General features: G+C 50.0%; 4 protein-coding genes across 4 annotated transcripts; 3 read left to right on the forward strand and 1 right to left on the reverse strand.

The window, feature by feature from the left end:
* Nucleotides 1–947: 947 nt before the first annotated feature.
* On the reverse strand, nucleotides 948–1,775 carry LOC142364748 (olfactory receptor 14J1-like). The gene has a single exon (XM_075444876.1). It carries the CDS (start codon nucleotides 1,773–1,775, stop codon nucleotides 948–950), a length of 828 nt encoding a protein of 275 aa, XP_075300991.1.
* Nucleotides 1,776–29,131: 27,356 nt separating this feature from the next.
* On the forward strand, nucleotides 29,132–30,109 carry LOC142364842 (olfactory receptor 14C36-like). Its single transcript, XM_075444960.1, has one exon. The coding sequence runs from the start codon at nucleotides 29,132–29,134 to the stop codon at nucleotides 30,107–30,109; it is 978 nt and encodes a 325-aa protein (XP_075301075.1).
* Nucleotides 30,110–41,378: 11,269 nt separating this feature from the next.
* On the forward strand, nucleotides 41,379–42,642 carry LOC142364751 (olfactory receptor 14J1-like). The gene is made up of 3 exons (XM_075444878.1): nucleotides 41,379–42,056; nucleotides 42,099–42,151; nucleotides 42,546–42,642. The coding sequence occupies exons 1-3, from the start codon at nucleotides 41,379–41,381 to the stop codon at nucleotides 42,640–42,642; spliced, it is 828 nt and encodes a 275-aa protein (XP_075300993.1).
* Nucleotides 42,643–52,505: 9,863 nt separating this feature from the next.
* Nucleotides 52,506–53,441, forward strand: LOC104339003 (olfactory receptor 14A16). Its single transcript, XM_009945099.2, has one exon. The coding sequence runs from the start codon at nucleotides 52,506–52,508 to the stop codon at nucleotides 53,439–53,441; it is 936 nt and encodes a 311-aa protein (XP_009943401.2).
* The last annotated feature ends 16,704 nt before the right edge of the window (nucleotides 53,442–70,145 follow it).

Consider the following 70,145-nt stretch of genomic DNA (forward strand, 5'->3'; position numbering starts at 1 on the left):
AGCACAGTGTTCTCCTTTTTAGTGTCTCCTTTGACCAACACACAAGCTCTCACCTAACTTGTTGCCTGTCCAGTAGAGGAGCTGAGAAATCCCTCAGAGTCAAACACTGCAGCAGAGACCGAGGGCACTTGGAGGAATCTCAGACAATGGGGATTTTCAAGATCTCTCGAGACACGGCCGTAAGCACCTAATCCAGTACCTGAACAGAGCTGACTGATAAGAGGCTTGGCTGAGAGACCACCTGTGGCAAGAGCTATGAGACCTGGTGTGTATGGAGTGTAAGGAGGAAAGTGATTTCCTTTATATTAATATGGCAGTGGAGCTGGGTATCACAAAGACCTGGAGGACGATGGGGGTGACCATGCAGCAAACATCCCTTCTCAGGACTGGGGTGTAGAGCCAGAGATGGGTAGGGTTGGAGTGTGGGGTGGTCAGGCAAGGTCGTGCTGGCACAGCTTTCCTGGGGTGTCCAGGGAACATGACACAGATCGGGCCCCTCTCTTCTACACCTTTCATGCCTTGCTTCCTTCACTGTGTCACCTGGCTCGGCACCATGAGCACCCTTCTAGGTGCCCTCACCCTGCATACTCAAACAGCGAAGCTCTACACGGGTGTTTTCCTCTTCTGGAAACTTTCCCGCCTAGGCCAGCCCTTCCCCAGCTCTCTCCACCTCCCCTGCATTCTCCCCAGCCCAGTCCAGGAGAGCAGTCCAGTCTGGGCTGGTCCCACAGAACTGCCCATCACGGAGTGCTGCAGAATTCTGGGCACTCACCCCACAGCCCAAACCACAAGATGTTCCCCAGATGATTTGGAAATCACTTGTGAAGAGACATGACAGCTTATTGCTGCAGAAAGTCTACTGACAGAATGAGCTTCTTTGTTGCGTCTTTGAGCTCCTGGTTCCTCATGCAGTAGATGAGGGGGTTCAATGCTGGAGGAACCACAGACTAGAGGAAAGACACTACCAGGTCCAGGGATGGCGAGGAGATGGAGGGGGGCTTCAGGTAGGCACACAGGGAAGTGCTGATATACAGGGAGACCACGGCCAGGTGAGGGAGGCACGTGGAAAAGGCTTTGTGCCGTCCCTGCTCAGAGGGGATCCTCAGCATGGCCCTGAAGATCTGTACATAGGACAGCACAATGAAAACAAAACACCCTGAAGCTAAAGAAAAGCTAACCCCAACAAGCCCAACTTCCCTGAGATAGAAGTGTGAGCAAGAGAGCTTGAGGATCTGGGGGATTTCACAGAAGAACTGATCCACAGCATTGCCCTGGCAGAGGGGTATGGAAAATGTGTTGGCAGTGTGCAGGAGGGAATTGAGCAAAGCACTGCCCCAGGCAGCTGCTGCCATGTGGACACAAGCTCTGCTGCCCAGGAGGGTCCTGTAGTGCAGGGGTCTGCGGATGGCAACATAGTGGTCGTATGCCATGACAGTCAGAAAACAAAGCTCTGCTGCTACCAAGAAGGCAAACATGAAGAGCTGGGCAGCACATCCGAAGTAGGAGATGTCCCTGGTGTCCCAGAGGGAATTGGCCATGGATTTAGGGACAGTGGTGGAGATGGAGCCCAGGTCGATGAGGGCAAGGTTGAGGAGGAAGAAGTACATGGGGGTGTGGAGGCGGTGCTCACAGGCTATGGTGGTGATGATGAGGCCGCTGCCCAGGAGGGCAGCCAGGTAGATGGCCAGGAAGAGCCAGAAGTGTAAGAGCTGCGGTTCCCGAGAGTCTGCAAATACCAGGAGCAGGAACTGTGTGACGGAGCTGCCGTTGGACATATGCTTCCTCTGTGCATGGGGACCTGTCATTAGAGGAAAAAACAGAGAAGAGTCAGGGCGGACAGCTCAGAGAAGCATAAAAGCCTTTCTCCTAGACCCTCACCGTTTCACACACACCTCATTCTTTTTCCAGGAGCCCTTTCTTCAGCTCTGTGGCTGCAATTCAGGTTAGGTTTTGCTGAGTGCAGCGGAAGGAGCAGGACCTCCTCCCTCTGGCTGCCAAGGATCCAGCCCTGCTCTGCAGCAGTGTGTTCATGGGCATGGTTGGGCAGGGCCAGACCTGGTGTTCAACTTCATGAAAAGAACCTTATCATATCGCAGAAGGGCTTTTCAGCATCAGCACTGGCAGTGCTAAGGAATGGGGATGGCAGAAGGCAGTCTCAGAGGTTTTGGGTTCTTACAGCTTCCCTCATGTCACCTTGGGTGTGTGTTTGGATGTCAGAAACCCTCAGCACTTCTGCTGCGCTGGGAGAAAATAGAGCGAGTCCTGCGAGGCAAGAGAATTGACTGGGCTTGGTGCAAAGATAGGGGAGATGGTTTATCCTTCCATCTGGAAGAACTGCCCTGGGCTTTCATTTTCCTCAGACAGAGACACTACGGAGAACAGAGACCAGTGAATGTCTCACTCTTACTGTGGGTCTCAGCACCCCACTTCTAGCCAAGAACAAAAGTGGCTCATTTCAACAGCCCAACAGCATTTCCTCGGTTGTAATATCTCTATGTTTCTCCATGGGGCTTTAAAATACAACAGAGACACTGCAGGTCACATTTTCATCCTGGAGGGCATCTGACACCTTGGAATGACACCCAAGGAGTTACCCAATTATCCTAATGACAGCTTTTCATTTAGAGAAAAGTGACTCAGTCCCCAGCCCCACAGGCTGCATTGCCCACAGCCCCACAGGTTAGAGGGAAGGTGGGACACTTGTTCCCATGGTCACACCTGCATGAACGGACAAACAAGATCACAGTTTGAGTCTGCAGCTCAGACTCCCATCCCCAGAGATTAACAGCAGCAAGAAGATAAATTTCAAGGAGACAAGAGGAGAAACTAAGGAAGAATAGAGTGAGGATTTGGCTGAGAGAGGAAAGGGGAGAGGCAGAAGAGAGAGGAAGGGGATTGCTCAGGACAGGCATCTGCACTGCAGGGCATGGCCAGGAGGTGCCCACATCTCCCCTGCAGCAGGGTTTCCATGAGCAGTTCCCTCCCTGCTTGCCCATCTCGACTGCCTGGAGCTGTCCCTGCCAGGAGCTCTTGCTCTGGCCCCACATCTCCTCCCTGCCAGTGCTCACAGACCCCAGTCCAGCCCCTGTGTGCCCAGCTCTGCCCTGCAGCCTCTCGGTGTGTGCAGGGACTGAAGGGCAGCTCACACAAACCCTGATGAAAGTAGCCAGGGGATGCTGGTGCTGTCTGTAGTCCCCACAGCTGGAAAGTGAAAATGCAGACTCAGGAAAGCTTCTCCTCTCTACAGTCATCCCTCCTTTTACACTCCGGTTTAAAAGTGCCCTGGGAAATGTCCCACTGCCCACCCAGCAAACCAAGAGGAGAAACTTCAGCAGACAGACACCTTGCCCTTCAGGGAACTCCATCTTGAGAAGTTCCCTTGGAAATGCCCTGGGGGTGATCTGGAGCTGTGAGCAGCCCTGACCCATGCAGCAGAAAGACCCTACCCTGCCAAGGGTCGCTCCTTCCACCCACAGCTTCTCCCTATAGCATTGTGGTGAGCTGCTTGGGCAGGGTGAGTCCTGGCCCTGGCAGGCAGCAGAGTCCCTGCCCCAGCACACAGCACCATGTTGGTGCAGAGACCCCGCACGGAAGGACAGCTTGGGACAGCCCGGGCTGCACATCCACCTTCCCAACCCTGCAGCCATCCTTGGGAGGAGGCAGCTGTCACGGCCTGTCCCTCTGAGGGTGCAGCAGGCAGTCCCTGCTTTGCAGCACACCCACACCTTCTACAACAGAAAAACTGTGATATTCCTCACCCCCCCATAGGCTGTGGGGTGTGCCAGCTTGAGGAGAGCTTTCCACAAACTGCAGGCACATTGCCCTTCATGCAGAGACTTACTGTGTCAATGGCTGAAAACATCTCTCGCCTAGTGATCACTCAGCATCCTCCCACTCCACACTGCCTTCAACCTCTCTCTACCTCGCTCCTCTCACCTTGCTTCCTGCTGTGCTTTGCAGAGGAGCTGCTGCTGGGCAGAGCTCACTGTCTGCAGCACTGCCCACTTGCCATGACGTCAGTTCATCCAGGAAGCTCAGCCTCAGCTCAGCAGCAGAGGACAAGCTCAGTGTGTCTCTGGTTCTTTGCCCTCTGGGCTCACTTGAGGTGTCTTTTTGTCTCCAGGGGAACCTGCTGTGAAACAGGCTGAAGTCATCACTGGTGATTCCTCCGCTGGGGAGAAACTCTCCTTTTCTACAGTGTCATTTCTCTTCTGAGTGAAACAGTTAGAAAGAAAAAACAACTTTCTTTGTGCCGTTATTAGACAGGACAAACAGAAAATGACAGGGAGGGATCTCCTTTACCCTAATGTAGGAAGGGTTTGAAGTCCTGGGGCTAGAAGAGGACTCACCTCCCGCTCGCAAACCTACAGGAGGTGGGGTTCTTCTTGCCTCAGTTCAGATGGACATTAAATAGTCTCCTGCATGGGAGCTCCTTGTCTCAGCTCCCTTGCTAATTATTTGAGGTGGAGGGCAGGAGGAAGATGTTCAGACACAGACACCTGGTGCCAGGTTTGGTTCCAGAGGTGACCAAGATGCATGCTGGTAACTGCACGCTCCACTGGAGAAGTTCATAGAGACAGATCAGTGTCTGAGGGCTTCTTCCTGGAGGCTGGTGGGAAATGCCTTTGAACAGCTTAAATGACAGAAAGTGACCGCATTTAAGACAACTGAATCTTTAAATACTCCTTATAGCCAGGGCTGCCTATGGATGCAATCACCCCTTTAAATGGAGTCATGTTCCACAGAGAGAGCTAAGTCTTTCTCTTTCTCCTCTCCATCAGCTTTATTGTCTGCATGGCCTTAAAAGTATGATGGCATTGGTCTTATGTGCATCCCTTCATTGCCTGTCCTCATTCAAGACAGTTGAAACTTCATTTAATTTACAAATACAGGCTTGCAGTTCTATGGAAGTTGCCAGAGCATTCTGGCACAGTGGTGTAACCAAGGTGATGCAATCAGTTGACCATAAACATGAACAGTGCTGCTATGTTCCTGGTAGAACCCAACCCACCTGGACTTTAGGACAGAGGGTCTATTCTCTAGGTAACCATTAATGCTAACTATAGTAGGTAATTGTGTTTTTGTCAAGAGAAATGATGGAGTGGAACACAGCTGCAGCAGGCACGCGAGGAATCCACTCACACAGCAACTCCCTGCAATGTACCATAGAGGATGGAGCGGAGTGAAGACTCCGTGGCCCTGCTCCGTGATGATAAAGCGGGAAGAAATGATCCTCTAGAACTGATCAGCAGCTCATTTGGCCCCCTGAGCCAACAGGTTTTCGAAACCTTGCCAAAGTGCTATCCTCTCATGAACTTTGCTCGTTTTAATATCATTTTAATACCAAAACACACCTCCATCCCGAAGGCTACCTGCCTCTGTGGTGCGACCACCCCTCTTCAAGTCTGCGAACTCGATTTTACGTGAACTATACCTTTAAACATGAATCGAGAGAAGTTTACACCAATTGCCAAAGAGAATAATATTGAATATGCATAAATATAATAAATATGTGTATTTTTGATTTATATAAACTGCATGGAAAAGCTATGAGTTATGTATGTTCAGTGGAATTATCCCCCATGCATCCAGCGCTGCAATAAAAAATGCCTGGCTGTTAACACTACATTGGTGTTACGAGGTTTTATTCCCGGATTTTCAGTGACACTATATCATTACAATCTAGGCATCACCATGCTCAGAACATTTCTGTCCCATATAAAGGTAAGCAGACTTTGGCCTAGTCTTGCAACTTTTAGTGGGGGACCTCATGTGAGAAGCACAGAAGGGCAGCAGAGCTCAGTACAGCTGCTCTTCAAAGACAGTGTCTCTCAAGCAGGAGACTGTGCATGTCAATTGTCAGGACAATAAGCTGGACTGTCAGGAGAGAAGCTTGGAGAAACAGGAAACCCATGGGGAAGCTCCATGGACAAAAGGAAGTGTAACCAAGGTGATGAAATCAGTTGACCATAAACATGAACAATGCTGCTGTGTTCCTGGTACAGCCCTGCCCATCTGGACATTAGGTCTGGGAACAGAGGGTTTAGTCCCTAGGTAATCATTAATGTTAAACAATAGTGGTGGAGGGGGATTTTTAATAGAAATAGCGTTACCAAATATTTGCTGGTGCATTTGTGGTACCTATCTATTGTGTAAATTAACTGCAGCAAGAAGTCATACATCTCCCACCAAAGAAGTTAGTTTTAATTAAAACTAGCAGGTGCCTAGAACTGATCAATATTAGAAATTGATTATAAAGATTGATTATAGAATAGAATAAAATCATAGAACTAGAACGTACACTCAGCTGTGTAGACACAGCTGTGTTAAGAAACCATACAATCGGCATGTTGCAATTGGGATAGAAATTAATTGTATGGATTGTATCTAATAGAATTAATTAAAGAAGCCGAGACGACCCTGAAACCAAGCAAGTCCTGAAACCAGCGACGGAGAATTCTACAAAGACGGAAGAACAGAAAGAACTTAGTAAATGGTGTACTCAAAGGAACGGAACCGTTGCTTAGGAAACTTATGAAGATTCTAGCCTTGATGTAATCGGTTTAATAAATGTCTATAAACTGGTCTAGCGAGTTCAGCTTTGCCACTCACTGAGGTGATGGCCCAACTCTGAGTTGTGAATAAAGCAAAACCTAGTGTAACCCACTCGTGTGAGGATAAAAGTTTTAACAGTCAAGAAGACCCGTTCCGCAGGGACAAGAGCCAGAAGACGACTGAGCTTGCGCAGAAACAGGGGTCAACCTGCGGACACTGTGATGAAGAGGATGAGACTTCATCTTGAGACCCCCGACGACCACCACTAGGAGGCACTGCGCAAGCGCAACTGGGAGGAGTGCATGGAAATAGACTGATTTGACTATGAAAGGAAGAGCTTATGTAATCAGATGAATATGTATATTTTGTTCTACATAAACTGCATGGAAAAGGTACGAGGTATGCACGTTTGGTGGAATTATCCCCCGTGTATCCGACGTCGCAATAAAGAATGCCTGCATTTAACACTACATTGGTGTTACGAGGTTTATTCCCGGATTTTCGGTGACAGGGTCTGACCTCCCAAGGGGAATGACAATAAAAGAGTGTAGATGTCAGACCTCAAATTGTTGTCCCAAAAGTGTGGTCATTTACGCGGTGCACAGTACGCCAATACACACACAGAGCAGAGGGGTTGTCTTTCTTGCAGATATGCGTAGATGTTGGTGCTAGGTGATAATTCCACAAAGCTAGCACAATGTTTAGCAGAGTCACAAGTTCTATATACTCTTACCAAAACAAAGCAATTACTCATTGCATTCTGTTTGTTTCATCACCTTACACGCTTATCATAGAAGTTTACTCCTTCCTTACTTAACTATGCATACTTGCAAGCTGGGGAGTTGCAGACTTTTTGGTTCTGAATTGAGTCGGTGGTCGCAATCTCCCCCTGCCGCCTTTACCTTTTCCCTAGTTATCCTCAATCTTTGTTAACTTCATGATTCTTTGGCAATCATCCAGCTTTCAGTGCCTTCTGGGCTGGGTGTTCCCCTTTTATCAGTCTGTTAGCTCCTCTTCAAGGACACAATTGTTAGTACAGCATGCATTGATTATACAAAGTAGTCAAGCCTAAAATTAAACCATGTCAGAAGGATGGAAGCATTTCTACCCTGTGTCATAGCAACCTAAGCATCACTATGCTCAGAATATTACTGCCCGATATGAAGATAAGCAGACTTTGGCCTAGTCCTGCAACTTTTAATGAGGGAGCCAATGTGAGCAGTACACAAAGGCAGCACAGCTCGAGACATCTGGTCTTGGAAGATGGTGTCTTTCAAGCAGGAGGCTGTGCATGTCAATAGTCAGGAAAAAAAAGCAGAACTATCAGGAGAGAAGCCCAGGGAAACAGGAAACTCATGTGGGAGCTCTATGGAAAAAAGGAAGGATACAAGAGTTGGATGCACGGGTGGAAACAGAGGAGAAATTCAGAAATGTGTCTGGGTTTAGAAAAGCCAGAGCTCCACTAGAGTTGACACTTGCAAGGCAGTTCAAGGCCACAGCAATGAGCTGCTGCTCCTTTAGCACAGTTAAAGAAGAAACAAAGATGGTGTGTGACCACTGCTGAATTCAGGAGGAGCGGAGGTAGATATGTCTGAGATTGTCTGTGTCCTCTTTGCCTCAGTCTTCTTCAGCAAGATCTCCCCATTCCAGGTGCCTAAGAGGAAGAACTCTAAGTGAAACCCAGCAATGGATGGAGATTAAGTCACGGGTCCCTTGGATAAGGTCAACTCTTAATAGTGCATTGGACCACAGAATCACAGAATCACAGAATTACAGAATGATAGGAGTTGGAAGGGACCTCTGTGGGTCATCTAGTCCAACCCTCCTGCGAAGCAGGGTCACCTACAGCAGGTTGCACAGGACCGCGTCCAGGCGGGTCTTGAATATCTCCAGAGAAGGAGACTCCACAGCCTTCCAGGGCAGCCTGTGCCAGTGCTCCGTCACCCTCAGAGGGAAGAAGTTCTTCCTCATGTTCAGACGGAAATTCCTCTGCTTTACTTTGTGTCCATTGCCCCTTTTCCTGTCGCTGGGCACCACTGAAAAGAGCTTGGCCCCATCCTCCTGACACCCACCCTTCAGATGTTTGTAAGCATTTATAAGGTCCCCTCGCAGCCTTCTCTTCTTCAGGCTGAACAAGCCCAGTTCCCTCAGCCTCTCCTCGTAGAAGAGATGCTCCAGTCCCCTCATCGTCTTTGTAGTCCTCCGCTGGACTCCCTCCAGTAGCTCTTCATCTTTCTTGAAGTGGGGAGCCCAGAACTGGACAGAGTACTCCAGATGGGGTCTCACCAGGGCAGTGTAGAGGGGAAGGAGAACCTCCCTCCACCTGGTGGCCACACTCCTCCTAATGCATCCCAGAATGCCATTGGCTTTCTTGGCAGCCAGGGCACACTGCTGGCTCATGGTTAACCTGTTGTCCACTAGAACACCCAGGTCCCTCACCGCAGAACTGCTCTCCAGCAGGTCCGCCCAAAGCCTGTACTGGTGCATGGGGTTGTTCCTCCCCAGGTGCAGGACCCTGCACTTGCCCTTGTTGAACATCATCAGGTTCCTCTCTGCCCAAATTTCCAGCCTATCCAGGTCTTGCTGAATGGCAGCACAGCCTTCCGGTGTATCTACCACACCTCCCAGTTTGCTGTCGTCAGCAAACTTGCTGAGGGTACATTCTAACTCTTCATCCAGGTCATTGATAAAGAAGTTAAATAAAACTGGGACCAGTACTGACCCCTGAGGGACACCACTAGTTACCGGCCTCCAACTAGACTCAGCGCCGCTGATGACAAACCTCTGAGTTCTGCCATTCAGCCTGTTCTCAATCCACCTTTTGCCAACTTGCCCTGCACTGTTTGTCCACCAGCTCCTCAGCTCTCACAGTGTGGATGTGCTCCCGGCAGGCAGGAGTGAAACTAGAGAGCCTTATCCAGCTGGGAAACCTCTCAAGGATAGACCCAGCTCCTCTGCAGATATTCATTCGGTCAAGTACCTGGACCCAGAGTCCCGTGGTATCCCCACTGCTAGCACCCAGATGCTGATGTTTGCAGCCCTGCTGCAGTTGCTGCTACACACCCCCTGTGTCCTGCTCACCAGCTTGAAGTTCACTGCCATTCACACATGCCCACTATGAAGGGAGAAGTCAGTCCAGGGCAGCGTACTCAAGAGAAACCTGTCAAAAATTCAACCAGACCCTTTTATATCCTTTCCCTATGTTTTCCCATTTTAAACCCCAACAACAACTTGGTTGCTGATTGTCTTTTCCTTTAAAATCAAAAGGAATCTTCTTGAGCAGAATCACCAAGACCTGGTCTGAGTGTCTTAATCTCATCATTACAAGCCATATGCAGATTGCATGCTGCAGGCATCCTAGTCAAGGGAAGGTTGAAAGGGAAATTGGATGGAGACCACTGCATTGGCTCTGAGGGTCTATGGAAGACATGTTTCCAAAAAGGGTGTGGAGAAGTTGCTGTGGACACCAGTAGATGGAGATGTGCTCTGGAAAGTCAGAGCAGCCAGCGGCTGAACCTGTGAGGAGCTGTGGCCTGTGGGAGACCCAGAGCAAGTCAGGGACATCCCTGAAGGACTGCAGGGCCTGGACTTGGTCATGGGAGGGATTTCATAGTGAGGGCTGGTCAGTGGTCTTGTCATGCCTGGGCTCAGCCACATCAGCTGACTCCAGTGCAGCTGAGCCGCTAACCTTGTATCCTCTCCTGCATAGACAGTGGCAGAAGAGATCATCTGTATTCAAGGCAGAATTCAATCAAGACTTCTTCAGCCATTCCCCCATTTATGGAAATATCCTATGTGGAAAATGTCACATCACCCATCCTTCCACAAGACTAGCCTCTCCCTGCCCTGCCTCCCAATCCCTCCGCCCCATTTTGGAGTGGACATAAACTCACTGAGAGTTTCTCTTCAAGTGGGGCTGAGACTGTTGCAAGGTGGAGGAAGAGCCTCCTTCGCCGCCAAAGTGATAGGGACACTCAAGAAGAGGGATTGAACCCTCCAAGATAGTATGACTGTTCCACCGTGCTCTGCCGCAGTTCCTCTCAATCACAGCACACAGATCTCGAGACCAAAGGTGTGAAATTCAAGGACTGATTTTGGGAGGGAGCAGTGATGACAAGGATCCAGAGCTGCATGCAAACTCTAGCCACCTCAATGAGAAAGATATGCAAACCCTATGGAGACTGGGTGCCTTTTCCTACTGTAGTGTGTCTCTGGAGAGGTTAGGGCTCTCTAAAGCTTTCTCCGTGTGCTCATCTGGGGTTGGTGGCCTAGCTCTTGTTGATCACGTCCTTTCTTATCTGAAGATGCCCTTCTTGCAACTTTAATCCCAAAAACAGGATGTCTTGAGCAGGTCCCTTGATTTTGCTTCCATTTATGGCACAACTGGCTTTCAGAAGGATTTGTATTATTTTCTCTCCTTTCTCAAAAAATTCTTCTGCTGTATTGCCCCATATGATGATGTCATCGATGTACTGTAGATGTTCTGGAGCTTCACCCCTTTCCAACACAGTCTGGATTAGTCAATGTCAAACAATGGGACTGTTTCCACCCCTGGGGCAGTCGATTCCAGGTGTCCTGAACACCCCTCCAAGAGAAAGCAAACTGTGGCCTGCACTCTGCTGCCAAAGGGATGGAGAAGAATGCATTAGCGATGTCAGTTGTAGCGTACCACTTGGCTGCCTTTGACTCCAGCTGATACTGAAGTTGTAGCATGTCTGGCACGGCAGCACTGAGCGGTGGTGTGACTTCATTCAGGCCACGGTAGTCTATTGTCAGTCTCCACTCTCCAGGAGATTTTCTCATTGGCCTTATGGGACTATTAAAGGGTGAGCGAGTTTTGCTGATCACTCCTTGACTCTCCAGTTTATAGATCAACTGATGAATGGGGAGAAGGGAGTCTTGGTTGGTGTGGTATTTTCGCCGGTGCACTGTTGTTGTAGTGATTGGCACCTGTTGTTCTTCAACCCTCAGCAACCCCACAATGGAAGGATCCTCCGAGAGACCAGACAAAATGGACAGCTGTTTAATTTCTTCTGTCTCCAAAGCAGTTATGCCAAAAGCCCACCGATACCCCTTTTGGTCCTTGAAATACCCTCTCCTAACATAGTCTATCCCAAGGATGGACGGAGCCTCGGGGCCAGTTACAATGGGGTACTTCTGCCACTCCTGCCCAGTGAGGCTCACTTCAGCCTCCAATACACTCAGCTCTTGGGACTCCCCTGTCACTCCTGAAATGCAAATGGACCCTGACCCTTTGAAATCTGATGGCATTAAAGTACACTGTGCCCCAGTGTCCACTAGAGCTTTCTACTCTTGTGGATCTGACGTGCCAGGCCACGGAATCCACACCATCCAATAAATGCGGTTGTCCCTTTCCTCCACCTGGCTGGAGGCAGGGCACCTCTAATCCTGCCAAATTAAGTTTCTACACACCTCCTGTAAAAATGACTTAGAAGTCCCTTCAAGCGAACCGGAAGCAAGATCAAACTGTCTACCTTGTCTGGAGGGCTGCCCACTGGAAACTGGAGTGGCATTTTTCCTAGAAGAATTGCAGTTTGTGGTTTTTTTTTCCTTGCAACTCACATATGATTTCTGTTGCAGTATGACAAAAGGGTATGGTAGTGTAGCTTTATGCTGTCATAGCTGTACAGTAAAAATATTACAGAAGAAGCCAGGTGAAGAATTCTAGGCTGAATCTCACAATGAACAGGACAAGTGCAGGGGCGATCCAACCTGATTTGATTTTGGTACCCAGCAATCCAAAAAAACCTTGCTCAATAGCCCCTGGCGTGATCCATATCCACTGCTGGTTGTTCTCCTCCAGAATCCGGCTTCAGGGCACCAAGGTTTGGGAGAACTTGTGGGTGAAGACAGAGTCAAAGAGGACAAAGAGTTCCTCAGACAGACCTACACCTGCTCTTCATCACTTTGATGCCCTTGGACCCCCTTGCAAATGTTAACTCCTGGGGAGCTTTGGCTTTCCTAAAACCCTCCTTATGTCTACATTCCTCCTTGGAAGTGAGGTCCTCTGTCCACACCCTCTCTGCTTCCTTTTTTCCATGGAGCTTCCTGACATGTTGCCTGTTTAGCGTAGCTGGTGTCCTGAGAGGTGCCCTTGGTTGCTGGAGTATCAGCTTGTACCCTTTATGGGTTTAGAGGATGTTGTCCTTGAAAGCAGTTGCACTGAATTCTGCTGCCCTTCAGTGACACTGCCCATTGGAAGTTCCCGGTCTTGGCCAAAGTCTGCCACTCTGAGACCTGGCATCTGCACTCTGCTGCTCTCATTCCACACTCCCTTTGGGAGCTGAGACTCCACTGTGGCTTTGCTACTGGAGCCAAGGCTGACCAGGATGACACAGGTTTTCAGATCCCGGTGAACATTCCATTTGTTGGTCCATCTGTGCTAAAAAGCTGATGCAAAGAACCTCCGGACACATAAAGGAGCATTTGCACTCTGCTGTCCTGTGAATGTCATGGAAGTCAGCTGACTCTTGGCTGCCAGCTGCCCACCAAATCTCTCTCTCACTCCTCCTCCTTCTTTGCTCACCTTGGTGTCTGCAGGTTTGTTTCTCTCATTCTTCTCTTTTACAGCTGCTGCCCACTCTCTTTTGTCCTTTCTCCAGTAGGCTATCAGAGAAGGGCCACTGCAATTGCTTACTGGCTCAGGTTTGGGCAGTGGCTGGTGCATTTTGGAGGCAACTGAAACCTGCTATGTCCAACAAGCAGTCAGCTGTTGCTCTCTTCTCACCTAAACCACCTCTGCAGCCCACCTCACCTCTACCAAAGCCTTGCCATGGAAACCCAATACCCAGGGTCATTAAAGTCCCCGGTAAGATGTGAGGCCTTTGATCACAAGACTTCCTCAGGCTGGCTAAATAAGACTTAGGACCCTTCCTCACTCTGGTTATAGGTTCTTTATGTCAGAGCAGAGATGTGCTGGACTTCAGCCATGGCACCAGGAGCAGGCTCAGACATGAAACAATGAAAGGTGTTCCCAAGAGCCCAAGGTCCCATGCAAGCATAGCTTTGCTTTAGAGCATGCTGGTGTGGAGGTCAGATGGCAACGTAAAGAGGAAATGAGGACTCCCTAACGAGAGAAAAACCTGAGGAACCCTCAGGAGCAGAGAGATGCAGGGCTGGACTCTATATCCCTGCCAGGAGAGGCTTTTGCTGTCTCTGGTGTCCCTGCAGCCTTGGGGGGCCTATGGTGCAGGTGAAGCTGATCACCAGGAAGGACAAGGTGTTTCTGAAAATGTGCTTGGCTATGGAAAAGCCTGGGATAATTATTGATCTGTTCTTTGAATGTATCGTCAAAGACATAACTAAAGGATGTTGGAGCAGCACTGCCTACATCTACTGGCTAAAGATGGGACAGGCCTCTCCCTGTGCCACAGGACTCAGGCTGATTACATCCATCAGCAGCGCTGGACGTAGAAATAATTGCAGGTTCAGTTGTCTTAAATGTGATAAGGAGAAGTGACATTGCTAGAAAGAAGTTGTCCCCAGCTGAGGGAGGGAACATCAGTGACGACTTCCGCCTGTTTCACAGCAGTATCTCTGGAGACCCAGAGACACCACAAGGGAGCCCAGAGCGGGCAGAGAAAGAGCCACCTTGAGCTGGTCCTCTGCTACTGAGCTGGGCTGGGCTTCTGGGATGGAGGGAGCTCATGGTAACAGGGAAACACTTCAAAGAGACAGCTGTGCCCAGGAGTAGCTCCTCTGCAAAGCACAGCAGGGCTGAGGGCACTGCCTGCAGGCAGCGAGGAGAGAGGTGTGAGGTGGACATAGGTTAAAGGCAGTGTGGTGTGAGAGGATGCTGAGAGCTCACCGAGGGAGAAATTTTCACAACCCATGAAATGGTAAGTCCCTGGAAGCAGGGCAGTGAATCTGAAGCTGCTGGAGGGATCTCCAAAAGCTGGCACATCCTACAGCCTACAGGATCTTTGTGGAGGATTGTCACAGCTTCTCAAGCCTAGAGGAGGAAGACACCTTCCAGAGAAGTTTTTCCCTGCCCTGCCATCAGAGGAGTACGGCATGTTGACTGCCTTCTCTGGGGGTTACTGGTAGGATATTAAGCCAGATGTGCAGCCAGGGGTGCCCAGGACTGTCCTCCAGAGCAGGTCCCTTTACCTCAGGAGTCTGTATGCTGGGGTCAGTGTTCAGCCTGCTTGAGGAGTTCCCGATGGTGCTGTGGGGAGAATCTGTGGGTGGAAGAAGAGAAGCCCGGAAGGGCAGGGTTTTTCTCCTACCAGGAGACTGCTGCGCGGGTCAGGGATGCTCACAGCTCCAGTTCATCCCCAGAATATTTCCAAAGGGCTGATTCAAGAAGAAGGTCATGCCCAGGATAACCATAAAGATAACAAAAACTTCCTGAATTTGTGTTTTCAGTTTCCTATTTGGAAGAGGGAGGGCAGTGTAAAAGGTAAAAATGGAAAAGGAGCTTTCAGCCTTGAAGAAGTCACCGAGATTCCTGAGCCAGTGATCTATAACTCTGATAGGAGCCTCCTAAAGCACCCTCAGCCATTCCTCTGCCTGTCGACAGGACCAGCATCACCTTTCCTGGACCTACCAGGCTTAGCCTGACCTTTCATTTTCCACCTGCAAACAGCAACATGCACCCAGGCCGTGCCCTGCAAACAGGCAGGTTTCTGTAGGGCCAGGGTGAGTGCCCAGGGGTTGGGATGGGGTCTGTGATTGCTGACAGGGAAAAACATGGGACAGGGAAACTTCTCCCAGGTGGAAAATATCCAGGCAGCAGAGATGTGATCAGGGAAGAAGCAGAAATGAAAACCAGAACTGTTGTGGAAGGAAGAATTCAGAAACCTCCATGTGATCCCCTCCAATGCAGACCCCTTCCTCTGAGCAAGCCCCCTTGCCTCCTCTCCCACCCACCAAAGCCTCTGACCTCAGGGCTGGGAGCTCCAAGCCATGAACCACCTCCTCTGCAGCAGAGGTCCAGCAGAGCCAGGGGGCAGCTCTCCAGCCACGTGTCCATATCTCTGCTGCAGATCACAGGGGCTCAGAGCTCAACTGCCCGGCAATGTTGGTGTCTGGGAGGTGGCGTGCACAGCTGGGGAAGGGTGACGCTGTGCTGAGGTCCTGGCTGCCTCTGCCCTGGCTTCTCTCAGCCAGACCCTCCCTGGATATTGGCTTGCTTCTCCACTTGTCTGTGTTCTTGTTATTGTTATTTCATTCTTGCTGTCAGCTTCGTTAGCGAGCTGGACATTCACCTGCAGCATCACAGGCTGATCTTGTGGCTCCTTTAATGCAGGTGTGTCCATGGGAACAAGTGCCCCAACTTTCGTCTCCCCTGTGGGGCTGTGGGCAATGCATTTTGTGGGGCTGGAGGATCAGGCTGCTTTTCCCTTCGTCAGATGCTATCCTTAGAAAACTTGGCTATTTCCTTGAGGTGTCCTTCCAAGCTGTGAGCTGCCCTCCATAATGGCAAGCTGTCCTCTCACACCCTTTTGTTATGTGCAAGCCCCATGGAGAAGCACAGAGATCCTACAAGGGAGAAAATGCTGTGGGGCTGATGAAATGAGCCATGCATGTCCTTGGCTAGAAGTGAGGCGCTGTGACCTTGAGTGAGGGTGAGACATTTAGTGGTCTGCACTGGATCCCTCTGTTCTCAGTAGCATCTGATTGTTTTTCAGGATAACACAGGACTGTGCTCATCATCCACCTTACCAAGAACAAGCCCAGGGCAGCTCAGAACAAGGCAGAGGGACAGACCAGATGCCCTCCTTCTGCACTAAGCCACAAGCAATTTTTTCACCTCACAAGACTCCCGCCTTTCTCCCTGAGGGCAGCAGAATTTCTGAGGGTTTCTGACATCCAAACACACCCCCAAGGCGACAAGACGAAAGCTGCAAGAACCCAAAACCTCTGAGACTGCCTTCTGCCATCCCCATTCCTTAACACTGGCAGTGCAGATGCTGAAAATCCCTTCTGCAACAAGAGCAGATTCCTCTGGCAAAGTCTCACACCAGGTCTGGACCTTGGCCCACAATGCCCATGAACCCTTGTGCCACCATGCCCATGAACCCACCGCTGCAGAGCAGAGCTGGCTCCTTGGCAGCCCGTGGGAAGAGATCCTGCTCCTCCTGGTATACTCTGCCACCATCAATCAGAGCTGCAGCCACAGAGCTGAAGGAAGGGCTCCTGGAAAAGAAATGGGATGTGTAGGAAGCAGGACGAGTTTCTAGGTGCAAAGCTTTGATTTTCCTCTGAGAAGTCTCTCCTAACTCTTCATTGATTCTTCCTCTAGGAACAGGACCCCGTGCGTAGAGAAAGTAAATGACCAATAGCAGCTCCATCGCCCAGTTCCTCCTCCTGGCATTTGCAGACACCCGGGAGCTGCAGCTCTTGCACTTCTGGCTCTTCCTGGCCATCTACCTGGCTGCCCTCCTCAGCAACGGCCTCATCATAACCGCCATAGCCTGTGACCACCACCTCCACACCCCCATGTACTTCTTCCTCCTCAACCTCTCCATCCTCGACCTGGACTCCATCTCCACCACTGTCCCTAAATCCATGGCCAATTCCCTCTGGGACATCAGGGCCATCTCCTATGCAGGGCATGTTGTGCAGCTCTTTTTCTTTGTCTTCTTGATTGTGGGGGAGTATTGTCTTCTCGCCATCATGGCCTATGACCGCTACCTTGCCATCTGCAAACCCCTGTACTACGGGACCCTCCTGGGCAGCAGAGCTTGTGTCCACATGGCAGCAGCTGCCTGGGGCAGTGCTTTTCTCTATGCTTTTTTGCACACTGCTAACACATTTTCAGTTCTTCTCTGCAAGGGCAATGCTGTGGATCAGTTCTTCTGTGAAATCCCCCAGATCTTCAAGCTCTCCTGCTCACACTCCTACCTCAGGGAAGTTGGGCTTCTTGGGGATAGTCTTTCTTTAGCTTTTGGGTGTTTTGTTTTCATTGTGCTGTCGTATGTACACATCTTCAGGGCCGTGCTGAGGAAAGTTGAAAGCTTGTGGGTTAGAATCAAGGGACAGGCTCGTAAGGGTGACATTACCGTCGGTGTGTACTACAGGCCACCTGACCAGGAGGAGGAGGTTGATGAGGCCTTCTACAGGCATCTGCAAGCAGCCTCACAGTCAGCACGAACAGCAGGAGTTTTTCTATTTGCAAGAAAAATAATTAAAACATAATCAAGTTCCATAAACAAAACACTCTCTGCAATTACATGGCAATTACAATCTACGTCTAATGAGGTTGGCTTCCTATAAGGCATAATCTTATCAGAAATATTGTAGCTAGGTAGAGGAAAAAAAGTAGTTCTAAACATAATTAAAGAGTTGGCTAAGGAGACAATGAGACTGCTGAAAGGCAGGCAAACTTTCAACTCCCTGATGTCAAAACAGCAGCTCGGTAGGTGACAGGAATCTGAATGAACAAAGAGTAAAGGGAGGAGAAAACAGGAGAATAATGGAAAGGGCCTTTCTCTAGGCAGTCTGCCTCTGAAAAATTTACTTTAGAAATAGTCAGGACAGGTGAAAATATATGAAAATTTACAAATATTCCATATACCATTTAACAGGCAGAATAGCGGTGATGAAGTGATGGGGGGGGAGATCGACATTTCTTTGGAATATCCCTTTCAAAACTTCCTGGCATTGGTAGAGGGCTGTTGTGAGTGAGGACAAGGCAATGTTGTGCCTGTTGTTGAAAGAGCTCAGAAAGTCAACTCAGGGAACCCCAGGCTGTACAAGGTCACTTTGGCATTTCTGTGCACCTGAAAAAGGTGAATGTGTCTGAAAGCAGTCAGCATGGATTGATGATGGGTCAATCATGCCTCTGAAATCTGATTGCTGTCGTGATGATATATCAACCTTTGTGCATGAGTAGAGAACAGTGGATGTCATTTTTAACCCTTCTGACATGGTCTCCCTCAATGTCCTTTTTCGCAGGTTAGGCCATTACAGTCTGGATGGGTTGACAAAGAAAGATGAGGAGCTACTGGAGAGAGTCCAGCGGAGGGCTACGAGGATGATGAGGGGACTCAAGCATCTCTCCTATGAGGAAAGGCTGAGGGAGCTGGGCTTGTTCAGCCTGAAGAAGAGAAGGCTGCGAGGGGACCTAATAAATATCTGAAGGGTGGGTGTCAGGAGGATGGGGCCAAGCTCTTTTCAGTGGTGCCCAGTGACAGGACAAGGGGCAATGGGCACAAACTGAAGCAGAGGAAGCTCCAGCTGACCATGAGGAAGAATTTCTTCCCTCTGAGGGTGATGGAGCCCTGGCACAGGCTGCCCAGGGAGGCTGTGGAATCTCCTTCTCTGGAGATATTCAAGACCCTCTTGGACAAGGTCCTGTGCAGCTTCCTGTAGATGACCCTACGTCAGCAGGGGCGTTGGATTAGATGACCCACAGAGGTCCCTTCCAACCCCTGCCATTCTGTGATTCTCGAAGCACAGCAGTGGTCTATACCAAAACTCCATGGAAACTTGAAAAGTAATGAACATGTACTGAGATGAGTGGTTGTTATTTCAGAAACAGTTGAAGAAGTATCAAAAGTAATGTGGGACCAATGCTGGTGAGTAACAATAGGTGCAGATAGATCTCAGATATTCCATAACCTCTTTGCCTCAGTTGCCACTTGCAAGGACTCCCAGAAATTTTTCATTGAGGTAATACTCTGAAGGGCAATACCGAGCCATGTATAGGAATAAAGACAGGTGTTTGTTTTGTAAACTACATGCTTAACAGTCTGTGGGACTACAGGGGCTACATTCAGGTGTGCTGGGAGAGCATTTTTCAACAGGAGGTGCTGGTCTGATATGATCCTGGGTAGGCTGGTTGTGGGGAGGGTCACGCTGAAGTGATTTTGGAGCAGCAGCAGCAGTATGTCTGTTTCAGTGCTGGCTTTTGAAGGGAGGATGGAAGCAAGTCTGGGGCTGGGCCACCTTAGGTGATAGAGGAGCAGTAGCTGGGCTTGGAAAGAAGCCAGACAGGTTGTGGGAACTCACAAGCAGTGGCAAATCCTCAGAAGACCACAGCTTAGTGTTGGAAGAGACAACAGAGAAACATCAGCAAAGCTTGGGCCATCATGCGTTCAGAGTGTGGTGAGGAAGCAGGAGAGTGGTTGACAGCTGCAAGAAAACAGGCGTAGGTATAGGACAGTGTAGGGACAGCCTGCAGTGGGATGGCTGAGCATCTTGATAGGTCTGGGACCTCTGACCAACACAACTAATGTCCTTCTATCCTTGCTCTCTGCTGTCTCTTCCACTGATGCCAAAAAGAAGATGCTGGTTCTTAAAAGCACTAGAGCTTCGTTGCTTCCTCATTCCCGATAAAGCTCGTACCACTGTCCTGCACTTGGCATCGCACACCTCCAAATTCCACTTCCCCCGGGAAGACCCCTGACTATCTTGCAAGGGAAATGATCACCCTTTCCTGTGGATGGGTTCAGGACTTGCCCGTCCTCCTTAGTGAAACACGTCAAAGGCTTAACTGGCTTCAGAGCCAAGCACACATTTGATTTTCCACCTCTGTCCATCACCTCTGACACCTCCTCCTTCCGGGAGATCACCAGATCACCTCGTTAGCACTTTGTCTCCATGGTCTCTTTCGTGATGGCTCAGTGGGACTCGCTAACACCATCAGAAACTTGGAGGTTTGCTTCTGACTTTTACTTAAGAGGCTTCTGCCATCTTTCAGGAGCTGCAATTCAGGAGCTTGGCACCAGAGGGCTCAAGAACATGGAAAACTCTCCAGCAAGCCAAGTCTTTGCACCACATTCCTAAATTTCTCAGACATTTTTGGTTACATGGAGAGATTTCAGGAGTGTACTCCAAGTGAAAAGATTTCACTAACAAACACAAGAAGAAAGGATTTCTTCTTTTTCCAGTTCTCTATATCTGCTTACACATTAAATGATATCAGTAATTCTGCTTTCAACAGAACATCTCCAAATGGAGGTGAATGTGAAGGGAAATCAAGACCCTCTATGTCAGACACTCTGTGAGAAATCTTTATCACTATCCCCAAATCCCGTCATTTCTCCCACCAGCCACCTGGGGCTTACAGCAGCCATGCAATAATCTGAACTTTCTCCATTAAAGACTGTAGCCACGTGTTTCAGCCCATGGACACCAACTCCCCCCTCCCTTGCCTGGGGAAGGAGCTGCACACAGACACAGGAGGATGTGTCTTCATTGCCAACAGACATAAACAAAGGCAGGCAGAGTTCAAGGAAAGAGAAAAGACATTCCTCAGCTGTGTATTCAGTCTACACTACCTCCACTGAGATCTGCTTTCCAGAGTGGATAACCTTAGACACCTTTTTGTGTCAAGCACAGATCCCAAGACCACCCAAAACACTCCCTTGTCTACCTGCAGGTTACTGGCCTTTGGAAGGGTTGGAGCGGACAGACAGCCTTAGTGCTGTGCAAGCACTGCTGAGCAAGAGCCAAATCATTGGTGTGTTATCAACACCATTCTAGCGACAAATGCGAAGCACAACACTATGTGCTCTGCTCTGGGGAGAGATAACTCCATCTCAGCCAAAGCCAGTACAGTCTCCACCCTTTAGGCCATACTGTTCTCATCATATTCAGATCCCACTTAATTTGAGACAATGACATACCTTCTGGCCATCTCGTTCTACCTCTTTCTCATTCCTGAAATCCCCGCTTACCAAAAGCTGACACTTACAACACATACTTAAATTATTTCTATACCCAACATCCAGATTTCTACATTCTCCTTATCTCCTATCCCCATTTCCTTAACAGGTAGATAGATATTGTTTTCCCACTCCGTGGGTCTCTGCCACTTCCCAAGACATCTAGAAGTACAAGCAATGACTTGGGTCTCATCTGTCAAGATGGTTGCTCAGGAAAGGAGCAGCAGCATATTCAATTGTTGGGTGCCAACACCACAGAATCACAGAATCACAGAATAGTAGGGGTTGGAAGGGACCTCTGTGGGTCATCTAGTCCAACCCCCCTGCCCAAGCAGGGTCACCTACAGTAGGCTGCACAGGATCTTGTCCAGGCGGGTCTTGAATATCTCCAGAGAAGGAGACTCCACAACCTCCCTGGGCAGCCTGTTCCACTGCTCCGTCACCCTCAGAGGGAAGAAGTTCCTCCTCATGTTCAGACGGAACTTCCTGTGCCTCAGTTTGTGCCCATTGCCCCTTGTCCTGTCACTGGGCACCACTGAAAAGAGCTTGGCCCCATCCTCCTGACACCCACCCTTCAGATATTTGTAGGCATTTATAAGGTCCCCTCGCAGCCTTCTCTTCTTCAGGCTGAACAAGCCCAGTTCCTTCAGCCTCTCCTCGTAGGGGAGATGCTCCAGTCCCCTCACCATCCTTGTAGCCCTCCGCTGGACTCTCTCCAGTAGCTCCTCATCCTTCTTGAACTGGGGAGCCCAGAACTGGACACAGTACTCCAGATGAGGCCTCACCAGGGCAGTGTAGAGGGGAAGGAGAACCTCCCTTGTCCTGCTGGCCACACTCTTCTTGATGCACCCCAGGATCCCATTGGCTTTCTTGGCAGCCAGGGCACACTGCTGGGTCATGGTTAATCTGTCGTCCACCAGGACACCCAGGTCCCTCTCCACAGAGCTGCTCTCCAGCAGGTCCACCCCAAGCCTGTACTGGTGCATGAGGTTGTTCCTCCCCAGGTGCAGGACCCTGCACTTGCCCTTGTTGAACCGCATCAGGTTCCTCTCTGCCCAGCTTTCCAGCCTATCCAGGTCACGCTGAATGGCAGCACAGCCTTCTGGTGTATCTACCACACCTCCCAGTTTGGTGTCATCAGCAAACTTGCTGAGGGTACATTCTAACTCTTCATCCAGGTCGTTGATGAAGAAACACCAGCTTGATTTGGGTCCTTGCTGCCCTCTCCCAGTTGCTTGTGAAGCTCGCTCTTCATCACTTCAGGTAATCCCTGCTACATTACATCCTACAGCACACAACTCACATCATGGATTATGTTCCGCCAAGGTTATGTCTCCATGAGGTGAATACTGAATCTTCCCATCCTTCCCATGAATGGCATTGCCTTTTCCCAAGGGAGGAGCAGCCTGCCCTGCCTTCCCAGTCACTTTTCTATGTGCGCTACAGGGACCTTATCTCCTCTCACAGTACATGGGGTCTTTGCCTGGGGATGCTTACCACGATGCTTAGCAGGTTCTATGCTGTTAACCAGCCAAGTGGTGTACGTAAAATTTATATCCCAGTTCTTCCATGTCCCAGTCCCAAACTCTCTCAACACGGCTTTAACAGTCCATTCTATCTCTCCTTCCTTCCAGAGGCTTGTGGGTGACAGGAGCTGTGATACACCCAATCACTGCCATGTTTTTTAGACAAGGAGTTTCTGAAGTTGTTTTGGAAATTTGTTCCATCCTCTGGCTCAGTACTGGTTTGGGCAGTGGCGTGGTTTACAGGGTACGTTTCTGGACACATGGTAGTTGCTTCCACCATGGTAAATATGTAGTGCTTGCTTTAGTGGGATGGTGGCAGTGGTCCAATACGGCCAACTTGCCAGGTCTCTCCATGTCAAAATTTAGCCACTGCTCTCTGTTCCTGGGAGTCTTTACTGGTGTGGTTTACTTGATTGCAGCACATATCACATTAATGGGTGAACTGCATGATCGCTTCCATGGTCAGGTCCATCCCTCAATAATGAGCCCATCTGTATGTTGAGACTTCACGGGCGCACTGAGCTACAAACAGCTCACCCTTACTCTCCCAGCCCAGGCATACCTGAGCCACTTCGGTGTTGACAGCCTTGTCTACCTGTTTGTTGTTTCGATGTTCTTCAGGGACACGGTTCTTGAGCAGGTGAGCATTTACCTGATGTATCTTTAGACAAATGTTATCTACCTGGGCAGTGACGTCTTGCCACAATGCTGCAGCCCAGGTGAGTTTACCTCTGTGCTGCCGGTTGGTCTTCTCTCACTGCTGCAGCCATCTCTAAAGGGCATTTACCACCGTCCGTGACTCAGTACAGAGGCAGAGTACTGGCCGCTTTTCTCATTCAACAATCTTTAAGGCCAGGTGGATGGCTTTCATTTCTGCAAACTGATTGACTCTCTGTCTCCTTCAAGGGTTTGAACAATTTCTTATGTGGGACTCCACGCAGAAGCTTTTGTCTTCCTATTGTTTCCGACAACTCGACAGGAGGCATCTTCTGGTAACTCGTTATATGGTGGGGCCTCTTCAGCATGAGTCACCTGCCCGAAGTGATGCTCCAAAATCTGTGCCTTCTGGTCAGTCTGTGGTCTGTTCCAGGATTTCTGGGTGGTTGTGATGGATCACTTGAGCCCATTGCATGATCAGTGCTATCCTCTTCCTTCTTATAGCATCAGTTGCGTGATGTGTAGGGGAAATTTTTCCTCTGAAGATTCAGCCCAGTACAGGCAATTGAGGTGCTAAGAGGAGCTATGCCTCTGTCCCAACAACTTCCAAAGCGGCTCAAAAGCCCTCATATGCTGCTAGGACCTGATTTCCAGCTTGGCTGCAGAGGCCTTCTAATCCTCAATACCCCCAGCTCCAAAAGCATAGAGTTTGACCTCAGGTTTTACTTGGTGTTTTCTGTCAGAGGCTGGCCCCAGGTAAGGCCGTGCAGCCCAGCTGCAGTACAGAGCCCAGTTTGCCCTGCTGGTTCTATACAGACAGGCCCAAGGGCTACTGCATGAAGTATCTCCTCCTTTGCCTGCTCAAAGGCTTGCTGTTCCTCAGAGCCCCACTGAAAATAGATCTTCTCTCAGGATGGCTCACAAGCTGACTGTAACCTGGAATATGTCAAGCACATCACTTATCTAGTGACGTTCACATGAAGGCTTTCTTGGTGTCCTTCACTTCCCTCACCAGTTTCAGCTCCAGGTTGGCCTAGGCTTTCTTAATCCTATCCGCCACGGTCAGACAGCAACCATCCTGGATGACCTCCATCCTCTTATACACACGCTTTCTCTTTCTGAGTTCAGTGAGGACCTCCTTGCTTATTCATGTTGGCCCCCTGCTCCCTTTGCATATCAGGATGGAAATTCCTTGAGCTTGAAGGAGCTGATCCTTGAATAGCAAGTAGATCTCCTGGACTCCTCTTCTCTCCAGGGCCAGAACCCATGTGATGCTTCCAAGAAGGTCTCTGAAGTGCTTGAGGTCTTCCCTCCTGAAAGCCAGGTGTTGCTTTTTGCCCTGCTCCCTCCCCTCTGCATCCTTAGCTCCACCATCTCATGGGCACTGCAGCCAAAGCTGACACTGGGTTTCCCATCTTAGTGCAGCTTGGGAGTACTACGTCCAGGTGAACATTGCCTTTGTTGGCCAGTCTTGCAGCTGTGATAACAAGCCATCCCATGACCCTTTAGGAACTTTCTAGGCTGCTTGCAACTATATTGCTCTCCCAGGGAATATAGAATCATAGAGTCATAGAAAGTTTTGGGTCGGAAGGGACCCCTAGAGGTCATCTATTCCAACCCCCCCGCAGCGAGCAGGGACAACGCTAACTAGATCAGGTTTGTCAGAGCCCAGTCCAACCTGGTCTTGAAAGTTTCCAAGGATGGGGCCTGCACTACCTCTCTGGGCAACCCGTTCCAGTGTTTCACCACTCTCATTGTAAAGAATTTCTTCCTTATATCCAGCCTAAACCTACCCTGTTTTAGTTTAAAACCATTACCCCTCGTCCTATCACTGTTGTGTCTACTAAAATCAAGGGGACGAATGTACCCACTAAGACCTGGGATCATTGATCTGGAGGTTATTTTGAGTTGCTAAAGGAAGACTTCATCCACTTCCTCACCTGCTTCCAGGTTGCTAATTTCCCACCACAAGGTCTCCCTAACTTGCCTCTCCCCTGACCCTCACCCACAAGGGCTCAGTCAGCTGGTTGCCTGTCCCATAGATGGAAACCATATATAGGTCCTTCAGCACCTCCCTCCTAATCTTCTTGGCCAGTGTCTCTTGAAGAGCATCTCCCCATCTATTACAGCCAGGTGTGCAAGTTGGCCCCCCACCCCTTGGCAGTTATTTCATCGCTGTTGCAGTTCAGTGCTGGCATGTGGGGCTGCAGCTCCTCCTGTCTGTGCCCCAGTCTGACAACAGTGACGCACGTGTGGGTGCAGCACCTCAGCTGTGGCACCAGGGCCAGGGGCAGACTTGTCCCAGGGACACCTGGCACCAAGCACCCAAGACCCCATATGTGTCAAAGATGTGCTTCAGAGCTCAGACATGATGGAGCAGATGGTAATGTTATGATGAGACGACCTGCACATGTAGACAATGAGGTAGACAACATGAGGTGCCCACAGAGTTAGCTAACCCTGCACTTGAAAACACCACAGAGTAGCAGGGCTGGACTGTGAAGGCCTGGCAGGAGAGAACTTTGCTTTCTGGGGTGGCTCTGCAGCCCAGGAGGGCCTGTGGTGGAGGTGAAGCTGATCTCCAGGAAGGACAAGGTGCTTCTGATAATGTCCTTGTCTATGGACACTCTGTGTTGCAGGACCACTGTGAAAATCATGTGCGTATTCCTTGATTGTATCTCCAAAGGGTAGTTAAAGGATGGGGGTAAGCAGAGTTTGAGAACCCTGGCACACAATGCAGCACCAGTGCTGGTGACGTGTTCTTTCTGTCCTGGTCTGATGTGTCTCCTGTATTCACGCCCTGCCTGAATCTGCGGCATAAAGATGGGACAGCAATGGCCTAACCATGTCAGTGGGAATCAGTCGCAGGAGCACAAGCACCAAACCTGTCTCAGATGCCATCTGGGGCAGCTGCACATGCTGTGCTGCCCCTCCCAGCTACACGCTGTTGTGCTGAAGAGCCCTTCATCTCACATAGCATTCGGGACCTGTCATTGGCCAGGGTATGGAGTTGCTGCCTTGAGTGAAGATAGGCAAGGAAATGATATCCATGAGACAACTGAAGTTACAATCTCTGGAGATCTTTGAAATTCCACTGATGGGGAAGAGACGTAAAATAGATCCCTGCCTGTCTGTGCCTGGATGTCCTCTCTAATGATGGGACAAGGAAAAGTGATTCTAAGACCTCAGTCTGTCACTGAGAGAACAAAAGACATTGCTGGAAAGAAGAGTCTCTCCCCAGGTTACGGAAGGAGCATCACTGATGACCTTAGCCTGCTTCACAGTAGATTTCCCAGGAGTCCCTGGGACACCCCAAGGGAGCCCAGAGGGGCAGAGAAAGTGCTGCCATGGGCTGGTCCTCTGCTGCTGAGCTGGACTGGGCTCCTGGGATGGAGGCAGATTATGGCAAGTGGGCAGTGCTGCAGAGAGACAGCTGTGCCCAGGAGCAGCTTCTCTGCAAAGCACAGCAGGGCTGAGGCCACTGCCTGCAGGCAGCAAGGGCAGAGGAGCGAGGCAGAGAGAGGTTAACGTCTGTCTGGCATTGGAGGACACTGAGAACTCACTGTGGGGAAGAACCTTCCCAGCCAGTCAGTCTGTGGCTGCAGGACATTGCATCTGCAGATCCTGGGGGGATCTCCTCAAGGTGGCCCATCGCACAGCCTGCGGGATCTGTAAGTACAACTCTCAGAGATACTCTGGTGTAGGGGAGGAGGACGTGCTGCAGAGCAGGGATTGCCTGCTGCAGCATCCTGGGGCTGTGTGCTGGGGCCGGGACTCTGCCGCCTGCCAGGGACAGCAATCAGACTGCCCGGGGAGCTCACCACAGAGTAGAGAGGAGAAGCTATGAGTGGAAGGAGCCACCCTTGGCAGGGCAGGGTGCTTCTGTTGCATGGGTCAGGGCTGCTCACAGCTCCAGATCACCCCCACTGCATTTCCAAGGGAATTATTCCAGATAGAGCTCCCTGAAAGAGAAGGTGATGCTCAGTTGAGGTTTCTCATCTTGCTTTGCTGCATGCACAGTGGGAGATTTCTAAGGGCACTTTTCATTTGGAAAGTTGAAGGAGGGATGACTGTAGAGAGGAGAAGCTTTCCTGAGTCTGCATTTTCACTTTCCAGCTGTGGGGACTACAGACAGCACCAGCATCCCCTGGCCAGTTTCATCAGGGTTTGTGTGAGCTGCCCTTTAGTCCCTGCACACACCGAGAGGCTGCAGGGCAGAGCTGGGCACACAGGGGCTGTGCTGGGTTCTGTGAGCACTGGCAGGGAGGAGATGTGGGTCCAAAGCAAGAGCTCCTGGCAGGGACAGCTCCAGGCAGTCGAGATGGGCAGGCAGGGAGGGAACTGCTCATGGAAACCCTGTTGCAGGGGAGATATGGGCAACTCCTGGCCAGCCCTGCAGTGCAGATGCCTTCCCTGAGCAACCACCTTCCTCTCTCCTCGCCCACACAGCAAAGCCCGTGGCCCTCACGGCCATTGGGTCGAGGATGGGAGTCAGCTCTCTGTCCAGCAGCCCAGCAGAAGAGGCGAAGGACATCCCTCCTGCCATGTGCCCGTATCCCACTGAGCAGTGATGGGGCTGAGGGCAGCTGTCCTGCGTTGTCACTGTCTGGGAGGTGGTGAGCACAGCTGGGTAAGGGTAACGCTTCCATGAGTGCCCGGCTGCCTCTCTCCTTGCCACTTTCAGCCAGATCCTCAGTCTATTTTTCCTTGCTTCTCCTCCTGTCTCTTTTCAATTTATCTCTTTGTTTCTGTCACACTCTCTGGGGATGGGAGTCTAAGCTGCATAGTCAAACTGTGATTTCATTTCTCCATTCCTGCAGATGTGTCCATGGGAACAAGTGTCTCACCTTCCCTTTAACCTGTGGGGCTGTGGGCAATGCAGCCTGTGGGGGTGGGGACTGAGTCAATTTTCTCTAAATGAGATAATATCATTAGGACAATTGGCTAGCTCCTTGGGCTGTCCTTCCAAGCTGTCAGCTGCCCTCCAGGAAGGAAACGTGACCCATAGCACCTCTGTTTTATCATAGAGCCACATGGAGAAATACAGAGATGCTACAACCGAGGACATGCTGTTGGGCTGGTAAAATTAGCCATGTGTATTCTTGGCTAGAAGTGGTGTGCGGAGACCCATAGAATGCGTGAGACATTTATTGATCTCTGTTGTCAGTAGCGTCTCCATCTCTTCATTGCTCTATCTGGGTGCAGGCCCAGGGCAGTTCAGAAATAGAAGGATGTACAGACCCGTTGCCATATCTCTGCATTAAGCCACAGTCTGTCCTCTTGCCTTGCAGGACTCACCCTGTTCACCCTGCAGTCAGCAGAAATGCAGAGGGTGTCCATCATCTAACGACAGCCACAAGGGGAAATCAGGAAAGCTGTGAAATCCCAAAATTTCTGAGTCTGACTTCTGTAGTTTTGATGCTGAGAATCCCTACTGCGACAGGAGAAGGTTCCTCTGACAAAGTTGTACAACAGGTCTGGCCCTGCCCCACCATGCCCGTGACTCCACTGCTGCAGAGCAGGGCTGGCTCCATAGTAACCAGCAGGAAGAGGTCCTGTTCCTCCCAGTACACTCAGGATAAAACAACCAAAGCTGCAGCCACAGAGCTGAAAGAAGGGCTCCTGGAAAAAGAATGACGGGTGTGTGTAGCAGGGTGAGGGTCTCAGAGAAAGGCTTTGATTTTGCTCTGAGAAGTCTGCCCTAAATCTTCATTGGCTCTTCCTCTAAGGACAGGACCCCATGCACAGAAGAAAAAAATGTCCAACAGCAGCTCCATCACCCACTTCCCCCTCCTGGCATTCGCAGACACCCGGGAGCTGCAGCTCTTGCACTTCTGGCTCTTCCTGGCCATCTACCTGGCTGCCCTCCTCAGCAATGGCATCATCATCATCGCCATAGCCTGTGACCGCCACCTTTACACCCCCATGTACACCTTCCTCCTCAACCTCTCCCTCTTTGACCTGGGCTCCATCTCCACCACTGTGCCCAAATCCATGACCAATTCCCTCTGGCGCTCCAGGGCCATCTCCTATGCAGGACGCGCTGCCCAGCTCTTTTTCTTTGTCTTCTTCATTGCAGGGGAGTACTGCCTTCTGACCATCATGGCCTATGACCGCTACGTTGCCATCTGCAGACCCCTGCACTACGGGACCCTCCTGGGCAGCAGAGCTTGTGTCCACATGGCGGCAGCTGCCTGGGGCAGTGCTTTGCTCTATTCTCTCCTTCACACCGTTAACACATTTTCACTTTCTCTCTGCCAAGGCAATGTTCTTGACCAGTTCTTCTGTGAAGTGCCCCAGATCCTCAAGCTCTCCTGCTCAGAATCCTACCTCAGAAAGGCTGGCCTTCTTTTGTTTGGTTTCTCTTTAGGTTTTGGATGTTTCCTTTTCATTGTGCTGTCCTATGTGCAGATCTTCAGGGCCGTGCTGAGGATCCCCTCTGAGCAGGGACGGCACAAACCCTTTTCCACGTGCCTCCCTCACCTGGCTGTGGTCTCTGTGTTCATCAGCACTGCCATGTTTGCTTACCTGAAGCCCCCCTCCATCTCTTCCCCATTTCTGGATCTGGTGATGGCTGTTTTGTATTCAGTGGTACCCCCAGCACTGAATCCCCTCATCTACAGCATGAGGAACAAGGAGCTCAAGGATGCGGTGCGGAAACTGGTGACTCCATTTCTTTCAACAGCCATAGACTGCCTATTTTCCTCTCCAAATGGATCCCAAATTAGGTCATGACAGGCCAAGTCTGTCTTTCCTTCTTCATAATTTTTTTTTCTTTTTCCACTTGTGGTTTTTTGGCCTTCAAACAATTGTCATGATTCATTCTTTCCTGCTTAGGTGTCCACCCAACTTGTGTGACCAAGAGACTTTGTGTAAGGACTTATGGAAGGCCTTGAATCCATGCAGGTGCAGGAGAAGGAGGCTGGTCTGTGCCCTTGGTGGCATGGACAGACCAGAAAGGTGGCCCAGGGCCCTGTTCACTACCGAGCCATTGGGCATTTCTCACTGGCTTTTTCCATCACTGGTCGCTCAATGCAGGTTTCTGGGTAAGTTTTGCTGTAGAGGCATCTGCGTCCTCCTGCTGGGCTCACTGCCTGCATCGTGGGAATGGCAAACCCTTCTCTGTTTTGGCTCAGAACCTTGAACAGGGCTGCTTGTGATGCCCCATGTGTGACACGACCTTTCCAGGAGCTTGGAGAGGTTCCTTAACAGGAAGGCCATGGGCTGAGAAACCACTAAGCACTGCTGTGAGCACCATGTCAGAGTGACCATTCCCCACCCTGAACACATCCTGTCCTGTGCTGTGCCTGCACAGAAGGGCCATGGAACCATGTGTGGGACAGTGGGGCAGGGACACTGCAGGAAAGCTGGCAGACAAAGCCACCTTCTGGGCCATGAAAAAGCTGCTAAGGGGAGACAGCAAAGACAGGTATAGACCAGGATTTATGTACACTGCCTTTGCAGTGCAGGTGTGACTATGGGAAAAGCAAAGCTCACCCTAAGTTTGTGTCTGTAAGAAAAGTCAAGAGCAAAGAAAAGGGCCTGAATTTCTGTGTTAGAAACTAAGGCTGAAGAAGGGAAATATAGGGCTGCTGCTGAATGGGAAATGGAATTCAAGAACAGTACACAGCAATGGGGCTGTCAGACTCAATGCCTTCTTTGCCTGAGTCTTTCCCAAAAAGATCTCCCAGGCCTCACTGCTCAAGACAGGAGCTGAAGGAGGAGGAGAGCATGTATTGGCAGGAACCTCATGAAATGCCAGCAGGACAAATGCCATTTTCTGGCCCTGCAGCGGACTCACCGTGGCAATGGCACAGGCTGGGGGTTGTCTGGCTGAGCACAGCCCTGTGGGAAAGCTGTTGTTGGTCAGGGAGCTGGACAGGAGGCAGCCGTTTGCCCTGGCAGCCAGGGAGGCCATCAGCATCCTGGGCTGTACGACCAGGAGCGTGGCCAGGAGATGGAGAGAAGAGATTCTCTGGAATACTGCATCCAGATTTCAGATCCACAGTTCAGGAACGATACTGGCAAGCTGTGCTAGGTTTAGCAAAGGGCCCTCAGGACATCCAGGGACAGGAGCACTTCGACTATGAGGAGAGTCTGAGGGAGTTGGGCTTGTCCAGCCCAGAGAAGGGAAGGCTGAGGGGGTCCTCATCCAAGCCTGGCAGTACCTACGAGAATTTCACCGAGAATACAGAGCCAGTCTCTTCACAATGGTGCATTAAAAAAATTTAATCCTCACACGAGTGGGTTACACTGGGTATTGCTTTATTCACAACTCAGAGTTGGGCCATCACCTCAGTGAGTGGCAAAGCTGAACTCGCTAGACCAGTTTATATACATTTATTAAACCGATTAGATCAAGGCTAGAATCCTCATAAGTTTCTAAGCAACCATTCCCTTCCTTTAAGTACATCATTTATTGAGTTCTTTCTATGCTTCTATCTTTGCAGAATTCTCCCTCGCAGGTTTCACGCCTTGCTTGGTTTCAGGGTCGTCTCGGCTTCTTTAATTAATTCTGTTTGATACAATCCATACGATTGATTTCTATCCCAATTGCAACATGCCGATTGTATGGTTTCTTAACACAGCTGTGTTTACACAACTGAATCTATGTTCTAGTTCTATGATTTTATTCTATCCTATAATCAGTCTTTATAATTGGTCTCTAGCATTCCCTCCTTTTGTTTTTATTGCATCCCTGCAATTACTATACTTCCAAACTTCTTTTTGACACTTCTTAGTGATTGACATTAAACAAGTTAGTATACATTGAAAAATCACAAACAGACAAATAATGATTATTACAACAAAGAATACCTGGGCTTCAGGAGATATAACTTGATACCAATAAGCTTGATTTCTCATCTGGGAAAAAGAATCCTGGAGGTACAAAAGACATTGTGATGAAGATGACTTCTGCAAACCACTTCAGCGTGTTCACAATCCTTCTCGCCAACCTTCCACGACTACCCCACATGCGGCATGTGACAATCCAACAACACACACCATCTCTGCTGCCCTGAAAGACTGTTATGACAGATGGACCCCAAAGTCACTGACTAAAGGAACTCAGTGAACCTTATAGAGGGATAGCCCATAGTGTAAGGAATGATGTCTCTGTGCGCGAATCAAAAGTGGTTGTCATTTTTTGGAAAGTGTTGTACCTGAGCATGATGTAGATGGTATAGAGTAAGGGGTGGATACTGTCCTGGTTTCAGCTGGGATAGAGGTAATTATAATGTCAGTAGCTGCTGTGTTTTGGATTTAGTATGAGAAGCATGTTGGTAACAGTGATGATTATAGCTGTTTCTAGGAAATTAAGGTCTTTTTTCTGGTTTCTCATGTTCAGCTCTTGAGCAAATTTGCAGGAGCTAGGAGGGATCATAGCCAGACAGCTAACCCAAGCTGGCCAGTGGAAATATTCCATACCGTAGACGCCATGCTCAGTATATAGATGGGGGTTGTCTGGGGACATATCCATGAATTCCAGGAGTTCTGTGGATTCTGCGATGGTTTCCTGGGGACAAACTGTGCAATTGGTCATTGGGCAGTGAGAAAAATTGCATTGTGTATCACTTGTTTTGCATAATCATCATTATTAGTATTATATTATACTTTCCCTTCATTTCTTAGTAAACTGGCTTTATTTCAACCCATGAGTATTAGTTTTGCCCATTCTCCTCCCCATCCCACTGCAGGCAGGAAGAGAGAGCAAGCAGCTGTGTGGTCCTAGTTGCCAGCTGCCAGGTTAAATCACGACACCATGGCAATTCCTCCCTGGGTCAACAGTTCCACTGAACAGGTACCTCCTTCATTCACCAGTAGTGTCCTGCAATTTCTCATGCTGCTGTCTTGTCAGAGGCACCACAAGTCTGGTACGCACACATGAAAAGCTGTCAAAACAGAGCTTCAATACAGGGGGAACTCTGAGAAACTTTTAGATTTGGCAGTAGAACCCTCATGAGGTTTTGCAAGAAGTTGTAAGTCATTTTGAGGGGGGAGAATAACTCCAAAAAAATGAGGGAAGGTGGGGACGTGAACAGCTAAGGAGTGACCCTGAGGAGAAGGGCCTGGGCGTTCCTAGGGATACCAGATGAGCGAGTGGTGCATGCTTGAAGTGAGTAAGGCCAAGAGCATACAGGGCTGCATTAGGAGGAGCCTGGCCACGCAAACGAGAGAGTTATCACCCCCCTTGCCTCAGCGGTGCAGTAGTCACATCTGGACTAGTGTGACTGCACATGAGGCTACCCATTCTGGAGGAACACGGAAGAACTATAAAAGTGCTAGAGGAGATCTGCCAGGATGGGTTTTGGGTTTCTGTGGAGAGACAGAGGGACTCGAGCCTGGTGAATCGGAGGCTGAGGGAGATAAAGTAGTAGACTGCATCTCCTTAAGGGGTGGTTTCAGAGATGCAGAAGCTTTCCTTTGTAGTGGGAAGAGAAGAAAGTTTCCACAATGTGCAGACTGAAGTGTTCAGACTGAAGATGAAAAGGAAGTCTCCCTCAAAGTGTATCCTTGTTGTGTATGAGGTCATCCAGAGGGAGTCTCGAGCAACCCATGGATCTGTGTTTCACGGAAAATCCCGTGAGCGTGGAGAGACATCAGTGAAGGTGAGGAAATGCTGGGGTTAGAGTTAGGTGTGAAAGAAAGAAGGGTGTCTACAGGCTGAAGGGAAAGAGGTGCAGGCATGGGACAGTGCAGGACAGCCTGCAGTACAGATGGCTAAGGACTCTGGCAGGGCTGAAGGTTTCAACAGGACCAAGGGCTTTGTCCCCTTGGCCATGGCAGTTGCCTCTACCACCAAGTACTACAGGGAGAAACTTTCTTTGGAGGCACTGAACTGTGTTTCATCCCTGCGTCTTCTTAGGGAGGCTGAGAGGTTTTGCAGAATTTTCCCACACTTGTCATTCCTCACCCACACATTCAGCTGTCCCCAAGAAGAATCCTGAGCCACATGTGAGGGATAGGGTCTGCCTTCCCAGGCCTGGGGCTGAGGCCTTGGCCTTGCTGCTTCATAAAGCAGAACAAGGGTTTTCTCAGTATTTCAGCCACTTGCACAGTGCCTTTGCCTACCTGCAATCATGGCCTCCAATTCTCTGCTCTAAGGAGTCCCTGGGGAGGCTTTGTCAGTAATGGCCCTCAGTGGGGCCAATCAATGCTTCAAGGTAATTTGAATTTTGTTTCTAGAACATGAGCATTTTTTTCAATCTCCTCTCAGTATCTGAGCTTCAGGGACTCAATACCAAATACCCCATGGGGCTCATTAAAATACAGAAAGTGCTAAGCTAACAAGCTCCTGAAATTTTCTTCAATTCTTCAAGACGTGTACCACTATCTGGAGTTTTTTCACAGTGTAGATAAGGAGAAAGATATCATCCTGTGCCTAATAAGTATTTTTTTTTTTTTTTATAAAGGGATATTTTTAATTGCTTTTCAGTTTACAGGTGAAGTGGTAGAAACATTATCCAAGTGATATTGTTCCAGGTTTTCTCTTCAGGAGGGCTGAACAGGTAGGAGAAGCAGTCCCTTGAGGTCTGACACTCTATGGACAACTTTACTCCTCACCTCCCCAACCACAACATTTCTTTCATCGTCACTGCTCTTTGCATCAGACTTCTCCACTGATCTCTGCAGCTGGATGTTACAGCTCCATTGCACCATCTCCCACCTACTCTCCATAGAGAGCTGGCTGCACACAGGCACAGCAGGAGTTGTCCCATTTGCAACAAAAGCAAAATTCAAACATAATCAAGTTCCTTAAAAAAAACCCACACTGTGCAATTACATGGTAATTACAATCTACATCTAATGAGGTTGCCTTCCTATAAGGCATAAACTTATGAGAAATATTGTAGATAGGTACAGGAAAAAAACTAATTATAAACATAGAGAGTTGGCTAAGGAGACAATGAGACTGCTGAAAGGCAGGCAAACTTTTACCTCCCTGATGTCAAAGCAGCAGCTCGGCAGGTGACAGGAATCTGAATGAACAAAGAGTAAAGGGAGGAGAAAACTGGACAATAATGGAAAAGGCCTTTGTCTAGGCAGACTGCATCTGAAAAAATTACCTTGGAAATAGTCAGGACAGGTGAAAATATATGAAAAATTAGAGAAATTCAATACATTATTTAACAGGCAGAATAGGGGTTATGAAGTTATAGCAACAGATCAACATTTCTTTGGAATATCCCTTTCCAAACTTCTTGGCATTGGTCAAGGGCTCTTGTGAGTGAGGACAAGGCAATGTTGCGGCTGTTGTTGAAAGAGGTCAGAAAGTCACCCCAGGGAACCCCAGGCTGTACAAGGTCACTTTGGCATTTCTGTGCACCTAGAAAAGAAGAACATTTCCGAAAGCAGTCAGCATGGACTGATGATGGGTCAATCATGCCTATCAAATCTGATTGCTGGCTGTTTTGGTTTGGCCTGGATAAATGCCAGGAGCCCACAAAAACCCCTCTATCACTCCCCCTCCTCAACTGGACAGGGGACAGGAAATATGCTGAAGGGCTTGAGGGTCAAGACAAGGACAGGGAGAGATCACTCAACAATTACCACCACGGACAAAACAGACTGTTCTCGGTGAGAAAAAGGAGTGGAGTAAGTGGATTGTGCTGATCACACAGTGGGCCCTAATGGGAAACCCCAGTCGCCCAGGAATTCTGGAGTTAATCATGGACTGGCCAGAAGGCAAAGATTTTGGAGCATCGCCAGAGGAGGAGGTGACACGTGCTGAAGAGGCCCCACTGTATAACCAGCTGCCAGAAGATAAGAAACAGTATGCCCTGTTCACGGATGGGTCCTGTCGCATTGTGGTGAAGCAGCGGAGGTGGAAGGCTGCTGTATGGAGCCCTACACGACAAGTCATGGAAACTGCCGAGGGAGAAGGTGAGTCCAGCCAGTTTGCAGAGGTGAAAGCCATCCAGCTGGCTTTCGACATTGCCAATCAAGAGAAGTGGCCAGTGCTCTATCTTGACACCGACTCCTGGATGGTGGCCAATGCCTTGTGGGGGTGGCTGCAGCAATGGAAGAAGAACAACTGGCAGCGCAGAGGCAAACCCATCTGGGCTGCCCAATTGTGGCACGATATTGCTGCCCATCTGGAGCAGTTTGTTGTAAAAGTGTGTCACGTGGACGTCCACGTCCCTAAGAGTCGGGCCACTGAGGAACATCAAAACAACCAGCAGGTGGATCAGGCTGCCAAGATTGAAGTGGCTCAGGTGGATCTGGACTGGCAACAGAAGGGTGAACTCTTTATAGCTCGGTGGGCTCATGACACCTTGGGCCACCAAGGAAGAGACACAACATACAGATGGGCTCATGACCGAGGGGTGGACTTGACCATGGACACCATCGCACAGGTTATCCATGAATGTGACACATGTGCTGCAATCAAGCAAGCCAAGCGGGTAAAGCCTCAGTGGTCTGGAGGAAGATGGCTAAAATATAAATATGGGGAGGCTTGGCAGATTGACTACATCACACTGCCACAAACCCGCCAAGGCAAGCGCTATGTGCTCACAATGGTGGAGGCCACCACCAGATGGCTGTAAACCTACCCTGTGCCCCATGCCACCTCCTGGAATACCATCCTGGGCCTGGAAAAACAAGTCCTGTAGTGACATGGCACTCCTGAAAGAATGGAGTCGAACAACGGGACTCACTTTCGTAACAGCCTCATAGACACCTGGGCCAAAGAACACGTTATGGAGTGGGTGTATCACATCCCCTACCACCCACCAGTTTCTGGAAAGATCGAATGGTAGAATGGGCTGCTAAAAAGCAGTTTGAGAGCAATAGGGGGTGGGACTTTCAAAAACTGGGATACTCAATTAGCAAAGGCCAATTTGTTGGTGAACACCAGAGGATCCACCAACCGGGCTGGTACTTCGCAGTCGAAACCTCAGCGCCCTGTAGAAGGGGATAAAGTCCCCGTAGTGCACATGCAGAACATGTTAGGGAAGACGGTTTGGGTTAGTCCTGCCTTGGGCAAAGGTAAACCTGTCCGTGGGATTGCTGTTCCTCAAGGACCTGGGTGTACCTGGTGGGTAATGCGGAAGTCCGATGTGTATCTCATGGGGATTTGACTTCGGGGGAGAATAGTCCATAAATAAATTGTATAAAGTTAATTGCTAAATAACTCTGTCATTGTCTGTTATCACTACTATAGTTGTTATGTATCTGTTGTATCAGGGTATTCGATACTCTGTGCCGTCACGCTGGGTTCCAGCTGGGGAAGCTGGCCAGGGTTAAGACAGTCATGGCTCAGGGGGTGTGCAGGGCACCGGGTGTTGATAGTTGCTCTGTGCATTTTGCTGTTTCTTTTGTATGTTGTCCTTATCCGTATCGTTGTAGTTACTGTTCCCTTCATTTGCTGTTTTGTTAAACTGCCCTTATCCCAACCCACACGTTTATTGCCTTTTTCTTTCTATTCTCCTCCCCACCCCAGGAGGGGGAGGGGAGGCAGAACAACAGCACGGTCCTTTATTGCTGTCCATGGATAAACTATAACCCATACCTGGGCTGAGAGCAGACTTGCAAAAAGAAACATGATACCAAGTGCCCAAGACCTTGTGTGTGCAAAGGATTTGCTTCAGAGCTGAAATATGCTGGAGGGGGTGGCAACTGGCAATGTAAGGGAGAAATGACGTACTCACAAAGAGAGTAAACCCTGCTTTGGGCAAGGCCATGAGAGGGGTTGGCTCTCTACTGTGTCTCTGCAGCCCTGAGGGCCTGTGGTGGAGGTGAAGCTGATCTCAGGAAGCAAGAGATGATTTTGAAAATGTCCTCGGGTGTGGACATCCTGTAATCCAGACACACCATGAAAATCATGGGCCTGATTCATGATTTTACCATCAAGGGGATGGTTAAATGATGGTGGAGAAAAGAACCAGCAGAGTTTGAGAGGGGATGCCCTCAAGTGGAGACCCTGCTGTGATGTGCTTGGTGTTCATGCACTGTCCTGCGTCCACTGGATAGAGAAGGGACAGACCTTGTGTCACTGTAATTGTGACATTCAGTCACTGGCCGTAAGGCACCAACTCTGTGTGAGATGCCCTGGGTGGTGTGTGTCACATAATGAATCTGAGTGGGGATGGACTTCCTGCATAGGACCTGTGCTGTCCATGTCAGGTGCATGCAGTTCTCCTGGAGAGCTCTGGCATTTCACAAGCACTGCAGGCCTGCATTTGTAAATGAAATGAAGATTCAGCTGCCCTGAATGAGGTTAGGCAAGGAAGAGATGCACATGAGACAAATGCCATCATACTGCTCAGGCCATGTAGACAATACGGCTGATGGAGAACAGAAAGCGAGAGAGTTGGCTCTCCCTGTGCCACAGGACCCCATTTGGTGAGGCTGATTACACCCACAGGAAGCCCTGGATGTAAGGAATACTTACAGGGTCATTTGTCTTAAACGTGAACAATTCTTCCCATTTCAGTTGGCCAAAGCCATTTCCCACCAGTCTCCAGAAGGTGCCCTCAGACGCTGTCCTGTCTCTATGTGGCTTTGTGGTGTGCATGAGAGTGAGCTGAGTCCTCTTCTAGCCCCAGGACTTCAGATCAAGGACGAGATGACTCAGATGAATAGGCTGAAACCCTTCCCTCAGCAGGGGTAAAGGAGATCCCTCCCTGTCACTTTCTGGTTGTCCTGTCTAATGATGGGGCAAGGAAAGATGACTTTTGTTTCTAACTCTTTTTCCAATAATGTTATGACACTGTAGAATAGAAGTGTTTCTCCCTAACAGAGGGAGCGAACATGAGTGATGACTTCATCTTGTTTCACAGCAGGTTCCCCTGGAACCCCAGGGACACCTCGAGGGAGCCCAGAGAGGGCAGAACCAGGACACATTGTGTGGTCCTGTGCTGCTGATCTGAGCTGGGCTCCTGGGATGGAGGGAGCTCATGGCAACAGGGAAACACTTCAAAGAGACAACTCTGCCCAGAAGCAGCTCCTCTGCAAAGCACAGCAGGGCTGCGGGCACTGCCTGCATGCACAGAGGGGAGAGGAGTGAGGCAGAGATGTTCAAGGCAGTGTGGAGTGGGAGAATGCCGAGAGCTCACTGAGAGAAAGATTTTTTCAGCCATTGACACGGTAAGTCTCCATGTGAAGAGCAACATATCTGCACTTTGTGGAAAGATCTCCTAAAGCTGTCACATCCCCCAGACTACGGGATGGACCTTGAGGAATATCACAGCTTTTCTCTTGCTGTAGGTGAGAATGTGCTGCAAAGCAAGGCTTTCATGCTCCACCATCACAGAAACAGGGCAAGGCAGCTGCCTTCCCCCAGGGACGGCTGTAGGGTTGGGAAGGTGGATGTGCAGCCTGGGCTGCCCGAAATTGTCATGCAGAACAGGGTCTCTGCACAAACATGAGGCTCTGTGCTGGGGCAGGGACTCTGCTGCCTGCCAGGGTCAGCACTCAGCCTGCCCAAGGAGCTCCCCAGGTTACTGCGAGGAGAAGCTGTGTGCGGAACAGAAAACCCTAGTAAGGCAGGGCAGGGTCCTTCTGCTATCAAGAAACAGCTGCATGGGTCAGGGAATCTCACAGATCCAAATCTCCCCAGGATATTTTCCAGTTGATATGTGAAGGGGAAAGTCAAAGAAGGGGTGACTATCAAGCTCGCAAGTTACTTGCCCTGTTCCCTCTGAGGATCTCAGGGACTGAGAGCAACGACCTGGCAATGTGCACAGATGGGTGAGGGTAGCAGTGTCCTGAGTGCCTGGCTGCCTCTGCCTCTTTCATCTCGAACCTCACTATGTTTCTCCTTCCTGCTCCACTTTTCTGTGTTACTGAGGTAGTACCCATGTTCGCTCCATCAGGCTCTCTGGGGATGGGAGTTTCAGCTGCAGAGTCAGACACTGATCTTGTGGGTCCTCCCAGGTAGGCGTGTCCATGGGAATGAGGTGTGCCAGTCTTCTCTAAGCTGTGGTGCATAGGACAGTGAAGTCTGTGGGCCCAGAAAACAAGCTGGATTTCCCATAGTCAGAATCCATCACTAGGACACATGGCTATCTTCCTGAGGTGTTCTTCAAAGCTATGAGCAGGGCTCAAGAATGCATATCTTTCTAATAACACAATTGTGTTATCTGAAAAGCCCCATGAAGCAGCGCAGAGATGCTACGCCCAACAGAGGAAATGCTCTTGCGTTGGTGAAATGAGCCGCATGTGTCCTTGACTAGAAGTGGGGTGCTGAGACCTTGAGTAAGGGTGAGATGTTTAGTGGTCTGCTGTGTACCCCGCTGCTCTTCAGCTGTGTCTGGTGGCTTTTCAGGATAACATGGGAGTGCGATCACTCTCAATCTCAGAATAGTGTAAGCCCAGGGCAGCTGGGCAGCCCTCTTCTCCCTGAGGGCAACAGAAATCCGAGGGTTTCTGATATCCCAGAACACTGCCCAGGTGCATTGGGGGCAGCTGTGAATATCCCAAAGGACTCAGCCTGACTTTGCCTTCCTCATTCCTTAGCACTGCGAGTGCAGGTGCCGAAAAGCCCTTTTGAGTCAGGAGCAGTTTCAAGGGCCAAAGTCGAACAGCAGGATGTCCCCTTACCCCCACTATGCCCACGAACCCCAATGTTGCAGAGCAGGGCTGAATCCTTGGCAGCCAGTGCTCAAAGGTCCAACCAGAGCTTAAAGAAAGTCTCCTAAAAAAAAGAAAGGGGGGTATGTGTAGCAGGGGGAAAGTCTGTAAGAAACGGCTCAGAGACGTATCCCCTAAATTCCCATTGTTTTTTCTTCCTTGGACAGGAATATTTTCCCAGAGAGAGCAAATGCCTAATGGCAGCTCCATCACCGAGTTCGTCCTCCTGGCATTTGCAGACAAGCGACAGCTGCAGCTCTTGCACTTCTGGCTCTTCCTCAGCATCTACCTGGCTGTCCTCCTCAGCAACAGCCTCATCATCACTGCCATATTCTGTGACCAACGCCTCCAAACCGCCATGTACTTCTTCCTCTTAAACCTCTCCCTCATCGACCTGGGCTCCATCTCCACCACTGTGCCCAAATCCATGACCAATTCCCTCTGGGACACCAGGGTCATCTCCTACACAGAGAGTGCTGCCCAGCTCTTTCTGTTTGCCGCCTTGGTTGTAACAGAGCATTGTCTTCTGATCGTCATGGCCTATGACCGCTACGTTGCCATCTGCAGACCCCTGCACTACAGGACCCTCCTGGGCAGCAGAACTTGTGTCCACATGGCAGCAGCTTCCTGGGGCAGTGCTTTGCTCAATGCCCTCCTGCACACTGTTAACACATTTTCCACACCTCTCTGCACGGGCAATGCTGTGGACCAATTCTTCTGTGAAATCCCCCAGATCCTCAAGCTCTCCTGCTCACACTCCTACCTCAGGGAAGTTGGGCTTCTTGGGGTTAGTGTTTCTGTAGCTTTTGGGTGTTTTGTTTTCATTGTGCTGTCCTATGTGAAGATCTTCAGGGCCGTGCTGAGGATCCCCTCTGAGCAGGGATGGCACAAAGCCTTTTCCACGTGCCTCCCTCACCTGGCTGTGGTCTCCCTGTATATCAGCACTGCAATCTTTTTCTACGTGAAGCCCCCCTCCATCTCCTCCCCATCCCTGGACCTGGTAGTGTCATTCCTCTACTCAGTGGTTCCTCCAGCAGTGAACCCCCTCATCTACAGCATGCGAAACCAGGAGCTCAAAGATGCCCTGAAGAAGCTCATTCCATCTGTAGTGTTTCAGCAGCAATAAGCTACCCCTGTCTCTTCACAGGTGATTTCCAGTGTATCTGGGGAACCTCCTGTTCTTTGGGTATTTTACCTGTGGTAATGCTGTTTGTCCAGGAACGTCTGCATCCTCTGAACTTCTCCAAATTTTTTAACCGAGCCTGTCTCACCCAGAGCTCTTTGCACATGCTTCTTACATGACAATAGAGTTGGTCTCCTATGCCTCTTCTTTTCAATAAAAGGGCATTTCCTCAGCGCCAGTCTGGAGCTTCAGGTCTTTTTCCAAAGCTGAGGTCAGGAACAGGCTGAAGAGTGTTTCTCTGTGAGGCCGTGCTGCTGTGCTGGTGTTCTCCATGGGCTCAGGTGTGGATGGCACGGAGCAATATTTTAGGGAATGGGTCTGTCCTGAGCCTCCAGGTGTGGGTGTCCAGTTTCAAAGAGAATGGTGAGTGACAACAGGGAACTCCCTGAACTGTCTGCTCATGGCTTTCAGGCAGCACAACCTGCTCAGCCTGCAGAGAAGCACCGCCATCTCAGGTACTTTTGAGGAGCATGTGGAGGGAGGAGTGACCTCCCCTGAAGCAACTTGAGGCCGTTGCCTCTCATCCTATCACTGGTTGGTTGGGAGAAGAGACCAACACCTGCCTCACTACAGCCTGCTTTCAGGTAGTTGTAGAAAGCAAGAAGGTCTCCCCTCAGCCTCCTCTTCTCCAGAATAAACAGCCCCAGTTCCCTCAGCCATTCCTCAAAGACTTGTCCTCTAGACTCCTCACCAGCCTCGTTGCCCTTCTCCGGACATGCTCCAGCACCTCAATATCCTTCTAGTAGTGAGGGGCCCAAAAGTGAACACAGTACTTGAGGTGAGGCCTCACAGGTGCCGAGTACAGTGGCACAATCACTTCCCTACTCCTGCTGGCCACACCATTCCTGATACAAGGCAGGATGCTGTTGGCCTTCTTGGCCACCTGAGCACACTGCTGGCTCATGTTCAGCCGGATGTCGACTACCATGGTCGCTATGGTCCTTTTCCGCTGGGTAGCTTTCCAGCCACTCATTCCCAAGCCTGTAGTGTTGCATGAGGTTTTTATGACCCAAGGGCAGGACCCGGCACTTGGCCTTGTTGAAACTCATACTGTTGGCCTCAGCCCCATTGTTCTAGTCTGTAAAGATCCCTCTGTAGAGCCTTCCTGCCCTCGAACAGATCAACACTCCCGCCCAATTTGATATCTCCTGCAAGCTTACTAAGGGAGCACTTGATCCCCTCATCCACATCATTTATAAAGGTATGATTAATTATAAGGATGAGTATTTATAAGGATGCTTATTATTGTAAAATTATTAATAAAATAATATAAAATTACTATTTCAATAATAAACACCAGGAAGAAAGGAATTCTTCTATTTAAAAATTCTCTTTATTTTTCCACTTACACACTAAGTGATACCCAGGGAACTACAGGCCGGTCAGCCTCACCTCCATCCCGGGAAAGGTGATGGAGCAGCTTATCCTGGAGGCCATCATCAAACAAGTGGAGGAAAAGAAGGTAATCAGGAGTAGTCAGCATGGATGCACCAAGGGGAAATCATGCCTGACCAATCTGACAGCTTTCTACAATGACATGACTGGCTGGGTAGATGAAGGGAGAGCCATGGATGTTGTCTACCTTGACTTCAGCAAGGCTTTCGACACAGTCTCCCATGATATCCTCCTAGGGAAGCTGAGGAAGTGTGGGCTGGATGAGTGGTCAGTGAAATGGATAGAGAACTGGCTGAATGGCAGAACTCAGAGGGTTGTCACCAGCGTCGCTGAGTCTAGTTGGAGGCTGGTAACAAGTGGTGTCCCCCAAGGGTCAGTACTGGGCCCAGTCTTGTTTACCTTCTTCATCAACGACCTGGATGAAGAGTTAGAATGTACCCTCAGCAAGTTTGCTGATGACACCAAACTGGGAGGTGTGGTATATACACCAGAAGGCTGTGCTGCCATTCAGCGTGACCTGGATAGGCTGGAAAGCTGGGCAGAGAGGAACCTGATGAGGTTCAACAAAGCCAAATGCAGGATCCTGCACCTGGGGAGGAACAACCTCATGCACCTGTACAGGCTTGGGGTGGACCTGCTGGAGAGCAGCTCTGCGGAGAGGGACCTGGGCGTCCTGGTGGACAACAGGTTGACCATGAGCCAGCAGTGTGCCCTGGCTGACAAGAAAGCCAATGGAATCCTGGGGTGCATCAAGAAGACTGTGGCCAGCAGGACGAGGGAGGTTCTTCTTCCCCTCTACACTGCCTTAGTGAGGCCTCATCTAGAGTACTGTGTCCAGTTCTGGGCTCCCTAGTTCAAGAAAGATGAAGAGCTACTGGAGAGAGTCCAGCGGAGGGCTACGAGGATGATGAGGGGACTGGAACATCTCCCCTATGAGGAGAGGTTGAGGGAACTGGGCTTGTTCAGCCTGAAGAAGAGAAGGCTGAGAGGGGACTTTATAAATGCTTACAAATATCTGAATGGTGGGTGTCAGGAGGATGGGGCCAAGCTCTTTTCAGTGGTGCCCAGTGACAGGACAAGGGGCAATGGGCACAAACTGAAGCACAGGAAGTTCTGTCTGAACATGAGGAAGAACTTCTTCCCTCTGAGGGTGATGGAGCACTGGAACAGGCTGCCCAGGGAGGTGGTGGAGTCTCCTTCTCTGGAGATATTCAAGACCCGCCTGGACGCGGTGCTCTGCAGCCTACTGTAGGTGAACCTGCCTCGGCAGGAGGGTTGGACTAGATGACCCACAGAGGTCCCTTCCAGCCCCTACCATTCTGTGATTCTGTGATTCTGCGATTCTGTTATGTGGGACTCCACACAGCAGCTTTCCATTTCCTGTGCTTTCTGACAAGAAGACAGGAGCCATCAGTAAATGGAACATAATTCTTTTCATCTTCTAGTGACTCATTATATGGTAGGGCCTCTTCAGCATGAGTCACCTCCTGAAGCGATGCTCAATAATCTGTTTCTTCTGGCCAGTCTGTGGTCTGTTCCAGGTTTCCTGGCTGGTTGTGGATGTTCACATGAGACCACTGCATGGTCAGCAGTATCCTCTTACTTCTCATAGCATCTGTTGCATGATGTGTAGGGGAGACGTTTCCTCTGAACATTCAGAACAGTACAGTGGTGCTAAGAGGATCTGTACCTCTGTCCCAACAACTTCTGAAGCAGCTCAAATGCCCTCTTGTGCTGCTAGGATCTGTTTTTCAGTTGGGGTGTAGGGGATTTCTGATCCTCAATATCTCCAGCTCCAAAAGCACAGAGCTCAGCCTCATTTTTTTCTTGGTGTTTTCTGTCAGAAGCTGGCTCCAGCTAAGGCCATGCACCCCAACTGCAGTACAGAGCCCATTTTGCCCTGTTGGCCCTGTACAGACAGGCCCAAGGGCTGCTGCATGACCTGTCTCGTGTTTCACCCGCTCACAGGCTTGCTATTCCTCAGAGCCCCACTCAAAACAGTTCTTCTCTCAGGAGGGCTCACAAGCTGACTGTAACCTGGAATATGTCAGGCACTTGCCAGAGTTCATGGTGGTTCTTCCAGATTCCATTTCCTTTAAGGACATCCTTATAGAAGGCCAGTCTTGCCAGTAAAGATGAAGGGAATGAAGTTATTGAGTACCTCTTTGCTTTCCACGGCCTTTGTCACCTGATCCCCTGCCTCATTCAGCAGCAGGCCCACATCTTCCCTCATCTTGGTTGACAGCCAGCTGAACATGAGCCAGCAATGTGCCCAGGTGGCCAAGCAGGGAAGTGGGGAGGTGACAGAGCTGGGACTGCTGACTCCAGCTAACCAAAGGAACATTCCATACCACAGGACATTGCGCTCAGCAATAAAAGCTGGGGGAGGAAGGAGGAAGGGGGGAACGTTCAGAGTTGTGGTGTCTGTCTTCCTAAGTAACTGCTATGTGTGAAGGAGCCCTATATTCCTGGAAGTGGTTCAACATCTGCCTGTCAGTGGGAAGTATCATACTCCTGCCTCATTTGCTTTGCTTGCAAGTGTGGCTTTGCTTCACTTATTAAACCATCTTTATTGCAAACACAGGGTTTTTTCACTTTTGCCCTTCTGATTGTGTCCCCCATCCTGCACTTGGGGAGTGTGAGCAAGGACTGTCTGGGGGCTTAGTTGCTGGCTGGAGTTTATCTACCACACCTGTTGATTGTTTTTCCTTTGGCCATGCTTTTCTTTTTTTGTGCCCTCCTTTGGTGTTTCTGAGATGGTGCCTGGGCTATTTTCTACCTTGTGCAGCAAATACATGAAACAAGTGCCCCCTTTCATTACCTGTAGCATCATGCACTTACTCGCATTGCTGTCTTGATAGAGGGTCAGGCATCTGCCCACAGCCTGAAACATCTTAGCCTGTGCCTTTCAGTGTTGCCCAAGGAGAAGAGGTCTGAGGCTGAGAATTCAAGCATTGACACCCAAAAATTTCACCTTTATTAATTTCCTGTCTTCCCAAAGCCTGAGCAAGGGATGGGAAAAAAGGATGACACGAGAGTGGGTCATCACTGCTTTTTCAATCCATACACAGCTAAATTCAATCCTAATATGTAAGGTTTAATTCAGGTAAATTTTGCTACCACATGTGATTTTTGAAAAGTGTTGAAATAATTTCTGATTCTTTTTTATAAGGACTAAAGCCTAGCTAGAAAAGCATCATCAGACATAAATATCTGCACTGTAGACTTCTGTGGAGAAGAGGTGAATTTTACTTGTGAAGAGTATTAAGGAGTGTAACACCTCCAAATAATGTGAGGGAACTGAGGAGGAAACCCAGGGAGACACTGACCTCTCTCTTCTGAAGCCCCCAGCACCACCAGGAGAGAAAATCTCAGGTGAAAATAAGCCATAGTTTGTGTTTCAGGATTCCATAGTGCTATGATCCCGTAGCTGTATGATGTCATAGCTGTACAGCAAGAATACTACAGCAGGAGACAACTGAAAAAGTCTTAGATGAACCTAATAAGGAAGTCGACAAGTGCAGGGGCGATCCAGCCTGATCTGGTTTCGGTGCCCAGCAATCCAATACAACACACCATCTTTCCTGTGCAGAGTGACCATCACAGCACATGGAACCCAAGTCGTGGACTAAATGAACTGAATGGGCATTGGAATGGGCATGGCCATCAACTGTTTTTTCACTCCTCTACTCATCCACGATCCAATCAGTGATGTCCTAACATGGAGACAAGGATATGGTGGGGAACGGTGTTGAAAGCCCTAGGGAAGTCCACGGAAATGAAACACACTGCTCCTCTCTTATCAACAAATGCAGTCCTTTCACCTTAGAAAGCAGTGAGGATGGCCAGTCATGAGCTACACAGGATTCATCCATCATCTTCTCTTTCAGACACACAGAAATGGAACCCCTAAGAGACGTTCTGTGACACACTCCTCACCAAAGTGAAGCTGAACAGCCTCTCGTTCCCCAGTTCATCCTCTGCGCCTTTTTGAAAGATGCATGCACCACACTTTGCCAAGTCATTAGGGAGTTTCCCTGACCTCCATGAACATGCAAAGACAAGACAGAGTGACCTCACCATGACATGGGCTTTCTCTCTCAGCACCCTTGGATGCAGCCCCACCAGTTCTGTGGACTGGTAATGTCTGAGCTCATTCAGGTATCCCCTGACATGATCCACATCCACTGCTGCTTGTTCTCCTCCAGGATCCAGCTTCAGAGCACCAAGGGCTGGGGGACCTTGTGGGTGAAGAAAGAGGCAGAGAGGACAAAGAGTACCTCAGACAGATCTACACCTGCTCTTCATCATTCCGGTGCCCTTGGACCTCCTTGCAAGTGGTAACTCCAGCGGAGCTTTGGCTTTGCTGAAACCCTCCTTATCTCTACATTACTCCTTGGAAGCGAAATCCTCTGTCCACACCCTCTCTGCTTTGCTTTTCCATGGAGCTTCCTGACACGTTGCCGGTTTAGACAAGCTGGTGTCCTGAGAGGTCCTTTTGTTTGCTGGAGTGTCAGCATGCACCCTTTATGGGATCAGACAATGCTGCCCTTGAAAAGCAGTTGCACTGAATTCTGATGCCCTGCAGTGACACTGCCCAATGGAAGTTCCCAGGCTCGGCCCAAGTCTGCCATTCTGAGACCTGGCATCTGCACTCTGCTGCTCTCCCTCCGCACTCCCCTTGGGAGCTGAGACTCCACCGTGGCTTTGCTACTGGAGCTGGCAAGGATGACACAGGTTTTCAGACCCCAGTGAGCATCACGTTTGTTGGTCCATCTGTGCTAAAAAGCTGATGCAAAGAGCCTCCAAACACCTAAAGGACGATTTGCAGTCTGCTGTCCTGTGAATGTCATGGGAGACTGTTGACTCTCAGCCGCCAGCTGCCCACCAAGCCTCTCTCTCACTCCCTCTCCTTCTTTGTTCGCCTTAGTGTCTGCAGGGTTGCTTCTCTCACTCTTCTCTTTTACAGCTGCTGCCCACTCTCTTTTGTCCTTTCTCCAGTAGGTTACCAGAGAAGGGCCACTACAATTGCTTATTGGCTCAGGTTTGGGCAGTGGCTGGTGCACTTTGGAGGCAACTGAAACCTGCTATGTTCAACAAGCAGTCAGCTGTTGCTCTCTTCTCACCTAAACCACCTCTGCAGCCCGCCTCACCGCTACCAAAGCCTTGCCATGGAAACCCAATACCCAGGGTCATTAAAGTCCCCAGTAAGATGTGAGGCCTTTGATCACAAGACTTCTTCTGGCTGGCTAAATAAGACTTAGGACCCTTGCTCACCCTGATTATAGGTTCTTTATGTCAGAGCAGAGATGTGCTGGACTTCAGCCATGGCACCAGGGCCAGGCTCAGACATGAAACAATGAAAAGTGTTCCCAAGTGCCCAAGGTCCCATGCAAGCAAAAGCTTTACTTCAGAGCATGCTAGTTTGGAGGGCAAATGGCAAGGTAAAGAGGAAATGAGGACTTCCTAATGAATGAATAACCTGATGAACCCTCAGAACCAGAGGGACGCAAGGCTGGACTCCCTGGCAGGACAGGGCTTTGTTGTCCCTGGTACCCCTGCAGCTCAGGAGGGCTTAAGGTGAAGTTAAAGCTGATCCCCAGGAAGGACAGGATTCTTTCAATAATGTCCTTGGTTATGGACATGCCGTGATCCAAGAACATTGTGAAAATCATTGATCTCTTCCTTGATTGCATCATCAAATGTGGGAGATTGTTGATGTGGGAGAAGCATCGCCTACATCTACTGGATAGAGATGGGACAGGACTTGCCTCATGGCAAGAAAGAACAAAATCACTGAACATGCCTGAGGTTCTCTTGGGACCTGTTACATGGCTGCTCTGAATAGGGATGGTGTTCCTGCAAGCCTTGTGCTGTCCCGGCTGGCTGTGTGTGGTTGTGCTGGACAGCCCTGGAACCTCAGGCAGCACCACAGGGTGTAGTTAACCTTTAAACTGAGCAGCTGCCCTGAGTTAGGTCAGGCCTTGTAGGGATGTCTGTGGGAACCCTGCCAGAGCTGCCAGTGGAGATCTGGTAGATACAGCTGGTGGGGAAGAGAGAGAGATCCAGCTCTGCTGATACCAATGACTCCATTTGCTCAGAGGAATTCCTCTCCAGGCTGCCCTGAACATAATGAGCAGGAACAGGCTATGTTGTCCTAGACGTGGGCATCTGCTGTCACTGCAGGTGGCCCAAGGCAGGCTCTACCAGTCTCCAGAATGATGAACCCAGCGGTTGCCCTGTCCCTCTTTATGGCTCGATCAGAGCTTATAGTTCCCTGCACATCTCTTGGACAACCTCTGGTCCCTCAAATGTCACCTGTGGTTTGCATGGGTACAAGACATTCCTGCCTTTCACAGTCTGGGTATCCTGTTTCATAGTGGAATGGGAAGAGGTGAATCTTGGATTAACTTTGTCACCTGTTGGACTAAAGATTTGCTGCAAAGAAGTTTGCCTCCCAAGGTGATGGAGGAAACATGAGTCATTTCTTCAGCATGTTTCAAAGCAGGTTCCCTTGGAGCCCGAGGGACACCTCGAGGGAGCCCAGAGGGGACAGAGAAGGTTCTGCATATGGCTGGTCCTCTGCTGCTGAGCTGGGCTGGGCTCCTGGGATGGAGGGAGTTCATGGCAACCAAGAAGTACTGCAGAGAGACAGCTGTGCCCAGGAGCAGCTGCTCTGCAAAGCACAGCAGGGCTGAGGGCACTGCCTGCAGGCAGTGAGCGGAAAGAGCGGAGGCAAAGAGAGGTTAAAGGCAGTGTGGGGTGTGAGGAAGCCTAGAGCTCAGTGGCAGAGAATTCATCAGAACCCATGATACGGTAAGTCTCTGGCTGCAGGGCAATGCAGATGAGTGTCTTGGAAGGGTCTCCTAGACCTGGCACATGCCATGGCTGATAGGAGCTGTCAGGATGGCTCTCCTGGCTATTCTGGTTTGGTGCTGGAGGACATGCTGCAGAGAAGGGACTGCCTGTTGGTGTATCAGAGGGACAGGGCAAGGCAGCTCCCTTCTCCCGGGCTTGGCTGCAAGACTGGGAAGGTGGATGTGCAGCCAGAGGTACCCAGGATTGTCCTCCAGAGCAGGGTCCCTGCACTCCAGGAGGCTGTGTGCCGGGGAAGGGTCTCTGCCACCTGCCAGGATCATCGTTCAGAGTGACTGAGAAGCTCCCAATGGTGCTGTGAGCAGAAGTTCTGCAATGAAGGAGTGATCCCCAGCAGGGAAGGGTCCTTTTGCTCTCAAGAGAGTTCTGCATGTGTCAGGGCTTCTCACAGCCTCAGCTCTACCTCATGACTTTTCTAAGGGGACTTCTTAAGAAACATACCATTTTAGTGGCTCCTGGAAAGACAAGGACTTTTCCTGACTCTTTGTCTGGTTGTCTGGGTTTGGTGCTGGTGGTGAAAATTCTTGTTTCTGCTGAAGAGTGTTCTTTGAGATGCCTAGCGTCTTACACTGAGAGACCGGTAACTCAGGGAGAAGCACCTCAAAGCACTGTACCCAACTGCCTCCATCCACCTCAGTGACATCTTCCTCTTTCCAGCCATATGAGGTTTCTGTGATCTGGTTTTCAGCCCCTGCTCGCACAGAGATGTCCCTGGGCAGTGCCCTGCCCCTGGGAGGTGTTGGCAGGGCAGAGGTGAGCACACAGCGAGTGGGACGGGGTGTGTGAGCACTGACAGGGAGTTGAGCTGGGGCCAGGGAGATGGCTCCTGCCAGGAGCAGCTCCAAGGAGCAGAGACATGGGCAGGGAGTGTGAGGGAGCTGCTGCCAGAAATGGTGGGGAGGGGGATGGGGGAACGTCCCAGCTGTCCCTGCGGCACAGACACCTTCCACTCAGCAACTCCTCTCAGAAACTGGGGCTCAGAAATGACCAACCCCGAATTCCATCTGTCTTTGGGTGTCCCTCCTCCCTTGGTGAGATGATTGTGCGTTCTCACTGCCATCCACTTCTGCCTGGGCTGCCCTTGCTCTCACCGCTCGATTTGCTGAGTCAGTGTGGGGGGTGAGGTTTGGGGATGGCAGGTTCAGCTCCTGTTCAGATGCAGACCCTTTGGGTCCTGCAGTGCAAATGTGTCTATGGGAGCAAAGTGCCCCAGTCTCCTCCAGACCACTTCAGGACGTTCTGCTGTTTCCCTGGAGGGTCCTGCTGGGCTGCAGGGTGCCCTCCCAAAGGGCACAGCTCTCCCATAGTATCTCTGTGCCACCCAGGATCTCTGTGGAGAAGACACCTCAGTGCTAAGGCGATGGCACTGCTGCTGGGCAGCTGTACGTGGGCAGATGCAATGGTGCCTCGGTGTCCCAGTCTGGGAGTGGGGAGATGAGAAAAGGCAGGGAGTCTGCCCAATTGCTCTCTGAACCTGGATTCCTCTGCTCTCAGCAGTATCCACTTTCTTTTGAGGGGAACACTTGAGTGTGCTCCTCCTCCAGCTCCCAGCTGCCAGCACAGGGCAGCTGAGCACAGGGCTGAGGGGCAGAGCAGCTCTCCTCACTCTGCACTGAGGGACAGTCCCTCTGGCTCTCAAGAGCCACAGGATTTCACTTGGAGTGCATTAGAAATGTCAGGGATTTCTGCCATCCAAACCTACTCCTAAATGCGGCAGGTGCGACTGGAACCAAATAAACAGAACAGATTCCCCTCAGCTCAGTTCTGCAGTTGGGCAAATTAGGAACAGCAGTGACAAAAAGGTGTTTCGTAAATCACGAGTAACTTTTTTCCAAGATCGCCTTGCGTTCCTAGTTCCCTCTTCCTGCACAGCAAGAAGGACTGCTCGGGAATCCATTACAGAATCTCTTCTCACAATGACCCCCCCATCCAGCAAAACCCAGAGCCCAGGTGAAGGAGCTGGAGAGAGCTCTTCCTGAAAAGAGAGACTCTAAGTGTGAGGTCGCTATGAGACAAGCAACAAATTCTGCTCAGAGAAGTCTGGCATAAATCAGTACTGCCTTTTCCTTCTCAACAGATCCCCATACCCAGAGGAAGCAGATGTCCAACCGCAGCTCCATCACCGGGTTCCTCCTCCTGGCATTTTCAGACACACACGAGCTGCAGCTCTTGCACTTCTGGCTCTTCCTGGGCATCTACCTGGCTGCCCTCCTCAGCAACGGCCTCATCATCACAGCCATAGCCTGTGACCACTGCCTCCACACCCCCATGTACTTCTTCCTCCTCAACCTCTCTGTTCTCGACCTGGGCTCCATCTCCACCACTCTCCCCAAAGCCATGGCCAATTCCCTCTGGAACACCAGGGACATCTCTTATGAAGGATGTGCTGCCCAGGTCTTCTTTGTATTCTTCTTCATTGGTGCAGAGTTTTCTCTTCTCACCATCATGGCCTATGACCGCTACATTGCCGTTGTCAAACCCCTGCACTACAGGACCCTCCTGGGTAGCAGAGCTTGTGTCCACATGGCAGCAGCTGCCTGGGGCAGTGGGTTTCTCCATGCTGTGCTGAACACCGCCAATACATTTTCCATACCCCTCTGCAAGGGCAATGCTGTGGAGCAGTTCTTCTGTGAAATCCCCCAGATCCTCAAGCTCTCCTGCTCACACTCCTACCTCAGGGAAGTTGGGGTACTTATGGTTAGTGTTTCTTTAGCATCTGGGTGTTTTGTTTTCATTGTGCTGTCCTATGTGCAGATCTTCACGGCCGTGCTGAGGATCCCCTCTGCACAGGGACAGCACAAAGCCTTTTCCACATGCCTCCCCCACCTAGTTGTCATCTGCGTGTTTCTCACAACTGGCATATTAGCCTACCTGAAGCCCTCCTCTCTGTCCTCTTCAGCCCTGGATCTGCTGGTGGCAGTGCTGTACTTGATGGTGCCTCCATCAGTGAACCCCCTCATCTACAGCATGAGGAACCGGGAGCTCAAAGGAGCATTAAATAAACTGATTCACTGGGTTCACCTTCAGCAGCAGTAAACTGATCAGCTGTCCTCACAGGCCTTTACTAGCTTTTCTCAGAACAGGTTGGTACGTTCTTTGGTTTTCATTTCTGTTGATCATGTTCATACAGGAATGTTTGTATTCACTCCATGCCTCCAGAACCAAGATCGTAATCTGCTAAATAATACAGACGAGTTCACCACAGTGTCAGAGCTGGCTTCCTGAGGAGCATCTCTGTAGCAAACAACTGCTCTCCCAAGCCCAGCTCCCGAATGCTGGACTTTTCTTCCTGCTGATGTCAGGACCAGACTCCAGCAACAGCACTCACCATTGCTTGTGCCAGAGCTTGGTTGTCAGTGGGCTTAAGGGGAGGGAAACAGAGAGAAATGTTGGGAAGTGAGGGCTGCAGTCACTTGTGGGTTCCCGGTGCCACTGGAGATGGTGAATGGATGCTGATGTGCCTGCTTAGGGCTCTCCCACGTGCAGCAGAGCTGAATGGCAGCTGCCTGGCTTTCTGGAGAGGAAACCAGCCATCCCAGGAGGGCAGTGGGCATCTACAGGGACACCATGTGCCTGGGGGTGGGCATCCCAAACCAAGGGACCATGCAAGATGGATTCACCCAAAGGAAAAGTGCTATATTGAAGTGTCCACAAGCAAAAAAGGGCTCTGCCATTCTCGGGGGACACTGTGGACTCACAGCATGACCATGAAAAGATACTGGTGGGTGATTCACATCTCCTTCAGCAAAAGCCCATTGGTGGTTTGCTGTGCACGCTGGGAAACATCCCGAGCCACAAGAAATGCTCTGAGCCCATTTCACAGCAGTAGACCCCTGGGAAGGAGCTCAGTAGCATTGCTACCCGTCCAGCTGGACCTGACCAGCACAGCCAGTGTCAAGTCATCCCATAGTCCAAGAGCCAAATTGTCCGGCAGAGCATCACTGCCAACTTGTGGCCCTGTGAGGAGGACAGGGATGGGGCCGGAAGCACCAGGCCAGATCACGGTGCAGAGTCCTTGCTGCTTTTGTGTTCCACCAGGCCTGGGATGTGGCTGGAGAAGAACTGAGGAGAACCATCTCTTAGTACCATCATCCCTCCTGAAAGGTTTCAATGAAAGAGTGAGACTGGCACCTGTGTCAGGACCTTCACTGAGAGAAGAGTTGAACCGAGAAGCCTCCTTATTGCGCTGCTGTCCTTCAGTCCCTATGCCCAGCACATGTCCTTGAGACAACCTTCCCCATCCCGTTTGTAAAACCTTACACCAAATCCACTGCAGGGTGAAGGACCTCAACCAGGGTCCAGCTGTGACCCCACGGAGGGCAAGATCCCTCCTGATTCTTCTGCATGGCTGACAACCTCTGTGATTCTCACTGGAAAAAACAAAACATACAGAGGAGAACTTGGGAAACTGTAGATGTTCCCCATGCCCATGGGAGCCCTCAGGAACTGTCCCTCAGTCCAGATATCCAGCTGAGCTTATTGCTACATGAACAGACAGGAGAAACTGCCCCAGGAGCCTCATTCCAGACCCCACCTCCCTATACCAGCCCCAGCCCCCAGCCAAGTAAGGTCTCTCCTGTGTTACTGCGATTGTTCCAGGGACCCAAGTGGGACCTAGGGAGGGTAGTTCACAGAATCATAGAATGGTAGGGATTGAAAGGGACCACTGAGGGTCATCCAGTCCAATCCCCCTGCCAAAGCAGGGTCACCCAGAGCAGGCTTCACAGGAGCTTGTCCAGGAGGGGCTTGAGTATCTCCAGAGAAGGAGACTCCACAACCCCAGAGTATGAGGCCATACAGTATGGAATATCCCTCTGGTCAGTTTTGATCAGCTGTGCTGGTTGTGTCCCCTCTCAACTTCTTCCCAGCTGCCCACTTACTCACTGGTAGGGAGCAGAATGAGAAATAGAGCAGGTCTTAACATTGGGCAGACATGGAAGAGCAATAGCCAAGACACTGGTGTGGTACGAGCACTGATTTTTCTTGATTCCAACAGGTGTAGGAAATGGCCATCCTTCAGGACATCTGGTTGTCTGGTCCAGAAGAGAAGCCATGCTGGGCTGGCTTTTATATCTTTGGATAGTGAGACCTGCAGCCCATGGAGGACCACGGTAGAGCAGGCTCCAGGCAGGAACTGCTGCCTGTGGAGACAAGCCCATGCAGGAGCAGGTTTCTTGGCAGGCCCTGTGGCCTGTGGGGGACCCACACAGGAGCAGTCCATTCCTGAAGGACTGTACCCTGTGGAAAGGATCCACTCTGGAGCAGTTTGTGGAGAACTGCAGCCATTGGGAAGGACCCACAATGGAGAATTTCAGAAACAGAGTGTTGTAGGCTAACTGCCACTCCCATTCCACATCCTCCCTATGACACTTGGGTGTTAGGAGTTAGGAGTGAAGTTGAGCTTGGGAAGAAATGCGTGAGGAGTCAAGGATGTCATCATGACGGCAGTCAGGTTTCAGAGGCATGATTGACCCATCATCAATCCATGCTGACTGCTTTCGGAAATGTTCTTCTTTTCTAGGTGCACAGAAATGCCAAAGTGACCTTGTACAGCCTGGGGTTCCCTGGGGTGACTTTCTGACCTCTTTCAACAACAGCCGCAACATTGCCTTGTCCTCACTCACAAGAGCCCTTGACCAATGCCAAGAAGTTTGGAAAGGGATATTCCAAAGAAATGTTGATCTGTTGCTATAACTTCATAACCCCTATTCTGCCTGTTAAATAATGTATTGAATTTCTCTAATTTTTCATATATTTTCACCTGTCCTGACTATTTCCAAGGTAATTTTTTCAGATGCAGTCTGCCTAGACAAAGGCCTTTTCCATTATTGTCCAGTTTTCTCCTCCCTTTACTCTTTGTTCATTCAGATTCCTGTCACCTGCCGAGCTGCTGCTTTGACATCAGGGAGGTAAAAGTTTGCCTGCCTTTCAGCAGTCTCATTGTCTCCTTAGCCAACTCTCTATGTTTATAATTAGTTTTTTTCCTGTACCTATCTACAATATTTCTCATAAGTTTATGCCTTATAGGAAGGCAACCTCATTAGATGTAGATTGTAATTACCATATAATTGCAGAGTGTGTTTTGTTTATGGAACTTAATTATGCTTTAATTTTTCTTTTCTTGCAAATAGGAGAACTCCTGCTGTGCCTGTGGGCAGCCAGCTCTCTATGGAGAGGAGGTGGGAGATGGTGCAATGGAGCTGTAACATCCAGCTGCAGAGATCAGTGGAGAAGTCTGATGCAAAGAGCAGTGAGACAAGTACCAGGTGGCCGATGAGAGAAATGTTGAGGTTTGGGAGGTGAGGAGCAAAGTTACCCATGGAGTGTCAGATGTCAAGGGACAGCTTTTCCTACCTGTCCAGACTTCCTGAGAAGACACCCTGGAGCAATATCACTTGGACAATATTTCTACCACTTCTTCTGTAAGCTGAAAAGCAATTAGAAAAATCCCTTAAAATAAATAAATATTTTTATTAGGCACAGTATGACATCTTTCTCCTTATCTACACTATGGAAAACCTCCAGCTAGCAGTAGAAGTCTTGAAGAATTGAAGAAAATTACATGAGCTTGTTAGCTTAGCACTTTCTGTATTTTAATGAGCCCCATGGGGTATTTGGTGTTGAGTCCCTGAAGCTCAGATACTGAGAGAAGATAAAAAAAGATGCTCAAGAAGTCAGAAGCAAAACTGAAAGTACCTGGAAGCATTGATTGGCCCCACTGAGGGCCATTACTGACAAAGCCTCCCCAGGGACTCCTTAGAGCAGAGAATGGGAGGCCAAGTTTGCAGGTAGGCAAAGGCACTGTGCAGGTGGCTGCAATGCTGAGAAAACCCTCTGCCTGCTTTATGAAGCAGAAAGGCCAAGGCCTCAGCCCCAGGCCCTGGGAAGGCAGATGCTGTCCCTCACCTGTGGCTCAGGGCTCTTCTTGTAGACAGTTGGATGTGAGGGTGAGCAATGACAAGTGTAGGAAAATTTTGCAAAACCTCCCAGCATCCCTAAGAAGGCGCGAGGATGAAACACACTTCAGAGCTTCAAAGAAAGTTTCTCCTGGTAGGCCTTGATGGTAGAGGCAACTGCCATAGCAAAGGGCCCACAGCCTTTGGTCCTGTTGAAGCTTTTCGCCCTGTCAGAGTCCTTAGCCATCTTGACTGCGAGCTGTCCTACACTGTCCCATGCCTGCACTTCTTTCCCTTCAGCCTGTAGTCACACATCTTTACTTCCTACCCAGCACTCACATCAGCGTTTCTGCACCTTCACTGATGTCTGTCCACGCTCACTGGTATTTCCTTCAAATTCAAATCCATGGGCTGAATCAGATTCCCTTTGGGTGACACCCACAAATCCATGGGCACTTATGGAATGCACCCATGAGTGCTGAGGGAGCTGGCAGATGTCATTGCTGAGCCACTCACCATCATCTCTGAAATCCTGGAAAACAGGAGAGGTACTCGAGGACTGGAGAAAATCCAGTGTCACTCCAGTCTTCATAAAGAGCAAGAAAGAGTATCTAGGGAACCACAGGCTGGTCAACAATCCCTCTGTCTTAGGAAAGATGATGGAGCAACACATTCCTGAGATTGTCATCATCAAGCAAGTGGAGGAAAAGAAGGTTATCAGGAGTAGTCAACATTGATTCACCAAGGGGAAACCATGCTTGACCAATCTGATAGCTCTCACAAAATCACAGATTGATAGGGGATGGAAGGGACCTCTGTGGGTCATCTAGTCCAACTCCCCTGCCAAAGCAGGGTGACCTACAGCAGACTGCACAGCACCGCATCCAGGTGGGTCTCGAATATCTCCAGAGAACGAGACTCCACAACCTCCCTGCACAACCTGTTCCAGGGCTCCATCAACCTCAGAGGGAAGAAGTTCTTCCTCATGTTCAGACGGAACTTCCTCTGCTTCAGTTTTTGCCCGTTGCCCCTTGTCTTGTCACTGAGCACCACAGAACAGAGTCTGGCCCCATCCTCTTGACACCCACCCTTAAGATATTTATAGGCATTTATTAGGTCCTCTCTCAGCCTTCTCTTCTTCAGGCTGAACAAGCCCAGCTCCCTCAGCCTCTCCTCTTAGGGGAGAAATGCTCCAGTCCCCTCATCATCCTCCTCCTAGCTGTCCATTGGACATTCTCCAGTAGCTCCTCATCTTTTCTGAGATCAGCTTCACCTCCACCACAGGCCGTCAGGACTGCAGAGACACAGCAGACAGAAACACCTCCTGGTCTTGCCAAAAGAAGGGTTTGCTCTCTTGGTGGGCACCTCATTTCTTCTTTACATTGCCATCTACCATCCCCTCCAGCACGTCTCTGCTCTGAAGAAAAGCCTTTGCACACACAAGGCCTTGGGCACTTGGTAGCGGGTTTCTTTTTGCAAGTCTGCTCTCAGCCCAGCTGAGGTGTTGCAGCCAGGCATGCACCAATGGCTTCAGCCCTAGGCACAGGAAGAAGCAGCTGAAAACCTGAAGGCTATCTCTTCATCCCACTTGGAGGGAAGAACAGCTGAGGCATGTTGGGACAGCTCAGATGCTTGGGGTTGTGTGATGGATGGGTACAAGATGAGGAGTAGACACAGGCCAGAAAGTTCAGGAGGGAGCTGCCCTGAGTGTGAAGGAGCTGCTCAGATGTTTTATGATCCCCTATAGGATGAACCAGGTGGGTGAGTCTTTCTGGCTAAGGGTCAGAGGAGAAACTGGTAAGGGTGACATTATGGTGGGAGACAAAGAATGAATTAATGTCCCTTTGATGGCTTTAATTACCTTCACATTCTCTGGAAGGGGACAACAAAAACATCGAGTCAGTCCTGGAGGTTTCTGGAGGCGCTTGGTCAAGACACAGCTTGGGACAAAAATCTTTGTAGCTCAGCTGCCAGGCCTGTTAACAATGGTGATGCTCATATGTAACTGTTACTCAAAAAGAAGGAAAAATCCATTCATGGATGTAAATACCAGTGTCAACCTTGGCTGTCATGACCGTGAAATACTGGAGACTGCTCTCCCATGCAGAAAGAGAGCAGAAGAATGCATATGATATGCCTCAAAGTATCAGATTTTGGCCTAGTCTTGTGACTTTTATTGGGGAAGCCCACGTGAGCAGCACACAAGGGCATCAGAGCTCAGTACAGCTGCTCTTCAAGGACAGTGCCTTTCAAGCAGGAGACTGTGCGTGTCAGTAGTCAGGAAAACAAGCAGAGCTTTTGGGAGAGAACCTTGGGGAAACAGGAAACTCAAGGAGAAGATCCATGAAAAAAAGGAAGCATAGAAGTGGTAGACACAAGTATGGAAACAAAGGAGGGATTCAGGAATGCAGCTGGTTTTAGAAAAGCCAGAGCTCCCCCAGATTTCACACTTGCAAGAGAGTTCAAGGCCACAGCAATGAGTGGTTACTTCTTTAAAACACATAAAGAAGAAACAAAGATACTGTGTGGCTACTGCAGCATTCAGGAAGAGAAGAGACAGCTATGTCTGAGACTGTCTGTGTGTTCTTTTCCTCAGCCTTCACCAGCAAGGCTTCAATGTTCTTGGTGCCTAAGTGGAAGAACCCTAGGTGAAACCCAGCAGTGGGTGGAGATCAAGTCAGGGGTCCCTTAGATAAGGTCAACCCTTGATAGGCCATTGGACTAAATGGGGTGAATCCAAGGATGTTGAGAGATTAGGCCGATGTTATAGCAGGGCTACTCTGCTACATTTTGGAAGGTCATTGTGACTGGAGAAAGCAGAAAGCAGCTCTTGCGTACGTCTGCTACAGAGGCCCAAGGACTGAGCAGGGGAATTGCAGGCTGCAGTGACAGAGGCCAGGAGCTGTGTGGCTGGGCAGCATCTCTGTGGAAATGGCTCTGGTGGTTCTTAACTTTCACTAGGCAAAAAACGAGCCAGCAGCAAAGGCAGCCAACAGCATCCTGGACTGTATGAGCAGGAGCCCAGCCAAAAGCAGTCATTATCACCCTCTGCTCAGCACCTTTCGCACAATACCCTGCACAATGACAGTGAGACAATGGCACAGAGGAACCTGTTCGTTGGAGGCCAGATAAGGTGGTAATCCTCCAATTATCCTTCAAGTGTTTGTGTGATTTCCCTAAGAGTATCAATATCTACCACAACACCACTCACAAAAGCATTGATCTGCCTAAATATAAATATCTGTGTGCTAGCAATCTGCGTCTGTGGTAGCCCCTCTAGGCAATGTCAGTGGAATCAGTATTTGGAATACAAGGCATGACACCCAGTCCACAAGTACAGGTCTGAAGGGGTTCATGTGAAGGATGGTCTTGCAAAAGTCACCCTTTGTATTCCCTGGGTGGCATGGCCACTGCTAATTGCCCTCTCCAGAGAGTGGAAGAGTCTGGATCCCCTCCTCAGCACAGACTCCTTGCCAGGACACCGCAGACATGGGGGTAGCTCACCTGGCTCTTAAGGGCACTTCACTTCGTATCTCTTTGGATCTGTGTGGTGCTTTTCTGTGACTACTCTTTCTACACAGACAATCATAAAAAGACAACCATTTCATAAGAGATGGCCATAAAGGCCCTGCTATGGACGAGAAAGCTCACCATGGGCTCTGGAGGCAGCAAGGAAGGCTATGATAGTCACCAGAAAATTCCAGGAAGAATCACAGAATCATAGAATATTTGGGGTTGCAAGGGACCTTTCAAAGTCATCTAGTCCACCCCCCTTCTCCAGCGAGCAGGAACATCTTCAACTAGATCAGGTTGCTCAGAGCCCCGTCCAACCTGAGCTTGAATGTGTGAAAACATGCTCTTTCTGTTCCTTCTGTATCTTCACAATCCATCTTTTTTGTCAAGCAATATTTTTATATCTGATATTCTTAGCATTGCCTCTGTTTAGAATTTAGCCCAGACTGCAAGAAATTTTTTGTCCTGCTCTTTCTGCAGTCTTTTTTTGCTTTTTTTTCTTCTTATACTCTTTTGCCTTCCATTCATTTAACAGTAACCGAACAATATTTATTGTCTGTGCAGGTAAAGACTTTTGCCAATAATATTAGTTACACTTGAAATTCTGATATAATTGTTTTGCAAAGGTATAGGCAGGCGGAACAAAATTATTTGCTGTCGACATGAGGCCTCACCCGTTCAGAATACATTTAATATTGTACAACTGAGTCAAAAGATTCTTTATCTGTTATTTTTAATAGACTAAAAAGCTGTACATAGTAGAAGAAATATTGAAAAACTGTTTTGAAAAATAGTTACAGTTGAAAGCTTCCATGTCTGTTAAGTCTCAGTTTACACTATTTTCCTTATGCTGTTTATGTCAATATTTAATGCTCTTTCTCCTCTCTCTGCTGCAAATACACTCGCTTTTGGCTAATGTAGATCAGAAGAACTTGATTGAAGCATTGTTTTGGTTTCGGCTGCCGCCGGCAACAAAAGCGCCACGCGGCCGCCCCTCCCCCCGCCGGCGTGCGGAGGAGAATGAAAAGAAAGAGGCAGAAACTGGTGGGTCGGGATAAGGGCAGTTTAACAGAACAGCAAACAGAGGGAAAACAGGAACAACAACGATACAGATAAGGAGAAAACACAACCACGAACCGTACAACAGCCGCTCTCCCGAAACCGGACCGGCGCTGCGCCCGCCCAAGCCGCGAGAGCCTTCCCGCCGCACCGCCCCCCCCCCACCGGAACCCAGCGTGACGTCACATGGTATGGAATACCGGGCTCTGTTTGGCCAGGTGGGGTCAGCCCCCACCCCCCGGCTGTGTCCCTTCCTGGAGTCCGGTGAAAATTAACCCTGTTCTGGCCAAACCCAGGACATTATCCACCCCTTATTCCATACCATCTACGTCATGCCCAGGTCCCCCACTGTCCGGTTGATCACCATCACTTCTCCTGTCTCCAGATATCATTCCCTTAGTCTATGGATCATCACTCTAAAGTGTCCATTGAGTTCATTTAATCCATGACTTCAGGCTCCATCTGTCGTTATGGTCTTCCATGGCGGGAGAGGTGATGTGTGGTGATGGGCGGTCACTTGCTGCATCCGGAGCTCACGGCTGATGTATCTGGTGCAGCCCGTGCCCACAGTCTGCAGGAGATGTTGATCTTGATGAAGTTGCTGGATGCCAGTTGTTGAAAACCAGGTCCAGTTCCATCATTGCTGTGCTCTGCTAGGTTTTCATCGAAAAAGTCCATCCTTCTTTAATCTGGACAATTCTTACTATGCTACTACTGGTACAAAATATAACAATTATAACAGTGATAACAGACAGTGACAGGGTTATTTAACAACTAACTTTATACAATTTATTTATGGACTATTCTCGCCCAAAATTAAATCCCCATGAGGTACACATCGGACTTCCCCATCCTTCCGCATTACCCACCAGGTACACCCAGGTCCTTGAGCAAAAGCAATCCCGCGGACGGGCTTGCCTTTGCCCGAGGCAGGACTAACCCAAACCGTCTTCCCTAACATGTTCCGCATGTGCACTACAGGGACTTTATCCCCTTCTACTGGGCGCTGAGGTTTTGACTGGGCAGGACCAGCCTGGTTGGTGGACCCTCTGGTGTTAACCAACCAGGTGGCCTTTGCTAAATGGGTATCCCAATTTTTGAAAGTCCCACCCCCCATTGCCCTCAAAGTGGTTTTTAGCAGCCCATTGTAACGTTCAATCTTTCCCGAGGCTGGTGCATGGTAGGGGATGTGATACACCCACTCAATACCGTGTTCTTTGGCCCAGGTGTCTATGAGGCTGTTGCGAAAATGAGTCCCGTTGTCCGACTCAATTCTTTCGGGAGTGCCATGTCGCCACAGGACTTGTTTTTCCAGGCCCAGGATGGTATTCCGGGCGGTGGCATCGGGCACAGGGTAGGTTTCCAGCCATCCGGTGGTGGCCTCCACCATTGTGAGCACATAGCGCTTGCCTTGGCGGGTCTGTGGCAGTGTGATGTAGTCAATCTGCCAAGCCTCCCCATATTTATATTTTAGCCATCGTCCTCCAGACCACTGAGGCTTTACCCGCTTGGCTTGCTTGATTGCAGCGCATGTCTCACATTCATGGATAACCTGTGCAATAGTGTCTATGGTCAAGTCCACCCCTCGGTCACGAGCCCATCGGTATGTCGCGTCTCTTCCTTGGTGGCCCGAGGTGTCATGGGCCCACCGAGCTATAAAGAGTTCACCCTTATGTTGCCAGTCCAGATCCACCTGAGCCACTTCAATCTTAGCAGCCTGATCTACCTGGTGGTTGTTTTGATGTTCTTCAGTGGCCCGACTCTTAGGGACGTGGGCGTCCACGTGACGGACTTTTACAGCCAACTGCTCCAGACGGGCAGCAATATCTTGCCACAATGGGGCAGCCCAGATAGGTTTGCCTCTGCGCTGCCAGTTGTTCTTCTTCCATTGCTGCAGCCACCCCCACAAGGCATTGGCCACCATCCAAGAGTCAGTGTAAAGATAGAGCACTGGCCACTTCTCTCGCCTGGCAATGTCTAAAGCCAGCTGGATGGCTTTCACCTCTGCAAACTGGCTCGACTCACCTTCTCCCTCGGCAGTTTCCGCGACTTGTCGTGTAGGGCTCCATACAGCAGCCTTCCACCTCCGCTGCTTCCCCACAATGCGACAGGACCCATCCGTGAACAGGGCATACTGTTTCTTATCTTCTGGCAGCTGGTTATACAGTGGGGCCTCTTCAGCACGTGTCACCTCCTCCTCTGGCGATGCTCCAAAATCTTTGCCTTCTGGCCAGTCCATAATGACCTCCAGAATTCCTGGGCGACTGGGGTTTCCCATTCGGGCGCGCTGGGTGATCAGAGCGACCCACTTACTCCACGTAGCATCAGTGGCATGATGCGTAGAGGGGACCCTCTCTTTGAACATCCAGCCCAGGACCGGCAATCGTGGAGCTAGGAGGAGCTGTGCTTCAGTGCCGACCACTTCTGAAGCAGCTCGAACGCCTTCATATGCTGCCAGAATCTCTTTTTCAGTGGGAGTATAGCGGGCCTCGGATCCTTTGTATCCCCGGCTCCAGAACCCCAGGGGTCGACCTCGAGTCTCCCCTGGTGCTTTCTGCCAGAGACTCCAGGTTGGGCCATTCTCCCCGGCTGCGGTGTAGAGCACGTTTTTGACATCTTGCCCTGACCGGACTGGACCAAGGGCTACGGCATGAACTATCTCCCGTTTAATTTGTTCAAATGCCTGTCGTTGCTCAGGGCCCCATTCAAAATCATTCTTCTTCCGGGTCACGTGGTACAGAGGACTCACAATTTGGCTGTAATTTGGGATGTGCATCCTCCAAAAACCCACAACACCCAGGAAGGCCTGTGCTTCCTTTTTGCTGGTTGGTGGAGACATAGCTGCTATTTTGTTGATGACATCCAATGGGATTTGACGGCGCCCATCCTGCCATTTTATTCCCAAAAACTGGATCTCTTGCGCAGGTCCCTTGACTTTACTTCGCTTAATGGCGAAACCGGCTTTCAGAAGGATTTGAACTATTTTCTCCCCTTTCTCAAAAACTTCCTCCGCTGTGTCGCCCCATATAATGATGTCATCGATGTACTGCAGATGTTCTGGGGCTTCACCCTTTTCCAGTGCAGTCTGGATTAGTCCATGGCAAATGGTGGGACTGTGTTTCCACCCCTGGGGCAGTCGATTCCAGGTGTACTGGATGCCCCTCCAGGTGAAAGCAAACTGTGGCCTGCACTCTGCTGCCAAAGGGATGGAGAAGAATGCATTAGCGATGTCAATTGTAGCGTACCACTTGGCTGCCTTTGACTCCAGCTGATACTGAAGTTCTAGCATGTCTGGCACGGCAGCACTCAGCGGTGGTGTGACTTCATTCAGGCCACGGTAGTCTATTGTCAGTCTCCACTCTCCAGTAGATTTTCTCACTGGCCATATGGGACTATTAAAGGGTGAGCGAGTTTTGCTGATCACTCCTTGACTCTCCAGCTGGCGGATCAGCTGATGAATGGGGAGAAGGGAGTCTCGGTTGGTACGATACTGTCGCCGGTGCACCGTTGTGGTCGCGATTGGTACCTGTTGTTCTTCAACCCTCAGCAACCCCACAACGGAAGGATCCTCCGAGAGACCAGGCAAAATGGACAGCTGTTTAATTTCTTCCGTCTCCACAGCAGCTATGCCAAAAGCCCACCGATACCCCTTTGGGTCCTTGAAATAGCCTCTCCTAAGATAGTCTATCCCAAGGATGCACGGAGCCTCAGGGCCAGTTACAATGGGGTGCTTCTGCCAGTCCTGCCCAGTGAGGCTCACTTCAGCCTCCAGTAGACTCAGCTCTTGGGACCCCCCTGTCACTCCCGAAATACAAATGGGCTCTGACCCTTTGAACTCTGATGGCATTAAAGTACACTGTGCACCAGTGTCCACTAGAGCTTTATACTCTTGTGGATCTGACGTGCCAGGCCACCGAATCCACACCGTCCAATAGACACGGTTGTCCCTTTCCTCCACCTGGCTGGAGGCAGGGCCCCTCTAATCCTCGTCAGAGAAATTGCTGCTCACCTGCTGTAAAAATGACTTGGAGGTCCCCTCCAGAGGATCGGAATCAAGGTCAAACTGTCTACCTGGTCTGGAGAGCTGGCTTTTGGAAACTGGAGCGGCATTTTTCCTAACAGAGTCCCCTTTTGTGATTGTTTTACCTCGCAACTCACGTACTCGGGCCTCTAGACTTGAGGTGGGTTTTCCATCCCACTTCCTCATGTCCTCTCCGTGGTCACGCAAGTAGAACCACAGGGTGCCCCGTGGTGTGTAGCCTCTGTATTCCCTCTCCTGAGCAGAGAAACGCCTGCCCCTAATAGCTGAGACACTGGCCCGTACAGGTGGGGAGTAGGACATATTCCTGTCTAGTCGCTTGACCAGTTTCTCCACGGCTGAGACAAGGGAGGAAGAGAGACTTTCCTCATATTGGCGGAGTCTGACAGCCACCTCATCCACTGTTGGTACGTCTTTACCTTTCCAGTTTACAACTGCCAGTGAGTTGGCATATGAGGAGGGTGCGCTCCGCACAAACTTCCTCCACATGGATTGTGAGCACTGGAGTTCATCTGGGTCTGTAGGTACCTGCTCATCGTCTGTGTCACAGTAAACCAGCTCCCGCACAGCCAATTCCCTCAAGTACTGAATACCCCTTTCCATATTGGTCCACTTGCCAGGATAGCATACAAAATCGTCACTGAAGGGGTATCTCTCCCTCACCCCTGAGAGAAGTCTCCTCCAGAGGCTGAGGACTTGTTCCTTTTTCCCAATGGCCTTGTCAATGCCCCCATCCCTGGCCAGGGATCCCAGCTGCTTGGCTTCCTTGCCCTCTAACTCCAAGCTGCTGGCCCCATTATCCCAGCACCGCAGCAGCCAGGTGGCAATGTGCTCGCCTGGGTGGCGGCTGAAATCTTTCCGCATGTCTCGCAGCTCGCCCAGGGACAGGGACCGGGTGATGATCTCTGTCTCTATCTCCCGTGATGACCCTGGCTCATCATCATCCCTCCCAGAGCGATCCGCTCTCTTTGCGTCTTTCTTTAGTTTTACGGGGGCGACTGCTACCTGCACAGGTTGGTCACTGGGCTCAGTCACTGTGCCTGTGGCTGGAGCTGGGGCTGGAGCAGCTGCTGTGCCCGCTGGGGAAACCGAGGCAGACCCTGCAGCTGTGGCTGCAGCAGCGGTGGTGCCGGTCAGGGGGGCTGGGACTGCCTGCTGGGCTGGAGGGGCTGCAGGGCCGGCTGGGGGGGCAGCGCCAGTTGCAGCGCCTGCCGCTTCGCTTCCCCCCCTTTCCCCTTTAAGGCACTGAACAGTGTTGAACATGGCTCGGTAGGCATGGGCCAGACCCCAGCACATTGTGGTGATCTGTGTCTCTCTGGAATTCCCAGGGTGGCAGCACACTTTTTTCAGATATTTTACCAGATTGTCCGGGTTCTGTATTTGTTCAGGGGTGAGTTTAAAACACACCGCAGGTGCCCACTGCTCTAGACATCTGCCCATGCTGTCCCACACACCCAGCCACTCACAGCTATCCGGCCCCGGGGCAGGTCTCTGCACGATGTTCTTAACGACTTGCTTAACCCTAAACAAAACCTGCAACCCATTCAGGAGGCATAACAAAAGGAGAGTGCTGCCCTGAGCATCCCACGGGTACTCGAAATTCTCAAAAGCAGTTAGGACCAGCCTGAGGGAGAGGGGGGGGGGGGGCGAAAGAGTGGGGGAAGGTATCCCCTTCGGTTTTCCCCACAGACTGGGTTTGATTATTAACAAAATCTAAGACATAGGATCCGAGGTACGGAAATGACCGCAGTGCCGCATGCAAATACAAGACTAATTTCATGCACAGTGATGTTATCATATCATAAGTCGATATCGTACAGTACAGCAAAATCATCATCTTAATCCTTTTTCCAGTGATGATGAACAGCATGGCAATGAACACATAGTGCAAGTACGGATTTACATAGCAGAGCCACTTGATCAAAGTCAGAAACATTTTTTTTTTTTCCTTTTTTACCGGCAACTACTTAACACAGAAAAATGCGTATAACAAAATTTAAGCAAATCTAAGAAAACAGTCTTAACAGCCGCTGCTCAGCCCTGCCGTTATCCCCGCCCCACGTTGGGCGCCAATTTAATGTTTTGGTTTCGGCTGCCGCCGGCAACAAAAGCGCCACGCGGCCGCCCCTCCCCCCGCCGGCGTGCGGAGGAGAATGAAAAGAAAGAGGCAGAAACTGGTGGGTCGGGATAAGGGCAGTTTAACAGAACAGCAAACAGAGGGAAAACAGGAACAACAACGATACAGATAAGGAGAAAACACAACCACGAACCGTACAACAGCCGCTCTCCCGAAACCGGACCGGCGCTGCGCCCGCCCAAGCCGCGAGAGCCTTCCCGCCGCACCGCCCCCCCCCCACCGGAACCCAGCGTGACGTCACATGGTATGGAATACCGGGCTCTGTTTGGCCAGGTGGGGTCAGCCCCCACCCCCCGGCTGTGTCCCTTCCTGGAGTCCGGTGAAAATTAACCCTGTTCTGGCCAAACCCAGGACAAGCATGCAATGGGATCCTGTATGTCTTGCACATGATCACGTCTTCTGTGACATTGCTGTGGAGCGTACTTCGCCTTGCAGATTCATTGGAGAAAACTACTGCTGGTGCTGCATTCATTACCACTATTAATTTTGGATCAACAAACATCAGAATATCAGGGATAATATCATTTAAGTTGTTTTTTAAGTCCTTTGTAAATTAAATCCAATTCCATTCCTCTAAATTTTAGGGCATTTTTCCTCATCTACTCACCCGCTCCACAAACAAGGCATTTATAAATGTCTATTGAATCTGCTTTCAAACTTGAGTGTATAAATTCAGGACAACAACCTCTCACCTCTTGGTTTTCTACAAAGTAATTAAAAAAAATATGCCTCCCTATTATTGCTCAAAAGACAAAAAATATTAATGTAAAATCTTATACAAAAGAGAACTCTTCTCTTAAAACATCTAGTACTCAGAGCTCAAGACCTCTTCTGAAGAGTGAGTGGTCCTGAACAGCACTGGTTGGCCATATGTAGGTGTGGGAAAGAGGGTCAGGGGATGTCAGCGAGACACAAGGGAATGGCTGATGGCCTTAACAAACCCTTACAGCCGTGTTTGAGCCCAGCAGTGGAAAGTGGTGGCTGTCTGCAGGTAGAGGAGGAGGAAGAGGATTGTCCTGAGAATTCAACAGAAAAGAAGTTCCCTCCTTTGCCAGTTGGGGTCATTATAGACATTGCCGTCTGGTGTGCATGCCTCAGCCTAGGAGATGGGGAATGTCCACTGCTGGGGATGGCTGTGCTCAGTCATCCACGTGACCTGACCTTGCTGACCAGAACGTTGGCTGCTACTTCTCCAGTCCCATGGACTGGTAAGGGGGTATTTTGCTAAAGTAACCCCGGACTTGATCCTCATCTACTGCTCACTGTTCTTTTCCAGAGTCGTACCTCAAAGGTCAAAGGCCTGGGAGATCTTGCTGGTGGTAAATGAGGCAAAGAGGACACAGAGTATCTCAGAACTATCTACACCTCCTGTTCCTAAATTCAGCAGTGGTCTCACACTCTCTCTTTCTTCTTTGACAGTTCCTGATGTAGCAAGAACTCATCATGGCTCCCATTGCATTCCTTTTAATTTTCCATTGAATTTTTATAAGGATATGCCTGTCCTGGTCTTGCTGTTGTACTTATATCTGGGAAAAGAAAAGCTGATCCTTGGAGCTAACTCTTTTGGTGATAGGAGAAATGTCACTGCTAAAACTAAGTGTCTTTCCCCAACCAAGGGAGTAAATATCAGTGATTACGTCAGCCTATTTCACAGTAAGTTGTCCTGGTTTCCCAGGGAAACCTCAAGGGAACCCAGAGTAGATAAACAAAGTGCTGCCTTGGGCTGGTCCTCTGCTGCTGAGCTGGGCTGGGCTCCAGGGGTGGCAACCATGCAGTGCTGCAGAGAGACATCCCTGCCCAGGAGCAGCTCCTCTGCAAAGCCCAGCAGGGCTGAGGGCACTGCCTGCAGGCAGTGACAGGAGAGGAGCGAGGCAGAGAGAGGTTAAAGGCAGTGTGGGATGGGAGGATGCTGAGAGCACACTGGCAGAGAAGTCTTCACAGGCAGTAACATGGTAAATCTCAATGCAGGTGCCGTTCCTGGAGGGGTCTCCAAAAGCTAGTAGATCTTACAGATTACTGGATCTGTCAGTGTCTCACTACATTTCTGTTGTAGACCAGAAGAAAATGCTCCAAAGCAGGGATTCCCTGCTGCCCTC

Source organism: Opisthocomus hoazin, chromosome 29 (assembly GCF_030867145.1).
Source record: "Opisthocomus hoazin isolate bOpiHoa1 chromosome 29, bOpiHoa1.hap1, whole genome shotgun sequence".
Classification (NCBI taxonomy): domain Eukaryota; kingdom Metazoa; phylum Chordata; class Aves; order Opisthocomiformes; family Opisthocomidae; genus Opisthocomus; species Opisthocomus hoazin.

Excerpts from the sequence above, each read along its gene's own strand:
- LOC142364748 (XM_075444876.1), bottom strand. The coding sequence starts at position 1,775 with ATGTCCAACGGCAGCTCCGTCACACAGTTCCTGCTCCTGGTATTTGCA.
- LOC142364842 (XM_075444960.1), top strand. The coding sequence starts at position 29,132 with ATGTCCAACAGCAGCTCCATCACCCACTTCCCCCTCCTGGCATTCGCA.
- LOC142364751 (XM_075444878.1), top strand. The coding sequence starts at position 41,379 with ATGACCAATTCCCTCTGGGACACCAGGGTCATCTCCTACACAGAGAGT. Across the intron at positions 42,057-42,098 it reads TGAAGAAGCTCATTCCATCT|GTGATTTCCAGTGTATCTGG; the intron begins GTAGTGTTTCAG and ends GTCTCTTCACAG. Across the intron at positions 42,152-42,545 it reads CTTTGGGTATTTTACCTGTG|GCAGCACAACCTGCTCAGCC; the intron begins GTAATGCTGTTT and ends CATGGCTTTCAG.
- LOC104339003 (XM_009945099.2), top strand. The coding sequence starts at position 52,506 with ATGTCCAACCGCAGCTCCATCACCGGGTTCCTCCTCCTGGCATTTTCA.